The 72,089-nt window shown below is 35.4% G+C and overlaps 2 protein-coding genes, 1 non-coding gene and 2 pseudogenes across 4 annotated transcripts; 3 read left to right on the top strand and 2 right to left on the bottom strand.

Moving 5' to 3' along the window:
* Positions 1-30,694: 30,694 nt before the first annotated feature.
* Positions 30,695-34,431, bottom strand: LOC130949494 (uridylate kinase PUMPKIN, chloroplastic-like; annotated as a pseudogene).
* Positions 34,432-38,642: 4,211 nt separating this feature from the next.
* LOC130949493 (uncharacterized) lies at positions 38,643-40,250 on the top strand (annotated as a pseudogene).
* An 8,468-nt stretch (positions 40,251-48,718) lies between these two features.
* On the top strand, positions 48,719-48,791 carry TRNAA-CGC (transfer RNA alanine (anticodon CGC)). Its single transcript has one exon. It is a non-coding gene; the product is annotated as a tRNA-Ala (tRNA).
* Positions 48,792-48,982: 191 nt separating this feature from the next.
* On the top strand, positions 48,983-51,705 carry LOC130950512 (phosphoglycerate mutase-like protein AT74). 2 transcript variants are annotated; one of them, XR_009073615.1, is made up of 3 exons: positions 48,983-49,667; positions 50,757-51,238; positions 51,437-51,705. XR_009073615.1 is itself a non-coding variant. In XM_057879034.1 (2 exons), exons 1-2 carry the CDS (start codon positions 49,238-49,240, stop codon positions 51,167-51,169), a joined length of 843 nt encoding a protein of 280 aa, XP_057735017.1. In that variant the 5' UTR covers positions 48,985-49,237; the 3' UTR covers positions 51,170-51,705. The 2 variants fall into 2 exon arrangements, 1 of the variants encoding a protein (XP_057735017.1); XM_057879034.1 differs by having other exon boundaries at positions 48,985-49,667; positions 50,757-51,705.
* Positions 51,706-53,145: 1,440 nt separating this feature from the next.
* LOC130950868 (uncharacterized) lies at positions 53,146-58,231 on the bottom strand. The gene is made up of 12 exons (XM_057879465.1): positions 58,069-58,231; positions 57,885-57,928; positions 57,570-57,670; positions 57,351-57,434; positions 56,682-56,761; positions 56,042-56,093; positions 55,576-55,665; positions 54,327-54,395; positions 54,116-54,217; positions 53,690-53,758; positions 53,472-53,528; positions 53,146-53,340 (listed from the first exon to the last, which is right to left on the bottom strand). The coding sequence occupies exons 1-12, from the start codon at positions 58,143-58,145 to the stop codon at positions 53,245-53,247; spliced, it is 921 nt and encodes a 306-aa protein (XP_057735448.1). The 5' UTR covers positions 58,146-58,231; the 3' UTR covers positions 53,146-53,244.
* Positions 58,232-72,089: the final 13,858 nt, after the last annotated feature.

Below are 72,089 nucleotides of genomic sequence, written 5' to 3'. Positions count from 1 at the left end.
AAATATTTTGAAAGATTTTTTTTTTCGAAAAAATTTTAAATTGAAATCTGAATTTTATATAAAAATTTCGAAAATGTAGTTTTAAAATTAGTTAGAAAAGATAATTTTTTTTTTTGAATTTTGAATTTTATGATGAAAGAGAAAAACACATAAAAGACACAAGACTTAAAATTTTTAGATCTAATGCTCCTTATTTTCGAAAATTTTTGGAGGGAAAACACCAAGGAACACCAAACTTAAAAATTTTAAGATCAAGACACAAGAAAAACTCAAGAACACCTTGAAGATCCACAAGAACACCAAGAACAAAAGAAAGAACACCAAACTTAAAATTTTTAGAAAACTTTAATAAAATTTTCGAAAATTATAAAAAGATTAACAAGAAAACACAAAACTTAAAGTTTGGCACAAGATTAAATCAAAGAAAAATTATTTTTGAAAAAGATTTTCAAAAATATTGGTGCTCCCTTATCAAGAATATAAACCAATATTCTAGCCAAATGGGCAGAAAAGGTAACAATTGTTCTGAATGGGTATATTCTTTTTGGAAGACTAATGCTTTGGATTAGTATAAGAAAAACAAGAAAAGACACAGAACAAGAAAATTTAAAGATCAATCAAGAAAAATGAACAAGAACAACTTGAAGATCAAGGAAGAACCAAGAACACTAACACGAAAATTTCAAAGAAAATATAAAATATGCAATTAACACCAAACTTAGAACAAGACTCTAAACTCACAAAAATTAGCAATTAATCAACAGAAAAATAATAAATTTTGAAAAGAAATTTTTGAAAAGAGACTATCCTATCAAGATTTAATGACTCTATAACAATAAAAAATAAAAATAAAATATTCCTAATCTAAGAAATAAAATAAGCCTTCAATTGTCCAAACTCAATAATCCCCGGCAACGGCGCCAAAAACTTGGTGCACGAATTTGTGATTCGCACAACTAACCAGCAAGTGCACTGGGTCGTCCAAGTAATACCTTACGTGAGTAAGGGTCGATCCCACGGAGATTATTGGCTTGAAGCAATCAATGTTTATTTTATTAATCTTAGTCAGGAGGCCAATGGGATTTAAAAAGTGAAATTACCAGATTTGATTATAAAAATAAAAGAGAATAACTGTGTTACTTGTTGTGCAGTAATGAGAAACATGTTGGAGTTTTGGAGATGCTTTGTCCTTTGAATTTCTACTTTTCCTTGAAATCCTCTTCCCACACGCAAGGTTCCTTCCATGGCAAGCTCTGTGTAGGGTGTCACCGTTGTCAGTGGCTACTTCCCATCCTCTCAGTGAAAACGTTCCTATGCTCTGTCACAGCACGGCTAATCATCTGTCGGTTCTCAATCAGGTTGGAATAGAATCCATTGATTCTTTTGCGTCTGTCACTAACGCCCAGCCCTCAGGAGTTTGAAGCACGTCACAGTCATTCAATCCCGGAATCCTACTCGAAATACCACAGACAAGGTTTAGACTTTCCGGATTCTCATGAATGCCGCCATCAATCCGGCTTATACCACGAAGATTCTGATTAAGGAATCTAAGAGATATTCATTCAATCTAATGTAGAACGGAGGTGGTTGTCAAGCACACGTTCATGGATTGAGAAAGGTGATGAGTGTCACGGATCATCACCTTCTTCACAATTAAGCGCGAATAAACATCTTAGATAAGAACAAGCGTGTTTGAATGAAAAACAAAGGAATTGTATTAAATCATCGAGACGCTGCAGAGCTCCTCACCCCCAACAATGGAGTTTAGAGACTCATGCCATCAAAAAGTATGTAATTCAGATCTGAAAATGTCATGAGGTACAAGAAATGTCTGTAAAAGTTGTTTAAATAGTAAACTAGTAACCTAGGTTTACAGAAAATGAATAAACTAAGATAATTGGTGCAGAAATCCACTTCTGGGGCCCACTTGGTGTGTGCTGGGGCTGAGATTAAAGCTATCCACGAGTAGAGGCCTTTCTTGGCGTTAAACTCCAGGTTATGACGTGTTTTGGGCGTTCAACTCCGGATCATGACGTTTTTCTGGCGTTTAACTCCAGACAGCAGTATGAACTTGGCGTTCAACGCCAAGTTACGTCATTTATTCTCGCGCAAAGTATGGACTATTATATATTGCTGGAAAGCCCTGGATGTCTGCTTTCCAACGCCGTTGAGAGAGCGCCAATTGGACTCTTGTAGCTCCAGAAAATCCATTCCGAGTGCAGGGAGGTCAGGATCCAACAGCATCAGCAGTCCTTTTTCAGCCTAAGTCAGATTTTTGCTCAGCTCCCTCAATTTCAGCCAGAAAATACCTGAAATCACAGAAAAATACACACACTCATAGTAAAGTCCAGAAATATAATTTTTGCCTAAAAACCAATAATATTTAACTAAAAACTAATTAAAACATGCTAAAATCTACAAGAAATTACCCCCAAAAAACGTATAAAATATCCGCTCATCAATACCATCTTCATCTCTATATTAAAAATAATTTCTGCAACTTCCATATTCTAGAATTTGGTGTTTATTATTATTTTTTCTCTAGTAGGACTTTGTTAAAAGTTTGACTTGAAGGAATGTCGTTATATTGAAAGAATTGTCCTATTTGATCTTCTTAAGAAAGGAATTTTTTTCTAAAAAATATTTAGTTTTTAAAAAATAAATGAATCGATAGAACTATGGTCATAGTTTTTAGTCTGTGATTTTGGTCACTAATTTAACTATTTATAAGAAACTCCCTACACAAAATTCAAAAAAATGTTGTTTTTCCTCTTAGCTGGTTGGTAAGTTTTAATTAGCAATTTGTTAAAACACTGACATCTCCAAAACAAAGAAAACTTCATAAGGTTGAATTCTATTATGCTAAATAAGGTAAGTAATTTTATAGTATTTTTTCTTCAATACTATAGTAGAATTAGATTACTCATGATACATACGTGATAATCAAAGCATATAGAACGTGTTCTATGCACCTGATGGGATATCTTAAATGCTAATCACTGGATCTAATATATTTTATAATGCTCAGTGACTCAGTACTCATCAACCAAATGGGTCATCCCAGATATTTCTATTCCCTAAGTTAAATAAACACTACTAAAAATATTTCTGATTCTAAGCTATTTCTAAAACTTTGATCAATCTCGATTTCTCTGACCCACAAGACATTTTATAGATGATGAAAATAAACTCAAAAAGTATGTCAAATTCCTTGTCTTTACTCTCTTAATTTTATTCGCTTTTTGTTGTAATTTATTTTATTAAGGGAAAAAATCCCCTTTCATCTTGGGAAATTCTAGCCCAAATACTAAGTAATTTATGATGTTTTCAGCTGAAAATGAAAAAAAGTGAAAGAGATCAACACCATTCCAGTTTCACTTTAGGCGGCTGCCAGATTCATGTTTGTTTTGGACATGAAATAAAAATGAATCAGAAATTTTGTGCTAATAAAACATGGTTCAAAATACAAAATAAGATTTTCAAAACTAGGGAGTGCAAAGCAAAATTTAGCCAAGCCACGTAGTGGTAAACCAAGCTGTAACATACCTAGTCATATTTACATATTTATAACTAGCAGCCATAATAGTATGTAAAACTCAGTTAATTAATATATAATTAACTCATAAATTAATATTTATTCTAGAAAATTAGAAGATGTAATTTTATAGTTTAATGTAATAGAGAAAATTAAAACAAGAATTTTGACTCTAATTTTAAAGAATTTGGCTCATAATTGGGCTAAACGGGCCAAACGGGGTGAACCGGGCCCGTATTGGGCCAACCCAAGCCTCATTAGACAAAAGAACTCGGCATCTTCTTCCTCCCTCATAAGCCATTCACGGTAGGAAACTTAAGGAAAGAGGGAAGAAGAGAGTTCTAAAACCTAACCCTCACTTGATCTTCAAATCTAAATAACTTTTGATCTGGAGTTCCAATCGCCGCACCATTTACGGCCACGCATCTGTGGCGTCGAGCTCTACAAAGCCCAGTGCTTTATAAGGTGAGAAACTCTCCATCTCACTTTCAGTTTTTCCTTCCCCTAAATTTTGAAATTTAGTAGCTTGGAGGTTAAGGTTTTAGTTAATTTGATGTTCTAGGGTCAATCTAACTTGGGGAATTAGTGGGCTCTTGCTTGATTAAGGCATATACAAGGTAAGGATCCTCAAACCCTAGTGAATCCCTTGGTTAATTGTGAATTAAGCATTAAGTTGGTGCATGTAAATGTAATAATATATGTTAGGTAGTGTATATGTGAGATTGGAACTCAATTGAAGATATTGGAAGCTTGTTTAAAACTTGGGTGCTAAGATTTTGGTGTTGGAGGCTTGTGACCTCGTCAATTTGGATGTTTTTGGCTTAGGAGAGAAATCGACCAAGGTGTAGAAGGCATGATTGTATTAAATATTTAGTATCCTTGTTGATGATTGTTGATTTGGGTTGAGTATGAATTTTGGCAATTGATGTTATGGTGAGAGTGTATTGATGCATGATGATTTTATTGATGAATGATGAAGATGATGGGAATGAATATATATGTAATGAATTATTGATGATCTTGTTGGTTTAATTGAGAAGTTCATGTATAAGATTATTTGAAATTGAGGTATGATTAGTTGTGATAGGATTTGGGGCTGTGTTTATGTGATATGGTATGTTTTGGTGTTGATTTTGAGTAGAGGAAGTTGGTTTTGAATGGTGAATAGTTGAAAATAGAAGTTAGAGTATTTTTGTAAAAATCTGATTTTTGGCCAAATTTCAGCGAGCTATAATTTAGCTTCCAAACTCCCAAATTGTTTCAAACTCATTTCATATGAAAATTGGGTCCGTGAAATTTACACCGTTTGAAGAACGAATGAAAAATGTTTTAAAACAAAAACGTTATGCCCGTCGGAAGTTCGGAGTGCAAAACTAAAAATTCTGCAGCATTCAGCATTTTTGCCATTCTGCAAAGCTTGTGTATGCGACCACTGCCCGCGACGCGACCAACCACTTTGGGTTGGGCATCTTGCACACACGAGCATGGTGCTTGTGTGCACGAGCATGGTGCTTGTGTACGCAAGCAGTGGTTTTTGAGGGGTTGCCTACGCGGCCACCTTAGCACAGCCTTTTCGGGTTGGGCATCTCGCATACGCGTGCAGGGTACTTGCGTAAGCGAAGAAGCAAAAATGCGCGTCCATGCGTACACGTAGCCCGCGCGTACGCATGTCTCTGCTATCAGCAAAGTTAATTTTTGTGTTTTAAAACCCAATTTCAAACCTCTAAACCTCTATTTTCACTCTTTTAACCCTAGATCTTAGTAGTAGGCCTAGTAATGAGATGAAGCTAGGAAAGAGGAAGTATCTTAGGGGTGAAGTAATGTTGGAAAGTGATGATTTATATATGAAAAATGCGAATGCATGAAGTATATGTGATGCCATAGCTATGATGAATGGTTGTGAAATGATTACGAATGATTATGAATGAATGTGATAACTAAGGCCTGATTGAGATTTGTTGATGATGATAATGTATGAGTTTCTCTCTGTTGTAAGATGTGTCACGCACTATATTCCATGAGTGTGACGGGCACTATATCTCGAGAGCATGGTGGGCGCTATATCCCAAGAGTGTGGGAGCACCTTACCCTGGGAAGTGTGTCGGGCACTATATCCCATGAGTGTGACGGGTACTATATCCCAAGATCGTGGCGGGCGCTATATCCCATGAGTGTGGAAATACTTTGTCCCAGGTAATACGACGGGCACTATATCCCATGAGTGTGGTGGGCACTATATCCCGAGAGTGTGATGGGCACTTGATGAGCGGATAATTTATACGCTTTTTGGCACTATTTTTAGTACATTTTAGTTAGTTTTTAGTATGTTTTTATTAGTTTTTATTTAAAATTCACTTTTCTGGGCTTTACTATGAGTTTGTGTGTTTTTCTGTGATTTTAGGTAATTTTTGGCTGAAATTGAGGGACCTGAGCAAAAATCTGATTCAGAGGCTGAAAAAGGACTGCAGATGCTATTGGATTCTGACCTCCCTGCACTCGAAGTGGATTTTCTGGAGCTACAGAAGCCCAATTGGCGTGCTCTCAATTGCGTTGGAAATTAGACATCCTGGGCTTTCCAGAAATGTATAATAGTTCATACTTTGCCCGAGATTTGATGGCCCAAACTGGCGTTGCAAATCAGCTTCAGAATTCCCGGCGTTAACGCCGGAACTGGCACAAAAGTTGGAGTTAAACGCCCAAACTGGCACAAAAGCTGGCGTTTAACTTCAGGAAAAGTCTCTACACATGAAAGCTTCAATGCTCAGCCTAAGAACACACCAAGTGGACCCCGAAAGTGGATTTTTACGTCATTTACTCATTTCTGTATATCTTAGGTTACTAGTTCACTATTAATAGGACCTTTTGACATTGTATCTTTACCTCATGACACTTTACACGTTTCATACTGTACCTTCTACGGCATGAGTCTCTAAACCCCATGATTGGGGGTGAGGAGCTCTGCTGTGTCTTGATGGATTAATGCAATTACTACTGTTTTTCATTCAATCACGCTTGCTTCCATTCTAAGATATCACTTGTTCCTCAACTTGATGAATGTGATGATCCGTGACACTCATCATCATTCTCACCTATGAACGTGTGCCTGACAACCACCTCCGTTCTACCTTAGATTGAGTGGATATCTCTTGGATTTCTTAATTAGAATCTTCGTGGTATAAGCTAGAATCCATTGGCGGCCATTCTTGAGAATCCGGAAGGTCTAAACCTTGTCTGTGGTATTCTGAGTAGGATTCAGGGATTGAATGACTGTGACGAGCTTTAAACTCGCGATTGTGGGGCATTAGTGACAGACACAAAAGAATCACTGGATTCTATTCCGACAGGATCGAGAACCGACAGATGAATAGCCGTGTTGTGACAGAGCGTGTTGAACATTTTCACTGAGAGGATGGGAGGTAGCCATTGACAACGGTGAAACCCTACATACAGCTTGCCATGGAAGGAGCCTTGCGTGCATGAAGAAGAAGACAATAGGAAAGCAGAGATTCAGAAGATAGAGCATCTCCAAAACCTCAACCTGTTCTCCATTACTGCAAAAAAAGTATTTATTTCATGTTCTTTTACTTTTCACAATTAAACCTGAGAATTATTGATATCCTGACTAAGAGTTACAAGATAACCATAGCTTGCTTCAAGCCGACAATCTCCATGGGATCGACCTTTACTCACGTAAAGTATTACTTGGACGACCCAGTGCACTTGCTGGTTAGTTGTGCGAAATTGCAAAAGTATGATTGCAATTTCGTGCACCAAGTTTTTGGCGCCGTTGCCAGGGATTGTTCGAGTTTGGACAACTGACGGTTTATCTTGTTGCTTAGATTATGACTGTTTTATTTTTGTTGGTTTAGAGTCTTTTATTTGAGTTTAGTTTCATATTTTAAGTTTGGTGTCAATTGCATGCTTTTGTTTTCTTTTAATTTTTCGAATTTGCATGTTCTTAGTCCTTTCTTGATCTTTAAAAATTCTAAGTTTGGTGTCTCCTTTGTGTTTTCCTTTAGGTTTTCGAAAAATTGTGTGTGATTTTCTAAAAATTTCTAAGTTTGGTGTCTTTTTTGTATTTTCCTTTAAATTTTCGAAATTTTGCATTAATTTTCAAAATCATATCTTTTCAATCATATCTTTTTCAAAATAATTTTCAATCATATCTTTTTAATTGCTAATTCCAAAATCTTTTTAATTAATTAATCTAGTTTTCAATTTGCTTTGATTTTATTTTCTTTTAGTTTTCAAAATTTTATTTTAATTTATTTTCTATTTTATTTTATTATTTTCGGTCATTCCTAATTAAAAAAAAATATACTTTACTTGTGATCCATATCATTTCCCTTTCTCCATCATGGACCTAAGTGGAATTGAGCAGTCCAGAAGGACTCTGGGGTCATATGCTAACCCCATTACAACTGCATATGGGAGTAGCATCTTTATACCTCCCATTAAAGCAAGCAGCTTTGAGCTAAATCCTCAACTCATTATCATGGTGCAGCAAAATTGCCAATATTCTGGTCTTCCACAAGAAGAACCTACTGAGTTTCTGGCACAGTTCTTACAAATTGCTGACACAGTACGTGATAAAGAGGTGGATCAGGATGTTTACAGATTATTACTGTTTCCATTTGCTGTAAAAGATCAAGCTAAGAGGTGGTTGAATAACCAACCCACAGCAAGTATAAAAACATGGAGACAGTTATCAGACAAATTCCTGAATCAATTTTACCCTCCAAAAAGGATGACACAGCTGAGACTGGACATCCAAGGCTTTAAACAAGAGGATCATGAATCCCTTTATAATGCCTGGGAGAGGTACAGAGGTATGCTAAGGAAATGCCTCTCTGAAATGTTTTCAGAGTGGGTACAGTTAGACATCTTCTACTATGGGCTTACAGAAAAAGCTCAGATGTCTCTAGACCACTCAGCTGGTGGATCTATACATATAAGAAAGACGATTGAAGAGGCTCAAGAGCTCATAGATACGGTTCCTAGAAATCAACATCTATACTCAAGCAATGAGTCCTCTACAAAAGAAGAAGCTATGGCAGTAGCTACTGATCCTAATCCTCAAGAACAGATTGTTGAGCTTAATCAGCAATTACTCCTGATGACAGAACAGTTAGCAGAATTTAAAGAGATGCTCCAAGAAACTAAAATTGCTAACAAGAACATAGAATCACAGTTGAATCAGACAAAATAGCAGTTATCTAAACAGATAACAGAAGAATGCCAAGCAGTTCAACTGAGGAGTGGGAAGACATTGAATAACACTGCTCAAAATGGCAAAAAGCCAAGAAAGGAACAACTAACAGAGGATAACTAAACCACTATCCAATATCCCTCTGAGGATAGTAAGAGCCCAGAGAGGAATACTCCTGGCGTTCAAATGCCAGAAAGGGGGGAAAAGTTGGCGTTAAACGCCCATTCCTTGCCCAGTTCTGGCGTTCAAACGCCAGAAAGGGGGGAAAAGTTGGCGTTAAACGCCCATTCCTCACCCAGTCCTGGCATTCAAACGCCAATGAGGAATCAGACACCTGAGAGTGCTGATAGTAACCCCTTTAAAAAGGCTTCTCCAACCACCTCTGTAGGGAATAAACCTGCAGCAACTAAGGTTGAAGAATATAAAGCCAAGATGCCTTATCCTTAGAAACTCCGCCAAGCGGAACAGGATAAACAATTTGCCCGCTTTGCAGACTATCTAAGGACTCTTGAAATAAAGATTCCGTTTGCAGAGGCACTTGAGCAAATACCTTCTTATGCTAAGTTTATGAAAGAGATCTTAAGTCATAAGAAGGATCGAAGAGAAACTGAAAAAGTGTTTCTCACTGAAGAATGCAGTGCAGTCATTCTGAAAAGCTTACCAGAGAAGCTTCAAGATCCAGGAAGCTTTATGATACCATGCACATTAGAAGGTGCTTGTACCAAGACAGCCCTATGTGACCTTGGAGCAAGTATCAACCTAATACTTGCATCCACTATCAGAAAGCTTGGGTTGACTGAAGAAGTCAAACCAACCCGGATATGTCTCCAACTTGCTGATGGCTCCATTAAATATCCATCAGGCATAATTGAGGACATGATTGTCAAGGTTGGGCCATTCGCCTTTCAAACTGACTTTGTAGTGCTGAAAATGAAGGAGTACAAGAGTGTAACTCTCATCCTAGGAAGACCCTTCCTAGCAACTGGACGAACTCTCATTGATGTACAAAAAGGGGAAGTGACCTTGAGAGTCAATGAGGATGAGTTCAAGTTGAATGCTGTCAAAGCTATGCAGCATCCAAACACATCAAATGACTGCATGAGCGCTGACATTATTGACTCTTTAGTGGAAGAAATCAATATGATTGAGAGTCTCGAATCTGAGCTTGAGGATATCTTTAAAGATGTTCAGCCTAACCTGGAGGAACCAGAGGAAATAAAAGAACCTCTGAAAATTCCTCAAGAAGAGGATAAACCTCCTAGACCCGAGCTCAAGCCACTACCACCATCCCTGAAGTATGCATTTCTGGGAGAAGGTGACACTTTTCCAGTGATTATAAGCTCTGCTTTAAACTCACAGGAAGAGGAAGCACTAATTCAAGTGCGAAGGACACATAAGACAGCTCTTGGGTGGTCCATAAGTGATCTTAAGTGCATTAGCCCAGCAAGATGCATGCACAAGATCCTATTGGAAGATAATCCCAAGCCAGTGGTTCAACCACAAAGGTGGCTAAATCCAGCCATGAAGGAGGTGGTGCAGAAAAAGGTCACTAAGTTACTAGAGGCTGGGATTATTTATCCTATTTCTGATAGCCCCTGGGTGAGCCCTGTCCAAGTTGTCCCCAAGAAGGGAGGCATGACAGTGGTTCATAATGAAAAGAATGAACTGGTTCCCACAAGAACAGTTACAGGGTGGCGTATGTGTATTGACTACAGAAGGCTCAATACAGCTACCAGAAAGGATCATTTTCCTTTACCATTCATAGACCAAATGCTAGAAAGACTAGCGGGTCATGATTATTACTGCTTTTTGGATGGCTATTCAGGTTACAACCAAATTGCAGTAGATCCTCAGGACCAAGAGAAAACAGCATTCACTTGCCCTTTTGGCGTGTTTGCCTACAGAAGAATGCCTTTTGGTCTGCGTAATGCACCTGCAACTTTTCAGAGATGCATGTTATCCATCTTCTCTGATATGGTAGAGAAGTTCCTGGAAGTCTTCATGGATGACTTCTCAGTATATGGAGACTCATTCAGCTCCTGTCTTAATCAACTAGCACTTGTCCTGAAAAGGTGCCAAGAGACTAACCTGGTCTTAAACTGGGAGAAATGTCACTTTATGGTGACTGAAGGAATTGTCCTTGGGCACAAAATTTCAGGCAAGGGAATAGAGGTGGATCAAGCAAAGATAGAGGTAATTGAAAAATTACCACCACCTACCAATGTTAAGGCAATCAGAAGCTTTCTAGGGCATGCAGGATTTTACAGAAGGTTCATAAAGGATTTTTCAAAAATTGCAAAACCTCTAAGTAACCTGCTAGCTGCTGACACGCCATTTGTGTTTGACACAGCGTGTCTGCAGGCGTTTGAGACCCTAAAAGCCAAGCTGGTCACAGCACCAGTTATCTCTGCACCAGATTGGACATTATCATTCGAACTAATGTGTGATGCCAGTGACCATGCCAGTGGTGCAGTGTTGGGATAGAGGCACAACAAGCTTCTGCACGTCATTTATTATGCTAGCCGTGTTCTAAATGATGCACAGAAGAATTACACAACCACAGAAAAAGAGTTACTTGCAGTGGTTTATGCCATTGACAAGTTTAGGTCCTACTTAGTAGGGTCAAAAGTGATTGTGTACACTGACCATGCTGCTCTTAAATACTTACTCACCAAGCAGAATTCAAAACCCAGGCTCATAAGGTGGGTGTTGCTTCTGCAAGAGTTTGATATAGAAATAAGAGACAGGAAAGGGACAGAGAACCAGGTAGCTAATCATCTGTCCCGGATAGAACCAGTAGCTGGGGCGTCCCTCCCCTCTACTGAGATCTCTGAGACCTTTCCAGATGAGCAACTCTTTGCCATTCAGGAAGCTCCATGGTTTGCAGACATTGCAAACTATAAAGCTGTGAGGTTTATACCCCAAGAGTACAGCAGAGTGCAGAGAAAAAAATTAATTTCAGATGCCAAGTACTACCTATGGGATGAGCCATATCTCTTTAAGAGATGCGCAGACGGAATGATCCGCAGATGTGTACCTAGAGAGGAAGCACAAAGGATCCTATGGAATTGTCATGGATCGCAGTATGGGGGACATTTCGGAAGTGAGAGAACAGCCACTAAGGTCCCCCAATGTGGCTTCTACTGGCCTACTCTCTATAGGGATGCCCGAGAGTTTGTGCATAACTGTGACAGTTGCCAAAGAGCTGGTAACTTGCCTCATGGTTACGCCATGCCTCAACAAGGGATCTTAGAGATTGAGTTGTTTGATGTATGGGTGATGAGCGGATATTTTATACGCTTTTTGGGAGTAATTTCATGTAGATTTTAGTAAGTTTTAGTTAGTTTTTAGGCAAAAATCATATTTCTGGACTTTACTATGAGTGTGTGTATTTTTCTGTGATTTCAGGTATTTTCTGGCTGAAATTGAGGAAGCTGAGCAAAAATCTGACTTAGGCTGAAAAAGGACTGCTGATGCTGTTGGATCCTGACCTCCCTGCACTCGAAATGGATTTTCTGGAGCTACAGAAGTCCAATTGACGCGCTCTCAACGGCGTTGGAAAGTAGACATCCAGGGCTTTCCAGCAATATATAATAGTCCATACTTTGCGCGAAGATAGACGACGTAACTTGGCGTTGAACGCCAAGTTCATGCTGCTGTCTGGAGTTAAACGCCAGAAAAACGTCATGATCCGGAGTTGAACGCCCAAAACACGTCATAACCTGGAGTTTAACGCCAAAAAAGGCCTCTACTCGTGGATAGCTTTAGTCTCAGCCCCAGCACACACCAAGTGGGCCCCAGAAGTGGATTTCTGCACCAATTATCTTTGTTTACTCATTTTCTGTAAACCTAGGTTACTAGTTTACTATTTAAACAACTTTTAGAGACTTATCTTGTACCTCATGACATTTTCAGATCTGAATTACATACTTTTGACGGCATGAGTCTCTAAACTCCATTGTTGGGGGTGAGGAGCTCTGCAGTGTCTCGATGATTTAATACAATTCCTTTGTTTTCCATTCAAACACGCTTGTTCCTATCTAAGATGTTTATTCGCGCTTAATTGTGAAGAAGGTGATGATCCGTGACACTCATCACCTTCCTCAATCCATGAACGTGTGCCTGACAACCACCTCCGTTCTACATCAGACTGAATGAATATCTCTTAGATTCCCCAACAGAATCTTCGTGGTATAAGCTAGATAGATGGCGGCATTCATGAGGATCCGGAAAGTCTAAACCTTGTCTATGGTATTCCGAGTAGGATTCTGGGATTGAATGATTGTGACGAGCTTCAAACTCCTGAGGGCTGGGCGTTAGTGACAGACGCAAAAGAATCAATGGATTCTATTCCAACCCGATTGAGAACCGACAGATGATTAGCCGTGCTGTGACAGAGCATAGGAACATTTTCACTGAGAGGATGGGAAGTAGCCATTGACAACGGTGACACCCTACATAGAGCTTGCTATGGAAGGAGCCTTGCGTGTATTGAAGGATTTCAAGGAAAAGTTGAAGTCAAAGGACAAAGCATCTCCAAAACTCCAACATATTCCCCAGTACTGCAAAACAAGTAACTCTATTGTTCTCGTTTATCTTTCCAATCAAATCTAATAATTCCAACTTACAATTTTAAACACTTTGACTTCTTATAATTAAATCCAAATAACCTTGTTGACATCCTAACTAAGATTAATAAAATAAATATTGATTGCTTCAAACCAATAATCTCCGTGGGATCGACCCTTACTCACGTAAGGTATTACTTGGACGACCCAGTGCACTTGCTGGTTAGTTGTGCGAATCACAAATTCGTGCACCAAGTTTTTGGCGCCGTTGCCGGGGATTATTGAGTTTGGACAATTGAAGGCTTATTTTATTTCTTAGATTAGGAATAATTCCTTTTTGTTGTTATTGAGTCATCAAATTCTGATAGGATAATTTATTGTCAAAAATTTCTTTTCAAAAATATTATTTTTCTTAATTAATTGTTAATTTTTCGTGAGTTTAGTGTCTTATTCTAAGTTTGGTGTTAATTGCATATTTTATATTTTTTCTAAAATTCTCGTGTTGAGTGTTCTTGGTTCTTCTTTGATTTTCAAGTTGTTCTTGATAATTGGTTATACCCTTTGGAACCTTTTTCAAAAATAATTTTTCTTGGATTGAATCTTGTACCAAACTCTAAGTTTGGTGTTTTCTTGTTAAGTTTTCTTTAATTTTCGAAAATTTGTCTTGGTTTTCTAAAAATTTTAAGTTTGGTGTTCTTTCTTTTGTTCTTGTGAATCTTCAAGGTGTTCTTGAGTTTTTCTTGTGTCTTGATCTTAAAATTTTTAAGTTTGGTGTTCCTTGGTGTTTTCCCTCCAAAAATTTTCGAAAATAAGGAGCATTAGATCTAAAAATTTTAAGTCTTGTGTCTTTTGTGTGTTTTTCTCTTTCATCATAAAATTCAAAAATTCAAAAAAATTTATTTTCTAACCAATTTTAAAACTACTTTTTCGAAATTTTTAATATAAAATCCAAATTTCAATTTCAAATTTTTCGGAAAATTTTCACAAAGTATTTTCAAAATATTTTTTTATATATTCTATTTTATTTATTCCACTACTATAAAATAAATAATATCAATATACATATCATCACTCTTGTATCCCATTACAACAATAAGTATGAATGGACAAGACAAGAGGACTCTAGGGTCATATGCTAACCCCACTACTGCTTCATATGGGAGTAGTATCTGTATACCCTCCATTGGAGTTAGTAGCTTTGAGCTGAATCCTCAGCTCGTTATCATGGTGCAGCAAAACTGTTAGTATTCTGGTCTTCCACATGAAGAACCTACAGAGTTTCTGGCACAATTTCTGCAAATTGCTGATACAGTACATGATAAGGAAGTAGATCAGGATATCTACAGATTATTACTGTTTCCATTTGCTGTAAAAGATCAAGCTAAGAGGTGGTTAAATAACCAGCCTAAGAACAGCATAAAAACATGGAAACAGCTGTCAGAAAAATTCCTGAATCACTATTTCCCTCCCAAACGGATGACACAGCTAAGGCTAAACATCCAAGGCTTCAAACAAGGAGATAATGAATCCCTTTATGATGCTTGGGAGAGATACAGAGAGATGCTAAGAAAATGCCCCTCTGAAATGTTTTCAGAATGGGTGCAATTAGACATCTTCTACTATGGGCTTACAGAAAAAGCTCAGATTTCTCTAGACCACTCAGCTGGTGGATCTATACACATGAGAAAAACAATTGAAGAGGCTCAAGAGCTTATTGATACAGTTGCCAGAAATCAACATCTGTACCTAAGCAGTGAAACTTCCATGAAAGAAGAAGCTAAAACAGTAACTGCTGAACTCAGTCCGGTGGATCAGGCTAATGAATTCAATCAGCAATTAGACTTTCTAACTCAGCAGCTAGTCGAATTCAAGGAAATATTACAGGAAACAAGAATGGCTAACAGGAACATGGAAGTACAATTAAAGCAGACAGAAAAGCAACTGTCAAAACAAATAACAGAAGAATGCCAAGCAGTTCAATTAGAAGTGGGAAACATTAAATACCTCACTTCAAAGTAGCAGGAAACCAAGAAATGAACAGGTGGATACTCAAAATCCCTCTGAGGACAATCAGAGCCCAGAGAGGAATAAAGCTGGCGCTGAACGCCCAGACCATGCTCATTCCTGGCGTTCAACGCCAGAAACAAGCATGAATCCGGCGTTGAACGCCCAAAGGGAGCATGGTTCTGGCGTTCAAACGCCAGTAACAAACAAGGAAGTGGCGTCTAACACCACTCCAGCTCCCACCACTGGCATTCAAATACCAGTGGGGAATCAGTCACATACAAGTGCTGATAACAACCCGTCTAAAAAGGCTTCCCAACCCACTTCTGTAGGTAATAAACCTGCAGCAACTAAGGTTGAGGAATACAAAGCCAAAATGCCTTATCCTCAAAAACTCCGCCAAGCGGAACAGGATAAGCAATTTGCCCGCTTTGCAGACTATCTCAGGACTCTTGAAATAAAGATTCCGTTTGCAGAAGCACTTGAGCAAATACCCTCTTATGCTAAGTTCATGAAAGAGATCTTAAGTCATAAGAAGGATTGGAGGGAAACTGAAAAAGTTTGCCTCACTGAAGAATGCAGTGCAGTCATTCTGAAAAGCTTACCTGAGAAGCTTAAAGATCTTGGGAGCTTTATGATACCATGCACATTAGAGGGTACTTGCACCAAGCAAGCTTTATGTGATCTTGGGGCAAGTATCAACCTAATACCTGCATCTACTATCAGAAAGCTTGGTTTAACTGAAGAAATCAAACCAACCAGAATATGTCTTCAACTTGCTGATGGCTCCATTAAATACCCATCAGGTGTGATTGAGGACATGATTGTCAAGGTTGGGCCATTTGCCTTTCCTACTGACTTTGTGGTGCTGGAAATGGAGGAGCACAAGAGTGCAACTCTCATTCTAGGAAGACCTTTCCTAGCAACTGGCCGAACCCTCATTGACGTCCAAAAAGGGGAAGTAACCTTGAGAGTCAATGAGGAAGAGTTCAAGTTGAATGTTGTCAGAGCCATGCAACATCCAGACACCCCAAACGACTGCATGAGTGTTGATATTATTGACTCTCTGGTAAGAGAGGTCAATATGGCTGAGAGTCTCGAATCAGAGCTAGAGGACATCTTTAAAGACGTTCAGCCTGATCTGCAGGAGTCAGAGAAAATAGTAGAACCTCTGAAAATCCCTCAGGAAGAGGAGAAACCTCCTAAACCCGAGCTCAAACCATTACCACCTTCCCTAAAATATGCATTCTTGGGAGAAGGTGATACCTTTCCTGTAATCGTAAGCTCTACCTTAGAGCCACAGGAAGAGGAAGCACTAATTCAAGTGCTAAGGACACACAAGATAGCTCTTGGGTGGTCCATCAGTGATCTTAAGGGCATTAGCCCAGCTAGATGCATGCACAAGATCTTGCTGGAAGGTGACGCCAAGCCAGTGGTTCAACCACAAAGGCGGCTGAACCCAGCCATGAAGGAAGTGGTGCAGAAAGAGGTCACTAAATTACTAGAGGCTGGGATTATTTATCCTATTTCTGACAGCCCCTGGGTGAGCCCTGTCCAAGTCGTCCCTAAGAAGGGAGGCATGACAGTGGTTCATAATGAAAAAAATGAACTGGTTCCTACAAGAACAGTTACAGGGTGGCGTATGTGTATTGATTATAGAAGACTCAATACAGCCACCAGAAAGGATCATTTTCCTTTACCATTCATAGACCAAATGCTAGAAAGACTAGCAGGTCATGAATACTACTGCTTCTTGGATGGATATTCAGGTTATAATCAAATTGCAGTAGATCCCCAGGATCAAGAGAAAACGGCATTCACATGTCCATTTGGAGTATTTGCATACAGAAGGATGCCATTTGGCCTGTGTAATGCACCTGCAACCTTTCAGAGGTGCATGCTCTCAATTTTCTCTGATATGGTGAAAAAATTTCTGGAAGTCTTCATGGACGACTTTTCAGTATTTGGAGACTCATTCAGCTCCTGCCTTAACCATTTAGCACTTGTTCTGAAAAGATGCCAAGAGACTAACCTGGTTTTAAACTGGGAAAAATGTCACTTTATGGTGACTAAAGGAATTGTCCTTGGGCATAAAATTTCGAACAAGGGTATAGAGGTGGATCAAGCTAAGGTAGAAGTAATTGAAAAATTGCCACCACCTGCTAATGTTAAGGCAATCAGAAGCTTTCTGGGGCATGCAGGATTCTATAGGAGGTTTATAAAGGATTTTTCAAAAATCACCAAACCTCTGAGCAACCTGCTAGCTGCTGACACGCCATTTATCTTTGATAAAGAGTGTCTGCAGGCATTTGAGACTCTGAAAGCTAAATTGGTTACAGCACCAATAATCTCTGCACCAGACTGGACATTACCATTTGAACTGATGTGTGATGCCAGTGACCATGCCATTGGTGCAGTGTTGGGACAAAGGCATGACAAGCTTCTGCACGTCATTTACTATGCCAGCCGTGTTCTAAATGATGCACAGAAGAATTACACAACCACAGAAAAAGAGCTACTTGCAGTGGTTTACGCCATTGACAAATTCAGATCTTATTTAGTAGGATCAAAAGTGATTGTGTACACTGATCATGCTGCTCTTAAATATCTACTCACAAAGCAGGATTCAAAACCCAGACTCATCAGATGGGTGCTGCTTCTGCAAGAGTTTGATATAGAAATAAGAGACAGAAAAGGGACAGAGAATCAAGTGGTAGATCACCTGTCCCGAATAGAACCAGTGGAAGGGGCGTCCCTCCCTCTCACTGAGATCTCTGAAACTTTTCCGGATGAGCAACTCTTTGCCATCCAGGAAGTGCCATGGTTTGCAGACATTGCAAACTACAAGGCAGTGAGATTCATACCCAAAGAATACAGTAGGGTGCAATCAAAGAAATTAATCACAGATGCAAAGTACTATCTTTGGGATGAACCATATCTCTTCAAGAGATGTGCAGACGGAGTAATCCGTAGATGTGTGCCTAAGGAAGAAGCGCAGAAGATTTTATGGCACTGCCATGGATCACAGTATGGAGGACATTTTGGAAGTGAGCGAACAGCCACAAGGGTCCTCCAAAGTGGCTTCTACTGGCCCACTCTCTATAAAGATTCCCGAGCATTTGTGCTTAATTGTGACAGTTGCCAAAGATCAGGTAACTTACCTCACAGTTATGCCATGCCTCAACAAGGAATCTTGGAAATTGAGTTGTTTGATGTATGGGGTATTGACTTCATGGGACCTTTCCCACCATCATACTCAAACACTTATATTCTGGTGGCAGTGGATTATGTATCCAAATGGGTGGAGGCTATTGCAACACCCACCAATGACACTAAAACAGTGTTAAAATTCCTCCAGAAACACATCTTTAGCAGATTTGGTATCCCTAGAGTGTTAATTAGTGATGGGGGCACTCACTTCTGCAATAAACAGCTTTATGCTGCTCTGGTTCGTTATGGAGTTAGCCACAGGGTAGCTACTCCATATCATCCACAAACTAATGGGCAAGCTGAAGTCTCAAATAGGGAACTCAAAAGAATCCTGGAACGGACTGTAATTAACCGTAGAAGGGATTGGGCAAGAAGCTTGGATGATGCTCTGTGGGCATACAGAACAGCATTCAAGACCCCTATAGGGACCTCTCCATACCAGCTTGTGTATGGAAAGGCATGTCACTTGCCAGTGGAACTGGAACACAAGGCCTATTGGGCAACCAGATTCCTAAACCTTGATGCCAAGTTAGCCGGAGAAAAACGATTGCTCCAGTTAAATGAGCTAGAGGAATTTAGACTCAATGCTTTCGAAAATGCAAAGATTTACAAAGAGAAAGCGAAAAGATGGCATGATAAGAAATTGTCATCCAGAGTCTTTGAGCCGGGGCAGAAAGTTCTGCTATTTAATTCCAGGCTCAAATTATTCCCCGGGAAATTAAAATCCCGGTGGAGAGGTCCATATGTCATTACAAACGTATCACCATATGGATACATAGAACTTCAGGATAATGACTCTAACAAAAAGTTCATTGTTAATGGACAAAGAGTCAAACACTATCTCGAAGGAAATTTTGAGCAAGAGTGCTCAAGACTGAGACTTAATTAAAACTCAGTAATAGTCCAGCTAATGACAATAAAGAAGCGCTTGCTGGGAGGCAACCCAGCCATTTACAAAGTTTATTTACTAATTAAATAAATTTTCTTTTTTTACAGGTTTGTGTCCAAGTATCTCCAAGGTAAAATAGCAATTGGTTGGATTCACAGAGTTATAAAGGAAATTGGAAGCTCACTGGCGTGAAAAAGCCAGTAAAGAAACATTTTGGGCGTTAAACGCCCAAAAGAAGCACCCACTGGGCGTTCAACGCCAGTAAGGGTAGCCTTCTGGGCGTTAAACGCCAGAAAGGAGCATCTTCTGGGCGTTAAACGCCAGAAAGAAGCACCTTCTGGGCGTTTAACGCCAGTTTGGCAGCATCCTGGGCGTTTAGAAAAACGCCCAGTAACAAAGGACTTCCTGGCGTTCAACGCCAGAAAGATGCATCAACTGGGCGTTGAACGCCCAGGAGAAGCAACAATTGGGCGTTAAACGCCCAAACCATGCAGCAAGTGGGCGTTTAACGCCAGGATGGTGGGGAGGAGGTAAATTTCGTTTCTCTTTACAAATTTTCTAATTTTTTATGTTCCAATTCATGATTTCTTGCATGAACATATTTTAAATTATCATCCCTCAATCCAAATTAGTGTTCTAAAAATCCTAATTTCTAAAATCCCTTTTTCAATAATATCTAATATATCTTAATCCATAAAGACAAATTATTTTCAATCCAATCAAACTCTGTTTTCAAAACTCAATCATCCCTTTAAAAATATCTTTTTCAAAATTAAAAATTCAAATCTATTTTTTTAAACATGATTCATATCTTTTTCTTTTAAAATTATATCTTTTTCTGATCATATCTTTTAAAATCATATCTTCTATCTTATCTCTTCCTTATTTTTCGAAAATTTCCCACCCCCTCCCTATATATTGTGTTTAGCGTCCCAATATTCCTCACCTTGCCACACTTGCTCTCTTAATATCCCTCTTCTTTCTTCTCTTTTGCTTGAGGACAAGCAAAACTCTAAGTTTGGTGTGGTTATCCGTGATCACAAAAACATACCCATCAAATTCATGGCCCCTAGAGGAAAGCAACCTACCCAAAGGGGCAAGAAAGAGATTGCTCCAAAGCCCCTTTGGAATCAAGGGAAGTTCTTAACTAAAGAACATTCAGACCATTACTACAAGATAATGAGTCACAGATCAGTGATCCCGGAAGTCAGATTTGATCTGAAAGAAGATGAATATTCGGAGATCCAAGAGCAAATTCGAAACAGGAATTGGGAAATTCTGACCAATCCTGAAACGAAAGTGGGAAGGAACATGGTTCAGGAGTTCTATGCTAATCTATGGCAGACAGACAGGCAAAGACTAATTGGAGCTGCTCTCTTTGACCATCGGACCTTAGTCAGAGAAAAGATCATTCATACCAATTCTGACAAGATCAGGGAGATATTCAAGCTCCCTCAACTGAAGGATGACCCAGACTCCTTCAATAGGAGAATGATGAGGGTCAATAAAGGGCTGGACAAAGTTCTGGAGGACATATGCATCCCTGGAGCCAAGTGGACCACCAGCACGACTGGCGTCCCTGTTCAACTCAAAAGGGAAGATCTAAAACCAGTAGTCAGAGGCTGGCTGGATTTCATTGGGCGTTCCATATTGCCCACCAGCAACCGTTCTGAAGTAACCATCAAAAGAGCTGTCATGATTCACTGCATCATGTTGGGAAAAGAGGTAGAAGTCCATCAGCTGATCTCATGTGAGCTATACAAAATAGCAAACAGGAACTCTAAGGACGCCAGATTGGCCTATCCGAGCCTAATCTCTATGCTCTGCAAAGATGCTGGAGTAAAGATGGGAATAACTGAATATATCCTAATTGAAAAGCCCATTACTGGAATATCAATGGTCAGAGAACAGCAACAAGATGATTCAACCAAGAAGAGAGCAAAAGAAGCTCTCCCAGAACTGCCTCAATTCGAATATTGGGAACATCTTGAAGCTTCTATTTCCAGATTGCAAGAAGCTATGGATCAAATAAAGGAAGAACAGAATAATCAAAGTAGCATGCTTTGCAAACTGCTTAAGGAACAGGAAGAGCAAGGGCGTGATCTAAGGGAGCTGAAGCGCCAAAAATTAATCCTTGAACAACACCCCAAGGATTAGAAGAGCATGCCCTCCTCAAGACAAAAGGTTGTTGAGTTCCAATTTTCTGCTTTAACTTAGTGATAGCGTTTTTTTTTTTAAATTTACCTTAGGAGATATATAGTAGTAGTAGTAATTAGTATGTCTATTTTGATTTTATTTCCAATTAAGCTATAATTTATTTTTCTCATCATCATCAGGCATGAATAAAGTAGTAGATTTTCTTAGAATAAAGAAGTAATTTATATTTTCGAGTTCTTAATAATAAAAAATTATAATTAATTATGTGTGGTGGCAATACTTTTGTTTTCTGAATGAATGCTTGAACAGTGCATAATTTGTACTTTGAATTTGATGAATATTGGCTCCTGAAAGGATGAGGAACACGAAAAATATTATTGATGATCTGAAAAATCATGAAATTGATTCTTGAAGCAAGAAAAAGCAGAAAAAAAAAAGCCATGAGCACTAGGCAAGAATAAAAAGGATCCAAGGCTTTGAGCATCACTGGATAGGAGGGCCCAAGGAAATAAAATCCAGGCCTAAGCGGCTAAACCAAGCTGTCCCTAACCATATGCTTGTGGCATGCAGGTCCAAGTTACAAACTTGAGACTGAGTGGTTAAAGTCGTGATCCAAGGCAAACATAGTGTGCTTAAGAGCTCTGGATACCTCTGACTGGGGACTTTAGCAAAGCTAAGTCACAATCTGAAAAGGTTCACCTAGTCATGTGTCTGTGGCATTTATGTATCTGGTGGTAATACTGGAAAACAAAGTGCTTAGGGCCACAGCCAAGACTAATAAAATAACTGAGTTCGAGAATCAACATACTACACTAGGAGAGTCAATAATACTATCTGAATTCTGAGTTCCTAAGGATGCCAATCATTCTGAAATTCAAAAGATACAGGGAGATGCCAAAACTGTTCAGGAACAAAAAGCTACAAGCCCCACTCATCTAATAAGAATCTGAGCTTCATTTAAAACTTTAAAATATTATTACTTCTTAATTTCTGTTAGAACCTATTTTATTCATCTAGTTGCTTGAGGACAAGCAACAGTTTAAGTTTGGTGTTGTGATGAGCGGATATTTTATACGCTTTTTGGGAGTAATTTCATGTAGATTTTAGTAAGTTTTAGTTAGTTTTTAGTTAAATATTATTAGTTTTTAGGCAAAAATCATATTTCTGGACTTTACTATGAGTGTGTGTATTTTTCTGTGATTTCAGGTATTTTCTGGCTGAAATTGAGGAAGCTGAGCAAAAATCTGACTTAGGCTGAAAAAGGACTGCTGATGCTGTTGGATCCTGACCTCCCTGCACTCGAAATGGATTTTCTGGAGCTACAGAAGTCCAATTGACGCGCTCTCAACGGCGTTGGAAAGTAGACATCCAGGGCTTTCCAGCAATATATAATAGTCCATACTTTGCGCGAAGATAGACGACGTAACTTGGCGTTGAACGCCAAGTTCATGCTGCTGTCTGGAGTTAAACGCCAGAAAAACGTCATGATCCGGAGTTGAACGCCCAAAACACGTCATAACCTGGAGTTTAATGCCAAGAAAGGCCTCTACTCGTGGATAGCTTTAGTCTCAGCCCCAGCACACACCAAGTGGGCCCCAAAAGTGGATTTCTGCACCAATTATCTTTGTTTACTCATTTTCTGTAAACCTAGGTTACTAGTTTACTATTTAAACAACTTTTAGAGACTTATCTTGTACCTCATGACATTTTCAGATCTGAATTATATACTTTTGACGGCATGAGTCTCTAAACTCCATTGTTGGGGGTGAGGAGCTCTACAGCGTCTCGATGATTTAATACAATTCCTTTGTTTTCCATTCAAACACGCTTGTTCCTATCTAAGATGTTTATTCGCGCTTAATTGTGAAGAAGGTGATGATCCGTGACACTCATCACCTTCCTCAATCCATGAACGTGTGCCTGACAACCACCTCCGTTCTACATCAGACTGAATGAATATCTCTTAGATTCCCCAACAGAATCTTCGTGGTATAAGCTAGATAGATGGCGGCATTCATGAGGATCCGGAAAGTCTAAACCTTGTCTATGGTATTCCGAGTAGGATTCTGGGATTGAATGATTGTGACGAGCTTCAAACTCCTGAGGGCTGGGCGTTAGTGACAGACGCAAAAGAATCAATGGATTCTATTCCAACCCGATTGAGAACCGACAGATGATTAGCCGTGCTGTGACAGAGCATAGGAACGTTTTCACTGAGAGGATGGGAAGTAGCCATTGACAACGGTGACACCCTACATAGAGCTTGCTATGGAAGGAGCCTTGCGTGTATTGAAGGATTTCAAGGAAAAGTTGAAGTCAAAGGACAAAGCATCTCCAAAACTCCAACATATTCCCCAGTACTGCAAAACAAGTAACTCTATTGTTCTCGTTTATCTTTCCAATCAAATCTAATAATTCCAACTTACAATTTTAAACACTTTGACTTCTTATAATTAAATCCAAATAACCTTGTTGACATCCTAACTAAGATTAATAAAATAAATATTGATTGCTTCAAACCAATAATCTCCGTGGGATCGACCCTTACTCACGTAAGGTATTACTTGGACGACCCAGTGCACTTGCTGGTTAGTTGTGCGAATCACAAATTCGTGCACCAATGGGGTATTGACTTCATGGGTCCCTTCCCACCATCACACTCAAACACTTATATTCTGGTGGCAGTAGACTATGTATCTAAATGGGTAGAAGCAATTGCCACTCCCAATAATGATACTAAGACCGTGCTGAAATTCCTCCAAAAACATATCTTCAGCAGGTTTGGTGTTCCCAGAGTACTAATCAGTGATGGGGGCACTCATTTCTGCAATAAACAGCTGTACTCTGCTATGATCCGATATGGAATTAGCCACAAAGTAGCAACTCCGTATCATCCACAGACAAATGGGCAAGCTGAAGTCTCTAATAGAGAGCTAAAAAGAATCCTGGAACGGACTGTTATTGCCCGTAGAAAAAATTGGGCAAAGAGCTTAGATGATGCTCTGTGGGCATACAGAACAACATTCAAGACTCCTATAGGAACCTCTGCATACCAACTTGTGTATGGGAAGGCCTGTCATCTGCCCGTGGAACTGGAACATAAAGCCTACTGGGCAACCAGATTCCTAAACATGGATGCTAAGTTAGCTGGTGAAAAAAGATTGCTCCAGCTAAATGAGCTAGAGGAGTTCAGACTCAGTGCCTTTGAAAATGCAAAAATTTATAAGGAAAAGGCAAAGAAGTGGCATGATAAGAAGTTGTCATCCAGAGTCTTTGAGTCAGGACAAAAAGTCCTGCTCTTCAACTCTAGGCTCAGACTATTCCCAGGAAAACTTAAATCCCGGTGGAGGGGTCCGTATGTGATTACAGGAGTGTCACCATATGGATATTTTGAGCTTCAAGATATTGATTCTGATAAAAAGTTCATTGTTAATGGACAGAGGATCAAACATTATCTTGAAAGCAATTTTGAGCAAGAATGCTCAAAACTGAGGCTTGAATGAAGCACAGTAAAGGTCCAGCTAAAGATAGTAAAGAAGCGCTTGCTGGGAGGCAACCCAGCTATTAGCAGGTGATTTATTTTACTTAATAGAATACTGACATACATTCTTCAAGATTGATCATCAAAATTGAAGGAATTCACAGAGTTACAGAAGGATTCAGTGCAAAAAGCAGAGAAAAGGAGTTTGCTGACAAGAAAATGCCAGTAAAGGGTACTCTGGGCGTTAAACGCCAGAATGGATACCATTCTGGGCGTTTAACGCCAGTAAAGGTACCATTTTGGGCGTTAAACGCCAGAATGGGCACCATTATGGGCTTTTAACGCCAGGATTGCAGCATCCTGGGCGTTTAGCAAAACGCCCAGTGATGAAGGGGTTTCTGGCGTTTAACGCCAGCCAGGGTACCTGGCTGGGCGTTAAACGCCCATAATGGCCACTATTTGGGCGTTAAACGCCAGAATGGATACTATTTTGGGCGTTTAACGCCAGAAAGGTAGGGGACAGAGATTTTGTTTTCCACTTCAAATTTTTTCAAACTTTCTTGTTTTGATCCATAATTTTCTGCATAAACACATTACAAACTTTCATCATTCACCTTCAAATTTCAAAAATTAAACAATTTTCTAAATCATTCTTCAAATCTCTCTCAAATCCTTTCCAAATCTTCTTCAAAAACTCAAATATCTTCTCAAATTCTTTCCATATCTTCTCAAATCTCCTTCAAAATTTTTGAAATCTCTCTCCTTCCCTTATAAATACACGTTCGGCCATCCCCTTCTCCCCACCACTTGAATTTGCTCTCCTCCTCTCTCTCCTCTTTTCTTTCTTTTGCTTGAGAGAAATCAAACCTCTAAGTTTGGTGTGCTTTTCCGTGATCACTAAGTCAAGATTTATCAAGATCATGACTCCTAAGGGAAAACAAACCAATTCAAAAGGCAAAAAAGAGAATAATCCAAAGAATCTTTGGATTCAAGAGAAGTTCTTAACCAAAGAACATGCAGACCATTACCACAAAATAATGGGTCTGAGGTCAGTGATCCCGGAAGTCAGATTCGATCTGAAAGAAGATGAATATCCGGAGATCCAAGAGCAAATTCGAAACAGAGGATGGGAAGTTCTAACCAACCCTGAGACAAAGGTTGGAAGAAACATGGTTCAGGAATTCTACTCAAATCTGTCGCTAACAGATAAGCAGAGAATGACTAGAACTGCTTTTCATACCTACAGAACTATGATTCAGAGGGAGAATTATCTACTTCCATCTGGACAAAGTAAGAGAGGTCTTCAAATTACCTCAACTGCAAGATGATCCTGAATCCTTTAATAGGAGAATGGTGAGAGTAGATAAGGGGTTGGATCAAGTTCTAGAGGACATATGCCTCCCTGGAACTAAGTGGACAACCAATTCAAAAGGTGTCCCAAACCAACTCAAGAGGGGAGATCTCAAACCAATTGCAAGAGGTTGGCTAGACTTCATTGGGCGTTCTATATTGCCCACTAGCAACCGTTCTGAGGTCACGGTCAAGAGAGCAGTGATGATTCATTGCATTATGCTGGGAAAAGAAGTGGAGATTCATAATCTGATTGCTTGTGAGATTTACACAATTGCAAACAAGAACTCCACTGAAGCCAAACTGGCTTACCCAAGCTTAATTTCTTTGCTATGTAAAGATGCTGGGGTGAGGATGGGAGTAGATGAATTCATCCCAATTGAACATCCAATCACCAAGAAGTCAATGGAAGGACAAATGCAAGATAACTCTATCAAAAGGAGGGCGCAGGAATTCTTCCCTGAACTTCCTGAAATTGACTACTGGGCCAGCCTAGAAGCATCTGTTGCCAAGCTGCAAGAAGCTATGGAACAAATTAAAGAAGAACAGCAGAATCAAAACTGCATGCTCTACAAATTGCTGAAGGAACAAGAGAAGCAGGGGCGTGAGCTACAGGAGCTGAAGCGCCAGAAGCTCTCCCTTGAAAGGTTAAATACCCCACAAGTTGAGGGAGCATCCACTTCTCAAAATCAAGATTGTTGAGTCCTAACTCTGTGATAACCTCTATCATTAGGAGTTTATTTTAGAGTCATTTAAATTTTTGTTTTCTATTACTATTAGTCTTATCTTATATTTATTTTTGAGTCTTGTTCTTAATTCATGATTAATAAAATTTAAGGTTCATGTCTTAAAGCTATGAATGTCCTATGAATCCATCACCTCTCTTAAATGAAAAATGCTTTAATCACAAAAGAACAAGAAGTGCAGGATTTCAAATTTATCTCTGAAACTAGTTGAATTAGTTTGATGTGGTGACAATACTTTTTGTTTTCTGAATGAATGCTTGAACAGTGCATATATCTTTTGAATTTGTTGATTAAAGAATGTTAAACTTGTTGGCTCTTGAAAGAATGATGAAAAAAGAGAAATGTTATTGAGGATCTGAAAAATCATCAAATTGATTCTTGAAGCAAGAAAAAGCAGTGAATTCAAAAAAAATAAATATAAAAAGTGATCCAAGGCAAAAAGAGTATGCTTAAGAACCCTGGACGCCTCTAATTGGGGACTCTAGCAAAGCTGAGTCACAATCTAAAAAGATTCACCCAGTTATGTGTCTGTGGCATGTATGTATCTGGTGGTAATACTGGAAGACAGAGTGCTTTGGGCCACAGCCAAGACTCATAAAGTAGCTATGTTCAAGAATCATCATACTTAACTAGGAGAATCAATAACACTATCTGAATTCTGAGTTCCTATAGATGCCAATCATTCTAAACTTCAAAGGATAAAGTGAGATGCCAAAACTGTTCAGAAGCAAAAAGCTACTAGTCCCGCTCATCTAATTGGAGCTAAGTTTCATTGATATTTTGGAGTCTATAGTATGTTCTCTTCTTTTTATCCTATTTGATTTTTAGTTACTTGGGGACAAGCAACAATTTAAGTTTGGTGTTGTGATGAGCAGATAATTTATACACTTTTTGGCACTATTTTTAGTACATTTTAGTTAGTTTTTAGTATGTTTTTATTATTTTTTATTTAAAATTCACTTTTCTGGGCTTTACTATGAGTTTGTGTGTTTTTCTGTGTTTTCAGGTAATTTCTGGCTGAAATTGAGGGACCTGAGTAAAAATCTGATTCAGAGGCTGAAAAAGGACTGCAGATGCTGTTAGATTCTGACCTCCCTGCACTCGAAGTAGATTTTCTGGAGCTACAGAAGCCCAATTGGCGCGCTCTCAATTGCATTGGAAAGTAAACATCCTGGGCTTTTCAGCAATGTATAATAGTTCATACTTTGCTCGAGATTTGATGGCCCAAACTGGCGTTGCAAATCAGCTTCTGAATTCCCGGCGTTTAACGCCGGAACTGGCACAAAAGTTGGAGTTAAACGCCCAAACTGGCACAAAAGCTGGCGTTTAGCTCCAGGAAAAGTCTCTACACATGAAAGCTTCAATGCTCAGCCCAAGCACACACCAAGTGGACCCCGGAAGTGGATTTTTACGTCATTTACTCATTTCTGTATATCCTAGGTTTCTAGTTCACTATTAATAGGACCTTTTGACATTGCATCTTTACCTCATGACACTTTACACGTTTCATACTGTACCTTCTATGGCATGAGTCTCTAAACCCCATGGTTGGGGGTGAGGAGCTCTGCTGTGTCTTGATGGATTAATGCAATTACTACTGTTTTTCATTCAATCACGCTTGCTTCCATTCTAAGATATCACTTGTTCCTCAACTTGATAAATGTGATGATCTGTGACACTCATCATCATTCTCACCTATGAACGTGCGCCTAACAACCACCTCCGTTCTACCTTAGATTGAGTGGATATCTCTTGGATTCCTTAATCAGAATCTTCGTGGTATAAGCTAAAATCCATTGGCGGCCATTCTTGAGAATCCGGAAGGTCTAAACCTTGTCTGTGGTATTATGAGTAGGATTCAGGGATTGAATGACTGTGACGAGCTTCAAACTCGCAATTGTGGGGCGTTAGTGACAGACACAAAAGAATCACTGGATTCTATTCCGACATGATCGAGAACCAACAGATGAATAGCCGTGCTGTGACAGAGCGCGTTGAACATTTTCACTGAGAGGATGGGAGGTAGCCATTGACAACGGTGAAACCCTACATACAGCTTGCCAAGGAAGGAGCCTTGCGTGCATGAAGAAGAAGACAGTAGGAAAGCAGAGATTCAGAAGATAGAGCATCTCCAAAACCTCAACCTGTTCTCCATTACTGCAAAACAAGTATTTATTTCATGTTTTTTTACTTTTCACAATTAAACCTGAGAATTATTGATATCCTGACTAAGAGTTACAAGATAACCATAGCTTGTTTCAAGCCGACAATCTCCGTGGGATCGACCCTTACTCACGTAAGGTATTACTTGGACGACCCAGTGCACTTGCTGGTTAGTTGTGCGAAATTGCAAAAGTGTGATTGCAATTTCGTGCACCAGCATTATATCCCAATAGTGTAGAGGCATGTTAGAGAGATGATATCTGGGTTAGCTACCAGGAATATCGAGTTCTGGTAAAGTAACCGACACATGAGCTCACTGCCAGTAGGATAGACATTCATCATATGCATATGTGTGTTTTGTTTGCTTGTGCATTAATTGGGCTTGCCTATATGATTATATTACTTACCTGCTGTATTTGCTACCTGTTGTATCTATATTCTACTTGTGTTTGCTTTGTCTGCTTGTATGTCTTTGTGGTTCTATAAGAGTTTGGAGAATTGAAGGAAGACGGAGATTTTAGGGTTTTAATTAGAGTTTTAGTTAAGTTTAGGAAGTCTTAGAGGACCACTCTGGTTTATGATTTCTGTCTTAGTTTGTTAAGTCTTATAATCTAAGTGTCGGAGTTCTAGGATTGCCTCTAGCTTTCTCAGGACATTATATCTTATGTATGTGGCACCATTACCATGTTGAGAACCTCTCTGGTTCTCACCCTATGCGGATTTTGTGGTTTTTAGATGCAGAACGTGAGGCACCTCGTTGAGGCATGCTGGAAGCTTCTGATAGCGAAGATCTTTGAGCTGTTGGGACTTTATTTTGGTTATATGTATTTATATAGATACTTATTATCGCCACTTATTATATATATGATGTATTAACTCCCTTTTAGAAGTTATTTTGGCAAAACAGGTTCTGTAACTCTGTATTTTGGGTTCTTTTGGGTTCTCTTATATATATGTATATACACTTATGTACTCTGGCGGGTTTAACCTTTGCAAGCCGAGTCTTGAGTTTGATATTTGTACCTTGGAACTCTCTTTTGTTTATATCCAAGTTAGCTTACTTTTACGTTTCTTCGTTTACTTTAACGCTTCGTGAGTATTGTGTTTTTCGATTTAACAATTTTGCTTTACCCTTTCTTCAAAGACTCCTAGTTATAAATCTTTTTTACTATATTATATATATGACTTTGTATTTTAGAGGTCGTAATACCTCACCACCTCTGTCTTATGACTTAACCATAAGATTCTGTGTGGTGGGGTGTTACATAGTACATCAAAATATCTGTTGCAAAGTAACTAAACTCGCAGTTTCCGATCTTCAGCTGGACACTTGTATAAAAAAAGCACAAAAGAATCACTTGCTAACTGGACCTCAAATATTTTCATTTTCTCAAAATGGTAGAATTTCATGTTGCCCAAATCAAAGTGCCAACCATCTCACCTTTGATGGCTTTCTCAATGTTACCTGGTTTGTTTAGATTGAATACAACAACTACACCACAAGAAGGGGACTGAGAAGATAAATAAACAAATAATGTAATATCAATATAGGATTAATTCCATTTAAAAGCATAGAAAGAGTAGTTCATGCTTCCATGCAGGGGCTTACCAAGAATATTATTTTTCTTGCACAGCGTTATTGAAGGCATGTCCATGACTGAGAGATCTTTTGAAGTAACCTCTTGATAAGTAAGCGTGTCAAGAACGCGTGCTTGTGGGTTACGCCTTGCGTCATCAACATGCACTCCATCGACATTTTTTGCTTTGAGTACAACCTCTTCATTAACTACATAAATGACAAAATAAAAGTAAGTGGGTTGCGATAAAGTTTCCTTCACATGCAAAACCGACATCAAATTCAGAATGTACAATACAGATTAGTGGGATGAATATTATTTTCTTATCTTGAATAAGAAAATTTCACATCCTTTGTTATGATATACTAAAACTATATGAATAAATCCATCAACAAAAAAAATCTAGAACATTTCATCGTCAGCAGATTCTAAACCACAACGATAGAAAATTAACTTACTTTTTGAACTTCTGAGTGCAACAGCAGTGTCTGTAGTAAAGAATAGATTTCCAGTTACAACAGCAAAAATGATAACCCTTCCTTTTTTCAAATGCCTCACAGACCTCCTATGTATATATGATTCTGCAACCTCAAACATGCAAAATACTGTCTGCACTTGAGTAGGAATGCCAATACTTTCCATTGTTGCTTGAAGAAATAAAGCATTCATCATAGTTGACAACATCTTGAAGGAAAATTTAGGCACAATTTAGTAACTATCTAATAGATATTATCCTTTTTGAGAAACACATTGTAAAAGTCCATAAGAACATAACATATCAGAATTTCAAGTGAATTATTATCACAGTGGAACTGAAACTAACCTCATGAGATAAATTTATAACAACAGAGTTTTGACAGAACACCAAAGACTTAATTAAGATAGAGTAAGGTAACTACCCAATATAATCATTAGATGACTGGTCCAGGAAACTGCATCCAGCCCAAGAAGATCCACGAAAGATGTCACCCCACTAACTACTATTGTAACTTGAAATATTAGCCTAATCAGTAATCATAAAACTTAACTTTGTAACAAGTGAATAGCTTAAACAGCTTCTACTTTTATTCTTTCAAGTAATACCGCTTAACTTGTAATGATATTATGAACTCTAACGAAATTGCCACTGACACTAAAATACTGGAATCCAGATCTTTCTAGTGCTTGAATTTTCTGTATTTTGGGGTTTCTATTGATTGTGGATTATTTTGGTTTTGGTAAAACTAATTGAATGGATAACCTAATAGTTCATTATTATGGAATTAGGAATTACCATGTGTTATTATGGTGTAATGGGTGATGGAACTAGGTTACTATATATTCATACTTTGGATAGGTTCCCCATCAATGATATACTATCTCAAAAATACACAGCTTAGCCAAAATTTTGACTCTAATAGAATTTATTAGAACTCTTAGTCCATTCTCTTTTGATGTGGGACATTATCTCACATTTAAAGATCTAACATGTGGTACCCCTCCTCAAGATTAAGAACATGGTGATGCAACATAAAAAAACTACAATAATAATGATAACAAGATTATAGCATATAAAGAACAAATCAATAAACTATAGTCACCTCAATGCCAAGACGAGTTACAGCTGCTACCTCCCTTGCAATAGCCATTGATATCTAGAAAGAAAAATTAAAAAAACAATGTTAGGACAAGAAGGAATATATAAATGTTAGACTTTTATCCATCTATTTATGATGTTTTTGAATAGAGCATAAAAATGTGATTTTGGGTTGTTGATCTTGGGATCAATATTTTGGGAGTGATCTCCGGCAAGAGCTTCTCCACTGATTTTGAGCAATACCCTTTGCCACTTGATAGGTTGGTTGCTGAATTCATTTATTGACAGTGCAAACGGAGACATGGATGGAATTTTAGACTTCTTGACAACAACAATAATATTTTTTTTTACACTTATGTTAGCTCAGTTGTAGAAACATTTCTACAAATACCTTGCTAGCGACCATATTGATGATTAAAATTTCAAAAGGGGGTGTAATAGGGATAACCTGAAATTGAAAGATTTAGGGGAAGAGCCCACTTTGGAATAAGTGTGAAAATGGGATTATTTGGTGTAATTAGAGGTGGGTGGATTTTGCAGCTGGAGTGTCAACACACAGGGTGTGTGTTGAACACGTATCAACCTTCTGGCCGACATGCATCATGTGTGTTTGACACCTTTCTTACACATCCACAATATTGTAACACACTTCAAATATCAATATTCAATCAAAACACCATCTTCATCTCCGTATTCAAAATAATTTCTGTAACTTCCATGTTCAAAATAAAGTGTCCGACCTACAAGGAAGGGAACTCCCGAGGTCGTGGCACGCGTGTAACCTAAGGAAAACTACAGTTAGGTAGCGCACCTTATTCCCTGGTGTACTCTTTTTCTCGACCTTAAAGATTTTTTTTCCGAAAAAGGGTTTCTTTTCTGAAGGGGGCTTTAATGAGGCACCATAACAAGGGTTAAGGGTAGTTAAAATCCTTAGTATCAAATTTATGCAAAGGAATTTTTCATTTATCAATGATAAATCTATTTTCTTTAAAGTTTGAAAACGCATTAATTTAAGCTCGACAAACCACAAAAATTATTGCCCGACCTAGAGTGGTTAGTAAGATGAAGTGACGAGGTACATATAAATGTAAGAAGTTATATAAGAAATTTGTAAGATTAGCCAAAAAATGAAGGCAGAATAAAAATGAAGTGTAAAAATAACTTGACAAAGTTTGATTACACGAAGTCGGAACTTATAAAGGGAAACACAATATTCTTTACCGATCTACCTCGCTGACATCAATTTTAAACTTAGCAATGAAAACAATAGTAAAATTTGTCGAAACATGATTTCCAACTAAACAACTGTATACGCTAAGAGCTAAACCAACAAAAAGCCACCTATAATCATAGCCATATTAAAAAAAGGTTCTTAAAAGGAAATTCCAAAAGTTGTTTAAACTATAATGAAATAAATTATTCAGAAAGCTACAAAGCTATTACAAATAAAAGATTGTCCATAAAAGACGCATACTTCGGGCCATTCATACTACAACAAGTAAAAGGAACTACAAAGGGTTGAGTTCATCTCCAATAACAACATCCTCAGCTCGGGCAGAAGGAGTCGGGTTATATTCAGAAATGAGCATTGCTGGAATAGGACCAGTCGGCAAAGGCAGGAGTTCAACATTTATGACCTCAGGATTCTGAGGAATCCGACCGACTTCTGCACACCTGAAGTCTTCGGGTTAGGTAGAGGAACCTCTTCCTCATCCTCGGGAGTCGGGATGATCTTTCTCTCTACCACAATATTATCCTGGCTGAATAGGGAAAGGCTCGCATCTGAAGCAATGACTTGGATCTGGGCCTTCAGATTTGTGGGCATCTTGTCCATTCCTTCAGCCACAGATTCCTCCAGAATTGCATATCTGTCCCAAGCCTTAGCTATCTCATCCTCAAGGTCAAGCTTCTCCCCGAAAACACGGGTAGAGCTCTCCTCCGCCTTCTTCTTCATCCCCTCCGACATAGCCAAGGCCACCTTGCCTGTTTGACCTTGGCCCGAGCTTTACCCAAGTTGGATGTCAATACATCTCTCTCCTCTTCAAGCTCCTTTTTTATCTCCTTTAACCTCTCCACCTCGGCCTAAGAAGCCACCAAGGAACTATGGGTGGCACCAAGGGGAATTTTCTTTAACTCCCTAGCCAAGGCTGCACATATGCCCACTGATCAAATTCTGCCTTGGGCCAGGAGCTGAAGATGGTTTCTAAGAGATACATCATCCATGCTATTGTGGCTATGAAGGAGGATATATTTTTTGTTCTAGCCTGGCCCGTCAAAACCTTTGTTGTATATGCACTCCCCCTTAGAAGTCTTCTGCCTTTTGGGAGGGGGTTTGGAGGAAGAAGGAAGAGGATGGGTGATGATCAGATTTTTGTGTGGTAAAGAATTTCACAAATAGATTCTCTTTACAAGTATAGTTTCTAAACCAACAATAATCCTTTCATACAAAAATTTGGTTGTCACAAGTAACAAACCCCTAAAAATAATAACTGAAGTATTTAAACCTTCGGTCGTTCTCCTTAGGAATTGCAATAAAGTGTTTTTGTTATTGGTTAGAGGTGTGTTTTGGGGTTTTTGGAATAAGAAACAAGAATTGTAAATTGCAATAGAAATAAGCTAACAACTAACAAAACTCTTGACAAAGTATGAGAACTAGAAGTCCTATCCTCATTATCATCATCAATTGAGATGAGAATTATGTATTGCTCCCACTTGGTTAACCTCTAACCATGGAGGAAAGTCAAGTGGATGAATTAACTTGATTCCACAAGTCTTAGCCAACTCCTAAGGAAAGACTAACTTTAGTGGCATTCAAGTCAATTAGCAATCTCTAATTGTCAATTAACAAATTAGATAACTTAAGTGTCTCCAATTACTCTACCTAGGCCAAGAGGAGAAAAATTCTACTCTAGCATCCTTTCAAGCATTTAATCAAACACTTGGAAGGCATAAAAGGAAAGTAAGATAAAATTGCAAGAAAAGTAAATCTACAATTACTAATAGCAAGAGATTAACAATCAACAAATCAAATCAACAATAAAGGAACATGAATCATAAATTGCATTAAAAGAAAAATAGAAGAAATAAGAGTGCATCAATATAAACGTAAAGAATTACAAGAATTAAAGTACAAAACTAGAGAGAGGAGAAGTAGAGGAACAATAAATTGTAAAGGAAAAGTAAATCAAAGCATGAATCAAACCTAGATCTAGAGAAGACTTAAACCTAATTCTAATCCTAATTCTAGAGAGAAGAGTTCTCTCTCTAGAAACTAACTCTAAACTAAAACTAAACTAATTGGTGACTAAAGGTATTGATTCCCCTTCATTCCTTGGGTTAAATAGCATCAGAAATGAGTTGGATTAGGCCCAAAATGCTTCAGAAATTGCTGGCCACGAGTTGCACTTTAGTAAGTCACGTGCAACGCGTATGCGTATAGTGCGCGTACACGTCCCTAGACACGCGGAAACTATGGCAAATCTTATATCATTTTGAAACCCCGGATGTTAGCTTTCCAACGCAACTAGAACTGCCTCATTTGAATCTTTGTAGCTCAAGTTATGATCGATTAAGTGCAAAGAGGTCGGGCTTGACAGCTTTACGATTCCTTCATTTATTCATGAGTTCTCCATTTTTACATGCTTTTTCTTCATCCCTCAATTCCAATCTTTGCCTCCTAAACCAGAAATCACTTAACAAACATATCAAGGCATCTAATAGAATTAAGGTGAATTAAATTTATCTATTTTAAGACCCAAAAAGTATGTTTTCACTTTTAAGCACAATTAAAGGAGAATTTACAAAACCATGCTATTCTAGTGAATAAATGGGAGACAACTTGACAAAACCTCTAAATTCAACACAAGATAAATCCTAAAAATAGGGTTTATCAACGGACAACAATACTGTCTGAGGTGGAGATAGGGGGAATTGGCTGAGACACCGGGGTGGGTATAATCCTTCGAGAAGTTGATGCACCCGAGTTCGACTTTGAGGGTGAAGGTCGGGCAGTAGTGTCACCAACTTCCTTTTGTTGTATACCTCGAGCCACGATGTTCTTTCTGGTGGCCCAAATCATCTTTATGGTAGTCGACTTAAGAGCCATTGTTTCTGCAAATAAAGACACGTTAGTCGTCGACATAATTTCACAACAAGAATTCATAAGTAAAAGAAAGAAAGGCTACCTAGTTCAGACCGGAGCTGACTAGGATCCCCTAAGAATTTTTTGGTATCCAAGTAAGGTGCCTGACCCCAACACTCTTGAAACAAGCAACTACACTCTTCTCGAGATCATCTAAATCATCTATATTATACTTGGCTATTACTGGTTTCTCTTCCCAATACAATTGAAAACTAGGTTCATTGTTCTCATCAAGGAAGAAAGGTCGGGCATCCTTAACAGCTCGGATTTTAAAAAAATAATTTTTAAAATCTTGGAAGGACTCGTCAAAAATGGAGAAAACCTTCCTACCCTGAACGGCACAAAAGGAAAGCCAAGCTAGCTTTTTGGAACCAAAGGGCTTGGTTAAAACAAAGAGATAAAAGAAAACTTTGAGGGAAGGTCGGCCATTAAGCTCCTAACAAAGAAGTTGGTATATTTTCAGAAAAGCCCACAAGTTGGGATAAAGTTGGGAAGGGGAAACATTGCAAGTCTAAAGAACATTGATTTCGAAGTCGGAAAAAGGAAGTCTAATGTCTAGTTTAGTGAAAAAATTGTCATAAGCATAAAAGAAAGGGCATTCTGACCTATCTAGCGGGGGAAAACACACCCTCTCCTCAGGGTCAACTACCACTATCTCATAGTTTTGCTCATCTTCTCGATTTTCACACAACCTATGGTGCCTACGAAGGTCTCAGCATACTCTCTATTGATAATGGGGACAAGAGTAAGAACAGTAATATCTACCCAAGTTAAGTGAGAGGGAACTTTGGTCAACATGTTGTGAATAACAGATCAAGACATAAAGCTATACTTACAAATAAAACAAACAAAGAAATCATCACTAAAAAAGTTGGGTTTTCTATCAATAGAACAAAAACTACAAATACAAAAATGGTTTTTCAACAAAAACCCCCAAGATACAGAAATGCTGTCACTTTCGAAAAAATAAATGCGACACCATTTGGGGGCAACACAATCAAAGTCCACAGCAACAATCTCAGATAATAAACAGTTTCAAAAATGTTTTCAACAACAAACAAGCAGGAGAGTTAAAGGAAACGCAAAAATCCCTGTCACCAACAAATATCTCCAATTATCATATCATCCAAAAGAAGATACAAGAAACCAGAACAATCAAAACAGAAAACAAGGAAAAGGAGTAAAAGCACCAACCTTGATGAAGCGCAAAAATGGAAGGGCACGTCAAATAGCAACAAAACTCAAACATTCTACTTTAAGGCACACATAAATCTTCAAAAGATTCAAGATGGAGAAATCTTGAACTAGAATGTTGTTATGAAGTAAGAACAGGGGAAGAAGAATGAAAGGTTTTTGATGAACAAAACAAAGCAGAGAGATGCGTTTTCAGAAATAGAAAAGAGAAAAGAAGAAAAGTGCGAGACTTTTATAAGAAACAAGGGGCAAAAAGACATTTTGCACCCCTCTTTAAAGACATGGGCGGATTTCCAAGAAAGTTTCGCGTAACATTCGCCATATCATTAAAGTGGCAACGCTTCAAAATTTGAAACACATTGAGTGCCTGACCTCATGAAGGCGGCGCACCCGACGCATGAAGCATGAACTATAAATGCTTGAACCCGACCTCATGAAAGCTCAGACTCAAGTAAAGGCACTGTTCATACTTTGACCCTGGCTAATTCTGCGATGTGCGCGCGAGCGCCTTGTGCGCGTACGCGTGCTTGGCCGAGATCAATTCTTTGGCTTTTTGTGCTTCTCTCCACTTGCATGCTTTCTTTCTTGCTTCCTTTGATCCATGCCTAGCCTATTTCAACCTGAGATTACTAGCAAACACATCAAGGCATCTTATGGAATCACAGAGAAACTAGAATTCATCAAAATAAGGCTTAAAAAGCATGTTTTTACACTTAAGCACAAATATGGGAGAGATAACAAAACCATGCTAATTTATAGGCTAAATGTGACAAAAGGTTATCAAAATACTCTAAATTCAATACAAGATAAACCCTCAAATTGGGGTTTGTCACTGGGTCCCAATGAAGAGGCTTCAACAGATAGATACCAACCTCAGAGGGATGGAATTAGCTTTGAAAAGTACCAACTCATTCTCAGTCAACATTGTTATTCTCAATGAAGACCTTAAACATGGCCTTAGCATACTAGAGGAACATGTTACCTTAACCACAAAACATGGGGCTTCCCTAACTGTTCCTGAATCAAGCACAAAAGCCACAACAAATTTCCTCCAATCATTTCATACCATGCCAACAACCCACCAAGATTTACCCACTTATTTCTTCTTATTTTGTGCCAAACTCCTTCACAACACATCCTTCACTACTACGTCTTGTGTTATACATAAAGACAAAGCTCAAGTTTCCCCAAACAGTAAAGGAAACTGGGCTAACTGGGCCATAATAATGGGAAACACAAACCTTGTTCCAGCAATTAAATTTTCAATCTCATTGGGCCTTGCAGTGTTCATAGGATTAACCTACAGCAAAGAGAATGGGTTCTGGGCTGGGCTTCCTGTTGCAGTTAGCTATGTTTCAGGAAGGGAGCCCACATTCAGAGCAGCAAATGTAAAGGCCCAAGGAACAGTGTTAGGAACTGTGTATGGAGTTTTGGGCTGTTTTGTCTTCGAGAGATTTTTGCCCATTAGATTTCTTTCTCTCATTTCATGGTTTATTTTTGCAAGCATCCTTCAAAGAAGCCGAATGTGTGGCCCAGCAGGTGGCATATCTGCAGTTATTGGGGCTGTTCTAATCCTTGGTAGAAAAAATTTTGGCCCACCAAGCAAATTTGCCATTGCAAGAATTATTGAAACTTTTATTGGGCTTTTATGTTCTATTTTTGTGGACCTCATATTCATGCCTAAAAGGGCTTCTACTTTAGCCAAAGTTGGGCTCTCTCAATGTTTGGTCACAATTGGTGAGTCCATTGGATCATTGGGCCTAATTGGAGTTACAGGCAAAACTGATTTGGAAGATACATTAAGAAAGTTTAGAATGCAAGTTAATGAGCTAAGGAAGTTTGTGGTGGAAGCAGAAATTGAGCCTAATTTCTGGTTCTTAAAATTTCATGAAGAGTGCTATAATAAGCTTTTGGGATCATTGTCAAATTTGGTGGATCTCTTGCACTTTGGAGATCAAGCATTGAAGTTTATCCAACAAGAATTTCATATGGGGGATGAGATATATGATGAGAAAGAGGATGTGAATATGCTACAAGATGAACTTGGACACATTAAGGAGTTGATTTGCTCTTCAATCCAACATTTGGAGGAAATATATAGAATGAAATCTCTTAAGATTCTTGAGGAGAAGATTGAGAGAAAGAGAATCTGTAGTGATCTTGAACATGGAAAGTCAACCAAGTGTGATGCATGAATGCTTTCTATTTTGGGCAAGGAAGGAATAGAGAATAAGATAGACTATTTTCTTCAAAGGTCAACAAGTGTTGTTGAGAGCTTGTATGATGGTGAAGATGAGAAAGAGTTGAAGAGCCAAATTGTGGTGAGTTTGAGTGCTTTGGGTTTTTGCTTGAAGACTATTATGCAAGAGGTGATGCAAATTGAAGAGTGCATGAAAGAACTTGTTCAGTGCAACAATCCTAATAGCGAGATTAATTTGTATTCCACTTAAAGATAGATTCCAACAAAACTAAGATAAAGGGAACTGTCATCTACTAACAAAGGTGGAACTACTCTAAAAAGATAGTTATCGACTCTATTATAAATACACTGACACCCCTCAAGTATATTCACGTCCCAGTCTACTAAAAACCTACCTAAATTCCTTGCTAACTTAAGCATCGGAGTTTCTTGCAGGTACCACCCCCACCTCCTCACGAAGAACTCAGACGGCGGCTGATAAACTCCTATTTCATGGTTTATCTTGTGCATAATTGAGTGGTTTTTATCAAGTCCTTGCCCACTTATTCATATGATTTGCATGGTTTTACATTCTCCTTCCTGATTTTGTGCTATGATTGAAAACATGCTTCTTTGGCCTTATATTTGCTAATATTAATCCTCTCTTATTACCATTAGATGCCTTGATATGTGTGTTAAGTGATTTTAGAGATTATAGGGCAGGAATGGCTCAGAGAATGGAAAGGAAGCATGCAAAAGTGGAAGGAATACAAGAAGTTGAAGGAACTGCAAAGTTGTCAGCCTGACCCTCTCACACTTAAATGATCATAACTTGAGCTACAGAGGTCCAAATGATGCGGTTCTAGTTGCGTTGAAAAGCTAACGTCCGGGGCTTCGATTTGATATATAATTTGCCATAGTGGCCGTACATATAGGCGACGCGAACATGCGCTCTACGTGGACGCGTCGCATCTGCGAATCTCATTCCACGCAAACGCGTGGATGACGCCTCCGCGTCACTTTGCCGCGACCTGTACGGACCAAAAAGCGCTGGGAGTGACTTCTGGGCTGTTTTTGACCCAGTTCTCAGCCCAGAAAACACAGATTAGAGGCTGGAAGTGGAGCAGAATGAATAATTGAATCATTATTCACAATTTTAGGTTTTAAATGTAGTTTTTAGAGAGAGAGGTTCTCTCCTCTCTCTTAGGATTTAGGATTAGGATTTCTATTAGGATTAGGATTGTTTCTTCATACCAGGTTCAATAATTTATGTTTCTCTTCTATTTTTGTTTACTCTGAAGCTTTTATTTGTGTTTGATTTATCTTGCCCAATTAGCTTATGAATATTTTCCATGTTAGAATTGACATCTCCATTCAGTTTAATTTGAGGTATTCGAGTTATTTATGATTTTTATCTAGTTTTTTATATTCTTGGCTTCAATTAATTAATTGTTAACTCTTGAGTTGTCAAACTCATTGTTGACTGAAAATTTGAATTCTTCAAGAATTAACTCGAGTTCCAATAACTCTAGCCTTTTCCGAGGAAAGACTAGGACCTGAGGAACCAAACTTATTCCATCCACTTGACTTACCTTCATAGTTAGAGGTTAACTTAGTGGGAGAAAAATCCAATTCTCATCACAATTGATAAGGATAACTGGGATAGGACTTCCAGTTTTCATACATTACCAAGAGTTTTATTAGTTATTAATTTATTAATTCTTGCAATCTATTTCTCTTGCTTAAAACCTTTTTTCAAACCCAAACACTGTTTTTCCATAACCAATAATAAATCATACTTCCCTGTAATTCCTTGAGAAGACGACCCGAGATTTGAATACTTCGATTTATAAATTTATTGGGTTTTGTTACTTGTGACAACCAAAACGTTTGTACGAAGGGATTTTCTGTTGGTTTAGAATCTATACTCACAACGCGACTATATTTTTACAAAATTCTTTACTAGCAAAAATCCCAAAATGGCACCGTTGCCGGGGAATCGCAAACGTGTGCCTTATTATTGGTTATTGTAAATATTTTTCAAAAAAATATCTTATCTTATTTTTTTTTAAAATATCTTATCTTATTTTTTCAAAAAAAAATTCAAATCTTTTTCAAAATATTTTCTTTTTGTTAGTTTTTTTGTTTTTTATTTTCTCCTACTACTATGAACTCTCACCCCTTTGGCTATGAGTCTGGTTACAATTATGTTGCAGGAAGAGGAAATTACAATGAGAACAGGCATCACAGTTGGAACAATTAAAGATGGGAGGAGCCACAAGGATTTAATCAACCCTCATGGCAACAACCACCTCCAATGGACTATCAACAACCATTTTGTAATGCATATCAAGGCAATGGCTATGGTGAGCGCTCTTTAGATTATCAACAACCACCACCATATGCTTATGAACCCTCTCCTCAACATGACTTTGGACCACCATACTCACAAGCTTCTTTCTGCCATTCACCTCCATATGACCCTAACACATATCCACCATACCAACCACCCTATGAACCGTATGAACCATATATAGAACCACCCCAATTCTACCCCAATTACTCCCAAGAACCACCACCTCAATATACACCATTTCCATATCCATCAATCCAAGAGCACTATGATCCTACTTATGATAGCCGAGTGCAACAAGAATCAACGGATCGTCTCAAGGAAATAGTGGATCAATTTCACGCAACCCTTCATCAATTGAATCAAGCGATAAATCAATTAGCTTCCCGACGTTCGGACACTCAAGGAACCACCATGGCTTCATGTGGACAATCTAATGTAGAACGTAGCATGAAGGGGACATTAGAAATTCTGGTGGACAGTAAGGAGCATGAATTTATACTGGAACAAGTGGAGGAAGCCGGAACTATTGAAGAAGAAGAAGTGGTTGAAGACTTAGGAGATACTGAACCTCCATTGGAAAGTCCATTCATAAAGCCTCCTTCCAAGATGCTTGAAATTAATGTTGAGGAGGGTGTACAACCTCCAAAGCACGTCATGGTTGAAGACTTGGAAGAGGTTGATCAAGAGATGGAGACTAAGGAAGAAGAAGCACAACCTCCCATGTCCTTGGTGAGCAATGAAGAAGAGATTGAATTGGAAGAAAGCTACAAAGAGGAAGAGGTTGATATTGAAGAAACTTACAAAGAGGTGGTAGTTGTCAAAGAAGAACACAAAGGAGTGGAGCTTGCACGTTCATTAGAAACACCTCTCCCTAAGTTGCCATCACCCTTCACAACATTCAAGTGGGTAAAATTCATATCCCTTAGCTTTCTAATTCCACTTGAATATGGACTACTGGAGACGGATGGTCAACTTAGAGCTCTTTGTGGTATTAAGAGTAAGAGGAAGATGGTCAGTGGTAAGAATTGTCCTGCAAGGTTTATTATGGTTGGAAGCTTTAAGTTTAAACGCAAAGGTTGGTGTAGAGCTCAACTGAATGGGTCTAGGAAGTTGTTTGGCCGCTTTAGTGAGAATTCAGATTGCCTGCCACCCGGTTGGAACACTGATGATCAACTTGAAGACGGGTGTAGAAACAAGATTTGGGATCCCAGAGAATATTGGATTTGCAAACATTGGTGGAGATTCCTGGATCAGTACAAGCACAAGCCACCATAACAGGAAGCTCACTAAATGTCCAACTTAACGACTTTAACTAAAAGTGCTAGGTGGGAGACAACCCACCATGGTATGATCGTTTCTTTTTCAATTTTATTTCGTGTTGTTTGTTTTTATTTTATATTATTTTCATTGAACATGGAGTTACTCATAACATCCATATCATTTTGCATTCTGCATACTGCATCAAAAAAAAAGGGAGAGCACGCATGCGACGCGGCAGCATCGCTGACGCGTCCGCGTCACCAGAGCATTGGAAAGAAAAGAAAAGTGAATAGAGAGTCACGCGAGAGCGTGGCTGGAGGCGTGCCTTTGGCACAAATTGATCCACGCGACCGCGTCGCTAACGCGTCTGCGTCATGTGAGAAAAATGCCTCCCAGGCGTCCGCGTCACCCACGCGAACGCGTGCCCTGAAAATCGACATAAATGGGTGTTTGGCAGCAAGTTAGGCTGGAATGGGGCTGGACTCGTGATGGAAGCCTAAGCCCTCCCACGCGAACGCGTTCCCCACGCGGCCGCTTCATTTTCAAAAATGGCCATCCGCGCGATCGCGTCAACCACGCGATCGCGTCACCCAAAAAATAGGCAAAAAGAGTTTCGAACAGAGAGTTGCGCGAACGTGAGGCTGTACTCGCGCCAATCGCATAAATCAGGTCACGTGATCGCATGCCCCACGCGTCCGCATCACCTGACTTTATCGCGCACCACGCGACCGCGTCACTCACGCGTCCGCGTCGCTTGCGCCGCGCAACTTATCCAGATCAGCCAATTATCTTATCTTTTCTTTCTCAAATCTAAATCTTTTCTTTCCCTTCTTTTTCTTTTTCTTTCTTTTTCTTTCTTTTTCTTTTAATTGGTATTGAAAATTTATTTGGTTCATTATTTTGTTTGTGGATTAATAAGGAATTGTTTGACAATTATATATTACTTTTTATAGGGTTGCTTGCATGTTCAATTTAATACTTTCAATAACTTATTTACCATGCATGCTAAGTGTTTGTGAAAAAACCCGTATGGCATCACGCACTACTTTTCTGTTATACTACTTTCATGCCTGTTTTTTTCACAAAACCCTTTTTATATTTTATTAATTATTTATAATTGTCCATACAAACATGTTATTAGTTTGAAAGGCTTGGTAATCTAACTTGGACATTAAATGCTTGATCTATGCTACTCATGCCTTTGCCAGCATGCCAATAAACATCTTGCATTTAATTGTCATTACATGCACTTGATATATTTCTATTGATGACTTTTCACATGTAGTCATGACCATGTGTTAACATCATTCTTCTTTACTGTGCACTGATTACCACCTTTCCCATTTTTTTCATTGCTCTAACCCTTAGTTTTAAAAGTTACTTTTTTTCTTTTTCCTTTTCAGGATGGCCACCAAGAAGGGTAAAGAGAAAGCTACTCCCAAACCACCAGCAAGGAAAGGAACAAAAAGAGCACCAGCTGCGGAACCACAACCCCCATCCACTTGCACATCTTAGCATGCACCGAGGACGGTGCAATCTTTAAGTGTGGGGAGGTCGATACCGATCTCTACGGGTTAGTTATTCTCTTCTCAACACCAATATCTTATTTTCTTTATTAGTTCATTGTTGCATTACATAATAGATTGCATGTGTAGTTGATTGTTTGCATTTAAGTACTACTTGGTTGAAAAATAATAAGTTTCTTTTTAAGACCCTATTTTTGAAAAATTATACTAATTTAAATTAAAAATTAAAATTTTCTGTGTTAAATTTGTTTGAAGTTGTATTTGGAACATGATTTTTGAGCCAAAGAATACACAACCTGTGAGATTTTGAGCCTATCTACATAGTTACATTATTTAACCATAATATTTTTATTCTTGTGTGTTTCCTTCTCTATGAATGTAATCTATATTTTGTTCCATTATATATGCCCATTATTTTGTGTATTTACATGCTTGCATATGATTGAGGCCATTATTTGAATTTTTGCTCACTTATCCCAAATAAGCCTACCTGTTATATCACCCTTGTTAGCCCCCTTGAGCCTTTTAATCCCCTTCTGTTCTATAACCACATTACTAGCCTTAAGAAGAAAAACAATTTAAAAATTCCAAGTTGAATCCTTGGTTAGCTTAAGATAGAAATTGTGTATCAACTAAGTGTGGGAAAATTTATGGGAACATGGGATGATAGGAAAAAGGTATTAAAGTGAATAAATTATTTGAAATTTGGGAGCATGCTCATGTGAAATCAAAATAATTAAAACACTATGTGCATTCATATATTATTCTTATATTTCAAAAAAAAAGAAAAAAAAAGAAAAAAAATTATTAAGTAATTAAATAAGGGGACAAAAATTACCCCAATGCAAAAATTAAAGAATCAATGCAAATGGGATAAAATCAAAAATAAAATTGGTGCATGAGTATGTAACACACAAGTGGGAAAATTGGGCAGCTAGGCAAGATTTCTAGATTATATAGAGTATGTATATGTTAAGTGACAACTTAGACTAATCAAGGGTTTAATTATTAGCTCACTTAGCCTTATATATATACCCTTACCCTTACCTTAGCCCCATTACAACCTTGAAAAAGACCTCATGATGTTTGTATGTATACATTAAATATTTGTTGATTGGTTAGATGAAGAACAAAGTTTTAGAAAGCATGATTAGAGAAGAATAGAGTGATTGACCCTAGACACTTGAGAGATTAGAGTGCATATACACTACCAATGAGGGTTCAATGCTTGATTCTATGTTTCCTACTTTCATGAACTATCTTCTTACAAATTTACTTGTTTTTTATTGTATAATTTGAATTAGTGGAATTTGATTCATATTTTTCTTGAAGAACTTGTTTACTTTTAACCAAGTAGGTAGAAACATTTTGCATGTAGTTGCATTCACATAGATAGGTTGCATTGCATACTCTCTATCATTTCTCTTCACTCCTTTATAGCTTCTCTTGAGCTTAGCATGAGGACATGCTAATGTTTAAGTGTGGGAAGGTTAATAAACCCCTATTTCATGGTTTATCTTGTGCATAATTGAGTGGTTTTTATCAAGTCCTTGCCCACTTATTCATATGATTTGCATGGTTTTACATTCTCCTTCCTGATTTTGTGCTATGATTGAAATCATGCTTCTTTGGCCTTATATTTGCTAATATTAATCATCTCTTATTACCATTAGATGCCTTGATATGTGTGTTAAGTGATTTCAGAGATTACAGGGCAGGAATGGCTCAGAGGATGGAAAGGAAGCATGCAAAAGTGGAAGGAATACAAGAAGTTGAAGGAACTGCAAAGCTGTCAGCCTGACCCTCTCGCACTAAAATGATCATAACTTGAGATAAAGAGGTCCAAATGATGCGGTTCTAGTTGCGTTGGAAAGCTAACGTCTGGGGCTTCTATTTGATATATAATTTGCCATAGTGGCCATATAGATAGGCGACACGAACGAGTGCTCCACGCGGACGCGTCGCATCTGCGAATCTCATTCCACGCAAACGCATGGATGACGCCTCCGCGTCACTTTGCCGCGATATGTACAGACCAGAAAGCACTGGGAGTGACTTCTGGGCTGTTTTTGACCCAGTTCTCGGCCCAGAAAATATAGATTAGAGGCTGGGAGTGGAGCAGAATGAATAATTGAATCATTATTCACAATTTTAGGTTTTAGATGTAGTTTTTAGAGAGAGAGGTTCTCTCCTCTCTCTTAGGATTTAGAATTAGTATTTCTATTAGGATTAGGATTGTTTCTTCATACCAGGTTCAATAATTTATGTTTCTCTTCTATTTTTGTTTACTCTGAAGCTTTTATTTGTGTTTGATTTATGTTGCCCAATTGGTTTATGAATATTTTCCATGTTAGAATTGACATCTCCATTCAGTTTAATTTGAGGTATTACAGTTATTTATGATTTTTATCTAGCTTTTTATATTTTTGGCTTCAATTGATTAATTGGTAACTCTTGAGTTGTCAAACTCATTGTTGACTGAAAATTGGAATTCTTCAAGAATTAACTTGAGTTCCAATAACTCTAGCCTTTTCCAAGGAAAGACTAGGACCTGAGGGACCAAACTTATTCCATCCACTTAACTTACCTTCATAGTTAGAGGTTAACTTAGTGGGAGAAAAATCCAATTCTCATCACAATTGATAAGGATAACTGGGATAGGACTTCCAGTTTTCATACATTGCCAAGAATTTTATTAGATATTAATTTATTAATTCTTGCAATCTGTTTCTCTTGCTTAAAACCTTTTTCAAACTCAAACACTATTTTTCATAACCAATAATAAATCATACTTCCCTGCAATTCCTTGAGAAGACGACCCGAGTTTTAAATACTTCGGTTATTAATTTATTTAGGGGTTTGTTACTAGTGACAACCAAAACGTTTGTAAGAAAGGTTGATTGTTTGGTTTAGAAACTATACTTGCAACGAGTATTTATTATAACTTCTAAACCATCAATTTTCAGTTCTTCAGCGGCACCTCAATACTAGAACAAGTCGAACGCTACCTTAAAAAGAGTTTGGACTTCACGTTCAAGACTAAATCACCGTTTTAGGTAACTCTCGGAACAATACTCTATCTATTATAAAAGTGCAACATCAACTTTAAGGGAACATTTTAAGCATATCATTTTGGTTAAAATTAATAATTAATTCCATATTATTTAAGATATTCATTGTGTGAGCACACTATTAAAGGGTTAATTTTGTAGTTAGAACAATTTCACTTTTAGAATTTTTAGTCATTAATTTTAATTAAGTATATATTTTAAGATTTAATTTATCTGTGTTTTAAAAATACATTTTATCATTATCAACTAAGAAATTTTGTATAAAAATAATACAAATTAAAATTTAAAATTTTTAATACATTTATTATTCAAAAAAAAATTTTAAAAATTTCTACTAATAATAATTTTAACATATATTTTTCGGATATAGATTATCTAAATCATATAATTTTTGTTGACATTTGTAGCTTTTCTAGCTACGCTTATATCTAAAAGAGAAATTGTTATGACAACAAAATTGTTAACCTCTCTCCCACACAACGAATATTTTGAATAATATAAAACAAAATATAAACATTTTCATATTGGGGATGTAGCTCATATGGTAGAGCGCTCGCTTCGCATGCGAGAGGCACGGGGTTCGATTCCCCGCATTTCCACGTCTTGCTCTTTTTAAATCGTATTCATTTCTTTTTTCCTTTTTAATCAAAGTCAAATCGAGAACCTCTTTCCAGTAATTCGGTAATTCCACTGAATTCAACAATTGCCAAAAGTGGATCCAAGTCCAATGCTGAATATTCAATTTCAAAATCAACTCCTAATTGAATTTCTTTAACTGTGCTAAGTGCTATCCTGTTAAGTGTTACCACGACGCCATTACTATCGTAATACAAAAGTCATCAAATCCCACCCTGTTCAACAAAGATGGAATAATAATCATACACGTTTACGGCTGCAGCATCTTGACCAAACAAACCATGTTCCTACGAAAACATAGTGTAAGAATTTAAGAAATATGAATCCCCAGTGGCTCCAACCTCCAGCTATATATGCCAACAATTAAACATAACATAAACACCGCGTAGTACCAAAATAACAATAGAATATGCTTCCGAAAAGAATAATCCTGATGCGGCACGGCGAGTCACAAGGGAACCTTGACACGTCAGCATACACAACAACCCCTGACCACGCCATCCAGCTGACTCCGCAAGGGATCCAGCAGGCCCGGCGCGCCGGGTGCGATCTCCGGCGGCTGATGTCCGGCGAGGAATGCTCGCCGGAGTGGCGCGCGTACTTCTACGTGTCGCCATACGCGCGTACAAGGTCGACGCTGAGGGAGGTTGGGAGGAGGTTAAGCCGGAAGAGAGTGATAGGGGTGAGGGAGGAGTCTCGGATTAGAGAGCAGGATTTCGGGAACTTTCAGATTGAAGACAGGATGAAGGCTGTGAAGGAGACGCGTGAGAGGTTTGGAAGGTTCTTTTATCGCTTTCCCGAGGGAGAATCTGCCGCCGATGTATTCGATCGCATCTCAAGTAACCGCCACTTACTATCCTTCTTCTTTCTTCTTCTTCTTCTTCTTCTTCTTAGTCTTAGTCATACTTCATTTCCCCAATTCCCCCCTCATTGATTATATTTTTACTTCCGATGAATTTTGCGTTATTAATGGATTGGTACACATATAATAAGCATATTACTTTTTCTTGAATTTAGTGTAGGCTTTTGGTAAATATAAGTTTAGGTGTAATTCTGAGTAAACAAATTATTTTTTAGGGTCGGATATGGGGCCAACAAAAAATCTGAGTCTCAGATTTGTATGAACTGAAAATTTTTAAGTGATAAACAAATCAATGGGTCGGTTTTTATTAAAAAACATAAATCTGTCCTTCAATTTTGTGGTATAAAAAAAATGCACTAAATATTCATATTGTTGAAAAATACCACTTGAACTACAATACTAAAAATAAAAAGCTGTTTGGATATTTCTGTAAAATATATATATATATATATATATATATATATATATATATATGATTACTTATGCCCTATGCTTACCACTACCAGTAACCAAAAAAGTAAAGTTACTGTTGCTATTGTTAGCCAAATTAGTCCAAGAGATTCAGTGTTCGATTTGTTTGGTGTGGTTCTAATCCACTTGTTTCATTTATGATAAGCTCCTTGTTCGAATTTTGTGAATGAAAAATATGGAAAGGAATCCTTTTAGTTTTTTTTTTTTTAATTGTTTAATAAAGCGTGATTTCTCAGTTTACATTTTGTAAGTGAAACAAAAAGAAATATGTAAGAGAAGTAGTTAAATAATAAAAAATTATATTTTATCAAACAATTGAATAAAAAAATTGAAAAAAAAAAAAAACCACTCTCAACAAATGTTTAATGGTTGAAGAGCTTTACTGCAAAATGAATTACCCATGTTCTACTGTTCTAGCAAGTCTAGAATTCTTAATGGACTCGTTTAGGCAAAAAGAATAATTCTATTAGGAATATAACAGAAAAGCTCCACTCTTAATGATGCTCAAAAATTTAGGGAGTTTTGGTCACTTTAATATGAATCTCCAACAAATTGTTGGAACATGTTTGTAATGGAGAATCTAATTCCTCTGCAGGTTTCTTTGAATCTCTCTGGAGGGACCTTGACATGAATAGGCTTCGTCATGATCCTTGCAATGATTTGAATCTTGTGATTGTGTCTCATGGGCTGACATCACGTATTTTCCTAATGAAGTGGTTCAAGTGGACAGTTGAACAGTTTGAGCACCTAAACAATTTTGGCAACTGCGAGTTCCGGGTCATGCAGCTAGGAACTGGCGGGGAATACAGCTTAGCAGTTCATCATACAGAACAAGAAATGCTGGAATGGGGCCTCTCCCCTGAGATGATAGCCGACCAAAAATGGCGCGCCACCGCATGCAGGGGTGACTGGAATGATCAGTGTCCGTGGTACCTTGATGCTTTTTTTGATCATCTTCCTGACTCTGACGATGAGATTGCAGAAAAGGAAGATGAAACAAATACATGAAGCATATGTCCATAACGCGCCAGCTAATTGGGGTTAAAGATTCATTTTCAACATTCTAATTGATACTAGGTTGGTCTTCTTTTTCTTTTTAAGTGATAAAAGAAATTGTACTAGAAAGGAAAACCTTAAAAAGGAGAAAAATTAACAAAAGTCGGATAAGATAATAGGGTATTGGTTGCTGGTTTCCAGTTCTAATTGATTAATTCATTTCCATAAAATATTTAGTTTGTCAATTTTTAATGGATACCCTTTAATGGTTGATTGTAGGTATATGGAGATTATGTTAGTGTAGGGAATGGTTTCTTTTGTTTCAAACTTCCAATATATCGTATATTATAAATTATTCATTATATGTTGGAAGAACCAGCATATATGGTATAGAAAGATCGTGATGTTCCAGTTTGTACTCAGTATTGTACCGATCTTGTTTGGTTTCAACATTGTTTGTGATTCTCAGGCACTTGAATTATGATTTGTGTTGAACTCTTGTGACAAGGAGGAGGATGACTTAATTTAGTTGAGAATTTTCTTGAGAATTCCTTTTATTCAGGTTATTTTCTTTCTAGTTTAGAAAGACAAAACTTGCACATGACAAAATCTGTGGACTCTAATGGATAGTTTTCATATCTATGTCCACCTCTTTATCTGAATCACATGATCTCTTCATGTGGAAAACTCGCATGGAATAAGGAAGAATTGTGCATTCAATAAAATACCACTTGCTTTAGAAATAAGTTTGAATGAGTCCTCAAATTCCAAACCGGATAAGATAGATGCACAAATTAGAAAGAAGAAAGAAGACAATTATGGAATTTTCAATGCATAGAATAGAGATTGTCATACCCCATATTCACACTGGTCTGTGGGCTTTGGCCTCCTATCTCATTACATATATTATGATTCACACAGCTATAAACTTTACTAACAAACTCTATAATTTTCGGGGAGATCAGAACCCACTTTTAGAATTGATTTTAGAGGCTTTGATTCTCCCTCTTCTTCCTCTTCCTGATTCCTAGAACTTGACTTTCTGAAGGACTTCTTACTCCTCGTTTTTTTTATCTTCTTAGTTGGTATCTCCTCCACAATTTCATTTATGCTTACCATTTTCTTTGGAGGTTTTGCTTCTTGTGGCAAACTTACACTTGGTGATGCCAGTGTCACCTTCTCTTCCTCCGTCTCATCACCCTTCGTCACGCTCCCTTGACTTGGTGGGAGCTCCTTCCTGTCACCATCTTCCACCAATACCATTTTAGGGCAACGTGCCGGACGCCCTAAAGTCACTGTCTTCAACGCCCGCATAGCTAGAGTTTTTGTGATGAAATTATAGACCCTATAGCAGATGCCAAGAGGTTGAAGATGGCATTCTCTTTGGTCCATGGTGCATTAAATGTAAATGGGTAGGTAGGGTGCAATGAGATTGATCAATCCCACGAATAAAGAATTTTAAACTTGGAAGTAGATAATGAAACTATTTGGAAGACATTCTTTGCTTTCCTTAGAAGGGATGTTAATAGAAAAATCTTGCAGCCTTTATAAAGAAACTAATATAACTGAAAGTGGAAAGCAATAATAATTAATATGAGAAAACATTGCTTAAGATTGTCTGAACCTTTCTTACTCTAATTGAGGCAAGAGCACACTTAAAAGATACAACTAATCAGCATTAATACAAGAATACTGTCTTTTTTTTTTCCCTAAATCTTTCCAAATTATTACTGAATTGTTAATCCATTTGTCACAAATGAATCGTGGGGTTTGGAGTAGAATCATTTTGACCGTTCTTCCACGTTTATTATTTATTTTATCTTTATTCATGTCAATGTCAATGAATTCCTTTCCCAAATGGTTTCCTTCAATCCATATTATTTTATGGTTTGTCACCAAGGAAAAAGAAGGGGCATAGAAAAATTTAAAATGATAAATAAATAAATAGAAGTCTTGAAATGAATTCTGTTGAAAGAACAAAATTTGGATAGGTTTACACCTATACATAGTTTTATTCATGAAATCAATATAAGAATTCAGTTCAGGCAGGACTCGTGAGTTACAACATTGGAATGGCTAGAATATAGCTATGATGCTTTTGTAGATAATCGTCCACAAACACGCCAATATGATCCTTTGTGAAATAGAGACTTCTCAAAAACCCATATATCACAGACAAGAACCTGGAAAACATACCAAGAAAAGACAAAAGCCAATTAAGAGAGATTTGATGTTGATTTAATTGTTTGAACCATTTTCTCGAAATAGCAGCATAAAAAAGAAGTAAAGAAATTTATTATCATAGTATCATTACCTCCTTATTTTTATCACCAGCTACAACAGCACCTTTTGAGTCGTATGCCTCAAACTTCTGCAAGTAATCTGAAGTTAATTCATTGTATATACGGTCTTGAAATTTCTATGGCTCATGAAACCATGTCGATGTTTAAAATTTTACAGCCATAAGATTATTTCTAATGTCTATTTAGTGGGATTAAGCTTAGTTGTTGTGGGGAAAATTTTAAAGCATACCTGCTTAGCCATAATCTCTAGAGTAAGCTGAATAAATACTTTATCATGGTCTTTTCTATCGACACCAATCTGTAAATGATAAAGCAATGAAAAAAAACAGCATGTAATAACTTCATTGAGAGAGAGAGAGAGAGAGAGAGAGAGAGAGAGAGTACAGAGTACAGATAGTACAGTTCAATACCATAAATAATAACCTCTTGTGCTATTCGCAGCACATTCAAATAATAATCCAACTTGCACAAATTGGACCAGACTCTAATCAATGACTCCTCACTTTTTTTCATCAAGTTAACAATGTCAACTCTTCGATATCACAAAATGCCAGCAAAGTCAATACTCTCTAAATTCATACCTGTTCTACATTTCAAGTCACTACATCACCTTGACCAAAAGTTTAATACAAACAGAATTGAGTAGAATACTAACCAAACGAGCACGCAATGTTCGTATGCTCACAACAGGCTGAACCATTTCCCAGTATACCTTGCTCCACACAGATTCTCTTTGCTTAATTTCATTCTTTAGTGCCTGTAGAGAAGTAAATTAAATACATATTAAAAATTGAACCTCTAAAAATGCACATAGATTCATCATAATTCGTATAATGATAAAACCACATAAAGGAATGGAAGCATACAGAAAACATATTCTCCGTAACTACTTTCCTTAATGTCTTTTTGTCACCATTAGCTATTAGAGTGTTTAACTGCAAAAGAAAGAAGAAACACTCAGCATTCGGCCAATTATTACAAGACACGTAAGCCAATTGAAAAGATGATATTCATCATATAATAAAATACATATTATTAGAGAAGAGAGCGGCCAAGAACTACTGATGGAAAATTGTCATATTTGGTAAAAAAATATACCAAACAGAGGGGCCAGCATCAAAGTCTTTTATATCCATAATTTCTTAGTAGCTCTTGAATGCAAAATCTTCAATCTTTTTCTTCTCAACATTATCCAAAGTAACTATCTCTCTCTGAAATACCTTTCCTTACAAACTTTGTTGCAACTTGCAACACAATAAACCCTCTTCCTAATCTATTGAATGATACAAATACTGGTACTCAAAATGTGTGGTACCACAACAAAATAAATGAAGTTCCTTTCTTTGTACCATTCCAATTTTATCAAATTTGGACTATTTCATTTCTTGAATAAGCTAATGAAATTCAATTTATATCTGTTTTCATCAGGCTGAAATTTGTTCCATTAAACGGATGGACAACAAATAAGAAACTACATACAAAAGGATTTAAAATCATTACAATATAATAGCATGTTTTCTAGCTTTTACCCAAACCATAGTTTTGGGTTCCAAACAGAAAATAAAACAATTATCATAACTGATTTCAGGTTTGCACAATGTATCTTTCTAACAAATATTTATGATTTATTACTATATCTAATAGCTTTTAACTTGTCAAGATCTTAATGAAAATTTGATCATATAGTTCTAAAAAAATTTCAGTTTGGTCCCCAGTTCTTATTCCAAGGATGTTCTCCACATTGGCTCTGAATTGATGCATACCACGTTGATCTGAGATGACGAGGTAAGAAGAAAGCAATAGCATCAAGAGAAGAAAGTGCAGAAGGACCATCAGTGGCTCTAGTGCTTTTTGTGTTTTTTAGTATGCTAGGGTAATTTCTCTCAGTAAAAGTAATCATTAGAAAAGTATCATTTTGCATCCAAACATAAACAACTTTTACTTCTTTACAAGACCTTTAAGAGAAGATCATTTTAAAAAGTATATTTTAGCAGAAGCTTGTCCAAATGAACTAAACTCAAGGACCACCTTGTATTCTAAAATGATCAAACAAAAGAATGAGTTGTAGGAAAATGTAACACGTGGTAAAGGCTATATAGAATGACAGCTACAAACCTCCTTGTAGATATTGGCAACCTCATTGTAGAATTCTTTTTTTGAATATCCCTTTTTCCTTAACTTTGCAATGGCATAGGCACTTTTTAGCTGCAACAGCCACAAAAAAAAAAAAAAAGAAAAAAAAGGGAAAAAAAAAAGACAAAAGAAAAATCAGAGTGACGGGTAGCATCCATTAAAAGGAAAGGCAATTGTCCATAGTTGAAGTTTCAAAACATCCAGTGGAACATTAATTTGCACTCTGTTTTGTATACTGCTATAAAGACAAATAACTAGTAGAAAAAAATGGAGAAAAGTAAGGCAGATGAGAAGGGATCCTCATAAAAGAAAGCAACAGTATGACATTGAGGGAAAAAGAAGAGAGGGAATGAGAAGGAAAATTTTGGACAAACAGAAACTATTACATAGGCTCTAAAGAGCGGAAATAATTTATGCAACCAGATACATAAGTGATAAGCATCATTACCTCCAGAATCATGTCTTCTTTAGTTCTTCTCCAACCAGTTCTAGTGAACAATCTGATAAAAACAAACATCAAATATATCAGGGTCAGGGATTACAGAACTCATTATGATACAAAAATTATGACTCCGTATAAGGAATAATGCATTACGTGTGTGGAAGGCATTAAAATTTGGTGGAAGGAAATAACTGAAAAAGTTACAGCATTACCTAGAGACTTATAAGATATGGTTTAGCTAACATGTGCCCTAAAGGCACATGATAAGCTTACAATTAGTAGAAAGTTTTAAATGTTTTTATTTAATGAATATAAAACAAATGCATTGAAAACTTGTGCATTTGGTTTGTGTTTTCATTTTCAGTGTTTTCTGGATTTTGTGAAGGAAAAAGTGAAAACAGAAGGTAAAAACAAAAAACAGGATTTTATTGTTTTCACTGTTTTCATGTTTTCCTTTACAAAATCCAAAAAACAGAAAATGAAAACGCAAACCAAAGAAGTGCCCTAAGGGCACAAGATAGACAAACCCTATAATATATTTTTAGTGGGATTTTAGTTAGATTATATTATAGAGAAGAGATCAAGTACACAACCAAAGAGGTTTGAAACCATTGGTATCTAATCATAAAAAAGAAGGGTATCTAACCTCTTCCAAAGTGGGATTTTTTCACGAGGTTTGTAAGGTTCATAGACAAATCCAGGGCTCGTTAATGCTATTTGTTGTCCCTGCATAAATGTTTTGTTAGGAAAGAACAATAATTCAAAACTACTTATAAAAAACACAAGGCCAGCTTGGTGCATAAGCATCCTACGTTAATGCAGGGTCGGGGGAAGGGCTGCACCCAAAGGGTGTAATGTACGCAGCCTAACCTGATAATAACATCGGTGGCTGTCTTTACGGCTTGAACATCAGTTTCTCTTTTTTTTTTTTCTTTTTTTCTTTTTTGGGTAGAAAATACAATTTGATTAGAAGAGAAGAGAATGTAGAAAAGAAGACATCCTCAAATTGAAACAAAAGATAACATATCGATTAAAAAATGACAAAGATAGTGCAAAAAATGGATATACACTATTGCATAAGGAAGTGACAAAGAAGAAGGAAAATAACATATAAATTAAAAAACATTGCTCAATAGTTATCACTATAACCTAAAATACAGACAAGCAGCACTACAGAGTGAAACAAGTTCCATCCTCCATACAGCCAAAATTATCCCATAAGTTTATCAATCTGACATGAAATTGAACACTGGATACAGGTATATACTATTAAATCATCACAAAAATGAAGAGGGGAAAATTTATGAGAGCGCACCACTGGTCTTGCATGAGGGGGAGCGCTTTTTACTTGAGTTGATAAAAGCCTCTTATCGTTCATGAAAAGAGACAACTCCGCAGCCTAATAAACACAAAACAAAGTTAGAAGTCAACTCTCCCAATATGAAAAGAAAACAAAAAAGAACGAAAAATGAAAAAAAAATTTCTAAAAGCCATTGTCTTTATGAGACAGCATGTCGGAGAATACATTAATTACCATTGTAGACCTGAGAGTCAAAGCCTTAACACTAGCCAAGGAAAATTCATTGTATCCATTATACAAATGAGGATAGAAGCTCCTAAAACTACGCTCAGAACCTGATCAAAGAAGAATTCACTTCAGTCATCAACAAATTGAAGGTCGAAGCACAATTTTCAACTCTTAACATATACATCTATGTACTCTAATAACTATACTTTTCTTTAAAAAAAATACGCAGCATGAATAATATCTACATTGAAACTATTAAACTGCAAATTCAAATTGAAAAAAAAATAAAAGAGAAAACAGTATAGGGTTGAAAGAGATTACCATTGGGTAGAGCACTGGAATAGCTTCTGCAGCTACTACCGAGCCTGAAAGTTCAAATCACAATACAATTTCAGAAAGAAAAAGAAAATAATCATATAAAAGTTAGAAAGAAAAATGAAAAAGAAGATGCTTTATTTAATTCATGTATTTGAGAAAGCAATTAAGCTAGGAACTGGTTACTAACAGGTATGAGGAGGAGGAAGAAGAAGAAGAAGCACGGTAAAGCGTGCGAACAAACTGAAAGCGTTTGAGATGCATCATCTTCTTCTGGTTCTTCTTCAGGTAAACATTTAGAGTGGAGTGAGTGTTAGATCACGAAAATTGCTTAAACAAAACAGGAAAACGGGACATGGAGTTTTTCCAAGGGTTTAAGACTTTAGACGATACAGTGGGAATCAAAGTTGGGCCTTCTAATTATTTGGCCCATTAACTCTCTTGAACATAAATATTATTTTTATTTTTATGTTTTATTTAGAGGATTGCCCAAAATTAATATCCAAAAAAAAAACCCATAAAAGTAACGTGTTTCTTTTGTGGTGAATAATTCAGTGCTCCATTACTTTTTTTTACAATGGTTGATGAATTCTGTAGAATAACTGATTAAGTGATTGTTTGGGAAGGAAAAAAAAATTCAATAGTAAAAATTCAATGAAAAAAAAATTTAATTTTTGATGTCTTTGGTAAAATTTCAATAGTAAAAACAAAAATATTAAAATATTTTTTGTTTAAAAATTGTAATTTATATTTTTTTACCTAAAGAAAAATATTTTAACATAATAAATAAATAAAAAATACTTATATATTGCTATACTCTAAATATAATTGCTAATAAAAATATTTTTATATGAGATATTTAAATATAAATTTTTTTAATTTAAAAAAAATATTTAAAAAGATCTTTTCATATAAAAACTCAATTAAACAAGTCCTATGAATAAATTCAAAAAAAATTATTAAAAATGTATTTGTACCTTTTAGAGGTATAAACATTCCACTTCGCTCTATATATTTTTGTTTAATAAATAAGTTAAATAAGAATAAAAATAAACATTGCTTGCTTTTTTTATTTTTAAAATTTTTAAGTGTACTTTTGAAAATATCATTAATTTTTTAAATAAGTTGGTATTTTTTAAAATTAAAAGGATTTAATATAACATAACTATTGTTATGATATTGTTAATATTTTTTGTTGTTTTTTGTCAATAAATTAATATTGTTTATTTATCATAAGTTATATTATATTTTTTTCTTATTGGGTAATGTTAGGTAGTCAAAAAATAATTATAATATAGAAATTTCATGTAAAAATTTTTATTCTCTTGATAAGCAAGTGATATACATCTCCTTATCACTTATCCTCTTTATCACCTATCATTTTGCTGCATATTTAGAGTCACTAATGTTCTTTCCAAAATCAATTTTAGTTTCTCTCAAATCAAATCTCTAACATCTTTCAATCACATTATTATCCATTAAATACAATAATTTTCTGCAAAAATTATGAAATTTAAATAATTAAAAAATTTTAACAACTTCTACTATACAACTTATATTTTACATATAGACAATTAAAAATAAAAAATAAAATATAAAATATAAACAAAAATTTAAAAATAATTTTTTAAAAATAATTATTAACTCGTCATATTAAAATCAATAAATAAGCATACATATGAATATTAAAAAAATATTAAAATAATTAAAATCACGACCTACTAGTTCACATATGAGATAATTTGAAGAATACAATAAGACGTATAGTTTAAAATTTGATAATATTAATTATAAAAATTTATTAACTATAGATATTAAAGGTATGAAATTATGAATATTATGAGTATAAATTATGGATATTATTAATATAAAATTATAGATGTTATGTGAATAAATTTATGGATGTTACATTTTGGTTACCAAACTTTTTCCGTAATTTTAAGTGCTAATTTCGTTTTATTATGTATGTTAACGTGGATGTTAACTTCATATAATTATGGATGTTATTTATATAAACTAATTGATTGCGTAAAGTATGAACTTTACACAAATATTATGCATATAACTAAAAAAAATTAGTGAGCAAAATCAAAAGATTTAAATACCAATTGCCAAAAGAAAGTTTAAATATTAAAAAAATGCTTCTTATTTTAGTGATCAACATCATAAAACTATTTTAAAAAATTAAAGGTGTACATTTTAAATATATATAAAAATTGAAGGTATACATTTGAAACATATATAAAATGGTATATAAAATATTCTTCTAAAATAATTATTGGTTTTCCAGTTTTTAGTCTCTATAAAAATTAGGTTTTTACTAATAATAAGAGATCCAAAGATATAATTAAAGATACTACAAATAAAAATTTGAAAAAAAGATGTAAAAATAAATTAAAGGTGAAAGTATATCATTCACATGTTACGAAAACAATTTTAAACGCTTCTATTTTCATAAAATTATTTTTAAAAATTAAAAAATATAGCAAAAATAATAAAAAAAATTATTTTTCTAGATATAAATAGCAAACAAATAATGATCAAGAATGTTACGCATATAATTAAAGTGCTAAAAAATACATAAAAAATAATCCAAGCTATTACCATACCTCATCAGAGCACCTTCTACCATAAGTACTGTATTAAGGTCGAAATCAATTGCCATACAAATTACAATGATAAAAACATACAATTTCATGTAAAATTTCTTAGTTGATACACTATTGTGCTTGTAATGGTGTTATTCTTGTGATTTTTGAATGAATATGATTGACTTAACATAAAGTATATATTAGGATAGGTTTCATGTTTCATATCTCCAATAATTGATGATAAATATCATAACGGACAAAGAATCAATTACAATTATTTAATGTAATTGATATTATAATTACCGTTCTTAAATATAATTATTAATCTTTATTGTATTTTTATATATAAAAATCAAATTATAAAAAGGAATATTAAGTATTGATTACAATAATGCCTAATAAAAACGGATATGATTTTATAATTAATATCATTAATTAGTAGATTTGATAAGAATGGTGATAAGTAGAATGATAAGAGAGTAGGATAAAAAATAAAACTGATATTAAATGATATAAATGAAGTGAATTATGAAAAATTTTAGTTAATTATGGCTGAAAAATTTTGGTTACCAAGCTTTTTCCTTATTATTATTTTACAACGGATCACATTTTACTATTTTAGCATCAAATATATTGACGTGGTGTGTTTTAGCGTTAGTATGGAGACTTCTCTCTTCTCAACTTATTTAAAAAAGATAATTATATAAAAAATAATATTTTATAAATAATTATACTAATTATCCATCATTTCAATTAAAAATCATTCTAATTCTAATTATACTAATGCCAATTATTATAATATAATTATCAATTATACATAATTAGTACTTATATGATATTTATGTTTATACCTGTGTTATATATGTGTGTATTAGTAACACATATATTGATTGAACATTTTCATAATTAATTTTATGCGATTAAAGGTTATAATAGTGGTGTTTTTTTATCCTTCATGAGCCCAAGTTTTAGAGTCAAAATATTTTATTTAATTTTTTAATTTATTATTTTTTTTAACTATTTCATAGAATAAAAATGTATCATTTATTTTTTATCGAAGTTAATCCTTTTAAGATATAAGTTATAATTTTTTATGATCTTTTATTAATTTAGCTATTCTCTTATTCTTTTGATAACTTAAAAATTATTATTCTTACTAAAATTTATTTTTTTTCTAACTTTTCAGCGCAATTATCCTTTACTGCAATCATTTACAATGCACCACATTTATCAAATACCACATCGAATTGTATTCACTTATTCAGATTCTTATTACATGGACGTAAGAATTTAATGAAAGGACAATAAACTCTATTTTACCCAAAAATCATTGAATCTATTCATATATTATGATCAACCTAATAAAATGTGGATAAAATTAATTTTTGGGAGGGACTCGATCTTTTATTTAGCCAAAGTATTTTGTTTTTGTTTTCTAATTTTCTTTTCTTCCTTAACTTTCATATGATAACGTATTTTCTTTAATTGAAATTGATCATTTTTAAAGTATGAATCATAATTTTACTATTCCTTTATGAATCCAACTTTTTTTTATTTTTTAATTATATAATGAGTGTTCTTATTTAATTTTTTTTGTCCTTACACTTGGATCATCTTTTACATAATCATTTACAATGTATTACATTTATTATGCTCCATCTTGAGTTATTTTTGTCGATCTGGATATTAATTATATTTGAATATAATAAATTACGTCTATTTAATTTGGATGTATAATATTTACTTTTTTATTTTTAATTTTATTTTTTACCATTTATGAGTTCTTTTATCAAATTTAAATATATCTAAATAATTAAATTAAAAATACTATTCATATGATACCATGCAATATAATTTTAATATACTTTTAAGTTATCAATAAATAAAAAATAAATCCTTAAAATAATAATAGTATTTCGTTGTCAGTTTTGTATAAAAAAATCTTTAAATACGTATTTTAAATAATACTTTACATATATTAATATACTATATAATATTAATAACAAATATTTTAGAAGAAACGTGGACAGTAATACATGATTATGAGAAATATAATATTTTTTATATTATTAAAGTAAGAATGTGTATATTAATATTTTAAATTATTTATCATTATCATTATATTGTTCTATAGCAATTGTATTTTAGTGCCAAGTATACTAACGTAGTGCATTATGCTGTAAATATGTTTGTCTCTCTCTTTTGTTTCTTATTTTTTGAAATATCAATTTTTAAATTATTATATTATTAACATTTAAAAATTAATTATAGTAACATATGTTAATAATCTATATCATATCTTTTTCATAAATATTATATATAGAGTATTTTATTTATTGTTTATGAGTGTAAGTTTTAAAGTACAAGCTAAGTATTTTGTTTTTATTTTTTAATTTTCTTTTCTTTTTTAATTATTTCATATAATGATATTGTATTTTTCTTTTTGTTAATAGAAATTGATCCTTTTTAAGGTATATATTATAATGTTTTCATTTTTTATAAATTCAATCTTACTTTTATTTTTGTTTAATTATATAATGAGAGATTTTACTTAATTTTTTTTGTTCTTGCAGTCAAAATTATCTTTTACACAATTATTTATAATTCATTACATTCATTATGTTCCACCTAGAATTGTCTCGTCTCTATCCAGATGCTAATTATATTTAAATATGATAAGTTACATATATTTAAGTTGGATGTGTAACATTTAATTTTTTTATTTTCAATTTTATTTTTTTACCATTTATGAATCTTTTTATCAAATTCAAATATATCCAAGTAATTAAGTTAAAAAATATTACTAATATAATAGTATAACATTTAATTTCAATATACTTTCAAGCTATTAATACATCAAACATGAATCATTTAAAATAATAATAATTTTTTTCAGTAATACTAAATCTATATAAAAAAATGCTTTAAATATGTACTTTATATAATCCTTACATAATTATATAATATTACTAACAAATATTATAAAAAAAAGTATGGATATTAATACATGATTATGAGAAAAATAACATTTATAGATTATTAAAATTATAATATGTGTATTAATATTTTAAATTACTTAATAATAATAAGAAGGTACGTGATTATATTATTAGGAAAAAGATAATATTCTAATTTATTATAAATTATACTAAATATAAATTATTCAAATTATACATAAAATTATCATAATTTTTTTTCTTAAATTAGATAATCAAGTTATTATATCATTCTTATCAATTAATAATTTTTACATTTTAAAATATTAAACATATTAGTCTATTAAATAGAATTTTTAAATTAAATTTTAAGAATAAAATAATATTTCAAATTTCTTCTTTGTTTCAAAATCATAGTTTGTTGTAGATAATTTGAGATTTTGTTTTCTATGTATGGAGTATGACTTTATTTAATTAATAATTTTTTTCTAATCTTAAAGAATTTACTAATGAGAGGTATTCTTGTCAAACTCTCGAGTTAACTCGAGCATAGACTCTATCCTGAGTAAATTTGGGTAGACTCGGTCAAACTTGGACAAACTCGTGAGTCTAGGACCGAGTTAACGAGTTTATGTTTTTTTTCATTTTTGTTAAAAAAAGTGTCATTTTAAAACAAAAAAAAAACACTTTTTTTTATTAAGGTTACAATAACACTCCCAAAGAATTAAAGAAAACTCACTCACAACTCACTCATCTGTGTCGTTTTTCTCAAGTCTCACTTTCTTCATGTTTTGTCGTAGTTGCCGTTCCCCTGTCGAGCTGCTGTTGTTCGACTGCGTCTGCTACCTCTGCTCTGATTTGCACCATTGTCTTTGTGAATTTTACCTATGTTGCCCTCTGCTTTGTATTTCTTCACATCTCCACTATCCGCAACTCCATTGTGCTATCACCGTTCACGAGTTCGACTACTTCTTTTACAGCCCTATCTCTGCCCTAGTTTGCACCGTCATGAAATCCATGACTATTTGTCGCCGTCATTTCGTGCCATTGCTGCACCCTCACTACCGTTGCCTGCTGCATCCTTGTCTTCGATCTGCTGTTGCTGGGACTTTGCCCCTTCTTTTCTTCTATATCTTTTATTTTTTATATGCCTTTTGTCGTTTCTTTGAGCTTTTACTTCTTGATTTAGTTTTTTTTTTTAAATTTTGTTGCTTCTAATTTTAGCTTATTACTTATCGTTTATGTTAGATGGCCAGATGGTTCATCCATTCATGTCTGATTAGTAATTAATTATTTTTATTAGAGTTAATTTGATTATTTGATATTGTTCAATGTTCAATTAAAAATTTAGTATTATATATTTAGAATTTTTTATTTTGTGTGTTCTATTGTATTTGTATAAGAATAATTATAGAGAATTTAAATGTGTATTTTAAAGTATTTGTTATAATGTATGCTATTATTTTAATTTATTATGTGCTTTAAGATTGATATTATTAATTTTGAAAGGTTAGAATTGATATATATATATATATATATATATATATATATATATATATATATATATATATATATATATATATAACATGAGTTTACGAGTTAACTCGCGAGTCAAGTCCAGATCAATTCTACGAGTTTACTTATACTCGCGAATTTGACAACCTTAATGAGAGGAACATGTAATGTTTTAAATCAATTAATAGTAGGGACATATATGATTATACTATTAGGAGAAAGATAATATTTTAATTTATTATTAATTACACTAAATATAAATTATACATAATTATTTGTTCTTAAATTAAAAAATTAAATTATTATATCATTAATAAATAATTTATTTTCCAATCTTAAAAGCATGATAATTAAATGTATAATCTCAGATTAAGGAGTAAATACGTTAATCTCTTAAATTAAATTTTTAAATTAAATTTTGATAATAAAATAATATTTTTAGTTTTTTTTTTAAAATCTCGTGATTAATTTATTTTAGGGAATTACTTTGGGATTTTATTTTTTAGTGTATTAGGTATGATTCTGTTTTGATGATATTTATTTTTTCTTTACCTATGTATGGTTGTTCTAGGAGAGCACAACTATTAAAAAAAATATTTTAAATTTTATACAAAATCATAAATAGAATAACTTTTTATAATGACTATAATTAAAATAATATAGGATAAAATAATCATTAAATATAACATACATTGATTATATTGTTACAATTAATAAAAGAATCAGTGTAAATAGATGTATAATTAATATATAACTATAAGATAAATAATATCCTAATTTAATACCAATTAAACGGATCATTAGATTTATTATTATAATAAATACATGGAAATTATAGAATCAAATATCATCGTTTGTATTTTCACAAATTATATGATTCTTTCAAACTATTAATACCTAACAATTAAATCCTTGAAAATAACAATAATTGGAACCTAATCAATTCGTATATACAGGTGCGATGCTAAACATAATTTGAACCTAATTAATTGGAATCTAATAATAATATTTTTAAATTTTAAAATTTATTAAAAATTTTGTCTTTAAAATTTATTAAAAATTTTAAAAATATTTTTAAATTTTATTTTGTTTTAATTTTGTCTCAAAAATTTCAATTTGCATTAAATATATATACTCTTGATAGCTAAATTTTCAAAAATTTTAAGATTAATCTAGTAATAATGCATGACAACTATCTCTGATTTATTTGTGTTGATAGTTGTTTTTGTAAATTTATTGTTGAATCTGTCCTAAGTTTTTTAAAAAATTAGCCGTCATGAATATATTTTATATAAATAAAAAATTTCTAGGACAAAATTGAAACAAAATAAAAATTAAGAATATTTTAAAAATTTTTGATAAATTTCAAAGATAAAAAATATTTTTTATTCTAGTTGGAATTATAATCTCCTAATAAAAAGAATTTTCCATTTGAATTTTGGAGGAAAAGAATGTTTTAAATAATATTAAACATAAATGAATATATATAATTGATAATCCAAAATTCATACACTCGAATTGGTAATTGCACCAAATCGCTCCAACAATGAGTGGATATCATTTTCATGAGGATTAATTGATTGAATCAAGTCATGTCTAATTAAATCTCTAATTAGATTTATCAAAACTTAGCAAGAGGATTATGAATCTTGAGGTAACAGCAAATAACAGTAGAAAAGATTGTTGATTGTGAATGAGAGAAGGCTTAGAAACTTTGGTGAAGCAATTAGAGAATGAGATGTTAAAGGTTTTGGAGGTGTTTAACTCTTAAAAAAAGTAATACTTGTGTTTTTCTATTTTGACTTATGCAAAAATCTTTTCACAGCAAATCATTTATAATCAAATTCCGATTTTCTTGACAATTTAATTTCTCTAAATTTAATTAATTGCCAATTCTTTAGTCAACTAATTAAGGGAAGAGGTCAAGCAGTTAAGCACAGGTCGTCCAGCTTTAGGTATTAAATCTTCAAAGTAATAACAGAATCCAAGACAAAATTAGAATATTTTCTAATACTTCTAACCATTAAAATGAAGAACGAGACTCAATCTTGAAAAAGTAGAAAAACATGAATCACAACAAAGAAAACACTTACATTACTAAACCATAAAATCAAACAGAGCTCCTAGCCTTTAAAAAGAGGAGGTTCAGTTACTCACGAGAGAAAAGAAAACAACCTAAAACTAAAAAGCTCCTTGATCCATGGATTCCTCTCTATCTGTGAATCCCGTTTACTTATTTATATTCTAACTTTCTAAGTATTTGAAATTCAAAAACTAATATTATCTTTCGAAGAGTAAGATAACAACTTATTCAAATTCAAAACAATAATTCAAATATAATATAATATAAATCCTACCAACCAAATATTATCTTTCTAGAAGAAGTTAATGCTAACTAATCATTTAAATCTTGAATCTTCGGTTGAATTTAGAGCTTCTTAGGAGTGGACTTTTGGACTTGGCGCTAGGCTTCATGGTTTGGCGTTGGGCTCTGATTAATCCTGGGCCACTTGGAGTTGGAAATACACTTGGAGCTGGGATTCAGAATTAGGCGTTAGGCGCCTAGCACTTTGATTTAAATGGCGTTGGGTGCCACTTCTTAGAGTTTGGCGCCAACCCATTTTGGCTTCTCCCAGGCACAAAGGTGCCGGGTTTGGATTGCAAGATTTGGGCGCCCATTTGGGCACTGGGCTTGAAGGACAGGTCGTCCAGCTTGGGAGCATGGGGACTGGGCTTGGAAGCAGTGACGACGGGGTTGGTGCAAGGGCATTGGGCGCCTGTTCCTGGCGTTGTGCTTGGTTTATTCAAGCCTGGGGCTAGCCTTGTGTTTCCTCCTACTTGTATTTTCTTGTGTTTTTTTTCTGATTTCTTAAAAATAAATCCTGAAGCACAATTGTTCCAAAACAACTCTAAACATATGATTAGTCATAAAAACTTTACTAAAAACAAAGAACTTTGATTCAAATCTAAGAAAATTAATTAAAAAAAACCCTAAAAATAACTAAAGATGCCTAGGAATCACAACACCAAACTTATAATTTTGCTTGTCTTCAAGCAAAAAAGAAGAGTAAACAGAGTTTATCTTGGTAAAAAGATTGAAGAGTTTGTAAATTCAAGTCCAAATAAAAGTGTGGTTTACGATAATCTCCATGATTATATGTGGATGGTGCAAAAATTATAACCACAAACTAACTGGCAAGTGTACCGGGTCATACCAAGTAGTACCTCAAGTGAATGAGGGTCGATCCCACGAGGATTGATGGACTAAGCAACAATGGTTGATTAAGTTACTTAGTTAGACAAACAGAAAATGGTGTTTGAAGGTTCAAAAGCATTAAGCAGTAATTTCAGAGAATTAAATAAGCAAGCAGTAAACAAATTGTGAATAATATGTAGAAAAACAATTAAGGTTTCAGAGTTACCTATTTTTTGGATTGAATTTTCTTACTAACTATTTTAATCATGCAAGATTTAATTCATGGCAAACTATAAGTGACTAAACCCTAATTCCTTAGACCTTTTTAGTCTCCTCTAAAATTCATCAACCGCCAATTCCTTGGTCACTTAATTTCAATTAGAGGGTGAAGTCCAATTCTAGTTTATATGCCACAAAAACCCTAATTACCCAAATATAAGAGGATTATATGTCACGTATCCCGTTAAGTCCAGGTAATTAGAAGTTTAGGAGAATGTGTTTTCAAGCTGTTGTTCAAGTAAAGAGCTTTTCTAAGTTATACAAAAACTCAATTAGAACAAGGGTCATACTTTCTTTCCACCCAAATTCATAAGATAAAGAACGAAAATAATTCTTGAAATATAAATCAGTACATGAATTAAAATGGAAAAATAATAGTATCAATCCATACAATAGACAGAGCTCCTAACCTTAACAATGGAGGTTTAGTTGCTTATAGTTCAGAGAGAAAATAAGGATTCTTAAAAACTGTAAATTGCGGAATGAGGTAAGAGAAAAGCTTAGCCCGAAAGGCTGATTCTTTTCCCTTTTATATCTAATATTAATTAATATAAAATATATTTTCTAAAACTAAAATAATATATTTTCCAAATTATAAATAAAGTAAAAATTTAATCAAAACTAATTAGCTACTCGTACAAGCCCTTGGACGTACATGGGGACCACTCAGTGTTGATTCATTGGCTTTCCCCTTGAGTCCACGCTGAACTTGGATTTTTCCAAGTTTAGCGCAGGGTGATGTGCGATTCCTCCTTTGTAAGTGGACTCCACACTGAACTTGGAAATTCCCAAGTTCAGCGTGGAAGAGGCAGTGCTGATTCCACGCTTTTCCTCATATCCCACGCTGAACTTGAATTATCCCAAGTTCAGCGTGGATGATGCATGCATTCCCTCTTTGGTTCTTCAAGCCCACGCTGAACTTGGAGATTCCCAAGTTCAACATGGAGGAAGCTGAGTCAAATGAAAAAAAAAAGTGTATACTATTATATATTATTAGAAAGTTTTGGAAGTCAGCTTTCCAATGCCGCTAGAATCATGTCAATTGGACCTCTGTAGCTCAAGTTATTCTTTGTTTGAGTGCAAGGAGGTCGGGGTTGACTACATCATTCGCTTTCTTCCTTTTCTGCTACAAAACTCCGTCAAATCCATTCGAATACTACCTGAAATAAACGGAAATGCACACAACTCAAAGTAGAATTCATAGTGGCCAAAATATATTAAATCTTGATTAAACTTAGCAATTTAAATGCAAATTCACTAGAAAAAGATAGAGAAGATGTTTACGCATCATAACACCAAACTTGAATTGTTGCTTGTCCTTAAGCAACCAAAATTAGTACATGATCAAGATGTGAATTTGTATGAGAAGCGAGAGAGTTCAGTTATGCTCATGTATCTTCTTAAAGTGGGGTTTATTTATTGTAATTCTGAACAGTTTTGGCATCTCACTCTCTTTTGAATAAGAGGAATGTCACTATCATTCGAAATTAGAATCCTGATCATATTATAAATTCTCTGCTTTTTGTACTCTATTTTAATCCTTGAACATAGCATACATCCTTTACTTCTCAATGAATTGGTGCTTTGCACCTTGAGTCTAGCCATGACTTTAAATGTTTTGTCTCAAGCTTCACTTGACACAAAACACCACAAGCACTTGACTGGGGAACTCTTTTTAAGTTTTGATTTTTTTTTCTTTCAGTTACTCCCAGATAGTGGTGCTCAAAGCCTTTGGCATACTCTGCTAAATGTATTTGGCCTCGACTCTAGATATTCTGTCTCAAGGATTACTTGACACAAGAACACCACAAGCATATGACTAAGGAAACAACTCTTTGAGCTTTTAATCATGTCTGACCTCCTTAGTCATTGATGCTCAGAGCCTTGGACCTTGATTTTATTTTTCTTTTGCTTTAAGGATTAAGCTTTTGTTTAATTCAGAAAATTCATAATAGTTCTCTAAATTCCTATTCCTTATGCACCAACATCCCTTGATTCAAGTTCAACTATGCACTGTTCATATCATGCATTTAGAATCACAAATAATACCACCACATTTAAGTAAATAAGACTACTCTTAAATATAATTCAATTTCTCATGCAATACATCACTTCTTTTCTTTTCTTTTTAATTCAAGCTCAATAAACAATACATGAGACAATTTTTTTTAACTAAAAGCAAATGACAGAATGAAACTAAATCTAAGAAATGAAAGTACTAAAGATCCTGCAGGCAATCAAAGCAACAAAAAACAAAAGACAACAGAATAAGAACGGAAGAGAAATAGAATGAAAGGAACTCAACCACCTCAGTTATGCTAGTGGCCATCTCATTCCTCCATGAAAAACATTCATCTCCCTTTGGTGCTATTAAAATAAACAGAAAAGCCTAAAAGCGAAGCGACAACACCAAACTTAAAAGTTTGCTTGTCCTCAAGCAAAGAAAATCTGAAAACAGGGTGTCAAAAATTCTTTTAATTGCTCCTATTCCTGTTCTAATTATTCTGCATGACCAAAACACATGTAAAACAAGAAAAATTCTAAAAAAAATTAAATAAAGTAATTTAAAACAAAAACTAAAATAACTATAATGCTAAAATCAAAATAACTATAAAATTAAAACCAAAGCAACTGCAAAACCAAGGATACTAGTAGTTGGGTTGCCTCCCAACAAGTGCTTCTTTAATGTCACTAGCTTGACACTTGATTGTTGAATTTTCTTCCTCTTCTTCCAGTTGGTTAAAAGAAATGTCTCCAATGGGAGAGAGGTAAAAATTAGTGCCCTCTGATATAAATTCCTCCTAACAAGCTTTCTTTTATTGTGGTTAGCTTGATTCACCTTGCTTGTTGGGGTAGAGGTTGGATTGTTTTTTTCTGACCTTCTCTTTTTCATGGATATTTTCTTCTATTTTTTAGTCACAATCCCCTTTTCAGTGCTTTCCTTGGTTGCCTTCACTTCTTTGATTTCAAAATTTGGGTGTTGTGTGATGGTTGGAGTGTACCCTTCATCAAGAACTTCTTGAATTGGTGGTTCAAGAAACTCACCTTTTATGCCACTCTTTGCTTCATTGGAGTGTAGATTCCCATAATTATTTTCATCCCTTACAACCTCCTTTGTTTGTGCATCTTTCTTCTTTGTTGGTGCATCTTCCTCCTTTGTTTTTGCATCTTCCTCTTCTTCCATGTGTGAGGGTGAAAAGTTCTCTAATTCAATGGGTTATGAACTCTTTTGATTGATTTTCTCACTTTCTTCCATAGGATCTTGCATTATATCTCTTGGGAAGGGATTTTCTTGTTCCTCTTCTTGGGGCTTGATAATCAACTGCACATATTTCTCTACATTTTTCACACTCGTCCTTATATCATGTATGAATTCTTTCATGAGAAGCTCAAGAGCTGATGGTTCTTGATATGAATAAGGAGATGGTGGCTCTTGATATGAATAAGAAGGAGATGATGGTTCTTGATAAGAGTAAAAAGAAGATGGTTCTTGGTATGAATACGGAGATGGTGGCTCTTGATATGGGTAGAAAGATGATGGTTCTTGATATGGATAGAGAGGTGGTGGTTCTTGGTATGAATATGGAGATGGTGGTTCTTGTAACACCCTAACTTTTAGCATGTCATGATCGTGCCAAAAGTAAGGCATTACTAACCTGTTTTCTTTATTAACTATTTAGTATTGAGCCTTTAG

Source organism: Arachis stenosperma, chromosome 9 (genome assembly GCF_014773155.1).
Source record: "Arachis stenosperma cultivar V10309 chromosome 9, arast.V10309.gnm1.PFL2, whole genome shotgun sequence".
Taxonomy (NCBI): Eukaryota; Viridiplantae; Streptophyta; class Magnoliopsida; order Fabales; family Fabaceae; genus Arachis; species Arachis stenosperma.
This window is presented reverse-complemented; position numbering and strand designations above follow the sequence as displayed.

Coding starts and splice junctions, on each gene's coding strand:
- LOC130950868 (XM_057879465.1), bottom strand. CDS start 58,145: ATGATGCATCTCAAACGCTTTCAGTTTGTTCGCACGCTTTACCGTGCT. Junction 57,929..58,068: donor TCTTCCTCCTCCTCATACCT/GTTAGTAACCAG, acceptor TTGAACTTTCAG/GCTCGGTAGTAGCTGCAGAA. Junction 53,341..53,471: donor CTGGTGATAAAAATAAGGAG/GTAATGATACTA, acceptor TATGTTTTCCAG/GTTCTTGTCTGTGATATATG.
- LOC130950512 (XM_057879034.1), top strand. CDS start 49,238: ATGCTTCCGAAAAGAATAATCCTGATGCGGCACGGCGAGTCACAAGGG. Junction 49,668..50,756: donor TGTATTCGATCGCATCTCAA/GTAACCGCCACT, acceptor ATTCCTCTGCAG/GTTTCTTTGAATCTCTCTGG.